Here is a 62599-nt window from a genome sequence, read left to right as displayed (position 1 = left end):
GGGCTGGAGCCTGGTGGAGCCCAGGTGGAGTTCTAGCAGCAGTACAGCCTAGCAGTCCCACTTCCCCGGGTGCTTCTCACAAAGACGCCGAGGGAGAGTCGGGACCTGAAGGAGGGAATGAGGAAGCTTCCGTGGGTCCGCAAGCCCAGACCAAGGCTGACTCGTCAAGAGTGTTAGAGGTCAGGACTGTGGTTACCCTGGGGGTGGGCTTACACAGAGCCATTCATATCCTGAAAAAGTATCCATTCTGCTCTTGTTTGTATGGTTACCCCCCTCCCCCAAATCTTTTAAAAACAGATTCTCTTGGTTGCTGGGAACACACACGGGGAAGTTGTGTGTGAGGGGGTATGATCCAGGGGACAGGGAGGATAAGCCCCCCACTCGTAGGGCAAGGAGTGGCTCAGCTTTGTGAGCTGAGGATGGCCCACGAGGTTCCAGAGAGAAGGGTCCCTGCTCCGTTCCTGCTCTGTGCACCCCATTCCCAGCCTGAGAAGCCCAGAGCCACCCACCCCCCCCGCAACACACGCACACCAGGGAGGAGAGCCAGTCACCCTGGCTCCCAGGCTCCGGCTCCAAGGCTCCCGGCACTAGGAGCTATTTTCAGCTTTCATGCCCTAGGACACGGCCAGAGCTATTGTCTCCGGAAACTCTCTGTCTGTCTCTCGCCCGGCCTCCCTCCCTTCCTCCCTCCCTCCTCCGCTTCTTCCCCTCCAGCTCCATCTGTCCTCCCCTCCACCCTGCATTTCTACCCAGGATGGCTCACAGACAGCTGCTCCCCGTGCCCACCTGCCACCATTCCATGGATGTCAAAGCAAGCCCTGGGGACTTCCCTGGAGGTCCAGTGATTAAGACTCCGAGCTTCCACTGCAGGGGACGCGGGTTCGATCCCTGGTCAGGGACATAAGATCCCACATGCCACACAGCACGGCCAAAACAAAATGAATAAATAAAGTTATAGTGATGAAACAGCCCTAGTGGTGCAAGGATGGGACGTATAGCTCTATGGTATAGAAAAAAGGTCCAGAAACAGATATATGAGAACTTGATATGATAGAAAGTGGGGAAATTAAGGAGTTTTCAATAAATGGCATTAGGACAATTGCATATCCATGTGGGGAAAAGTAAATTAGAAAAAAAAAAAAGCAAGCCCTGGTCAGGTGTGACCTTGGGCCCAGGGCCATTGGCACAGGTTGTCATGTGGGATGTTCTTCCTTAGACTCCTCCCTCCCTCCTGTGTCACTGTCACTTCCTCCAGAACCTTCCTGGACTCCCCTCCACAAGCCCGGGGTGTGCCCTCACCCGCCCTGGATCACCAGAATTCCAATCCCGGCCCACCCTTCCCCGCCAGGTAGAGAACTGTGCATGGTCAATAAGACCGTAGAGGTCATTGGCCATTGCTATTGCAGCTGGAATTGTTACTGTGTTTAGATAGGGTGACCAACACCCGCCCCCAGTTTGCCCAGGACCGCTCAGGTTTGAGCGCTGGAACTCTGGGGAAACTCTCAGTCCCGGGGAACCCCAGAAGGCTGGTCAGCCTATTTAGGACAGATCTTTCACTTGATCTCCCAACCCCCGAGAGCCAGAAAGGGAATCTCCCCCCTCCTTCCATTGTAACCTTCATTCATTCATCCACTCATCCCTTTATTCAACTCCTTTATTCAGCAAGTATTTATGAAGCATCTACTACACAGCAGACACTCTTCTAGGTGCTGGGGACATAACAGCATCCCTGTCCTCAAACAGCTCACGTTCTAGTGAGGGCAGCAAACAGTAAACTGAGAAGGTGTGATTTATTACATGGGGATGATGTCTCGGAGACCACTGCAGGGCAGGGGAGGTGGGAGAGGAAAGGGGCAGTTCTAAATGCAGGCGCTGACGGGATTGGGGCAGACCTTGCCCTGGGCCAGGCTGGTTGCTTCAACACAGCTGTCCTCGCCCAGAGCCATCCTGCCCCCGCCTCACCCAGTTCTTCCGTGATGTGTGGGGAAAATCTGTGGTTGTCACAACTGGGAGGGAGGGCCCCTGGAATCAAATGGGTGAGGCCAGGGATGCTGCTAAACCCCACACAGTGCCCAGGAGGGGCCCTCAGCAGAGGATGACCCGCCCCGAATAACCCCAGTGCCACGGGGGAGACCCTGCACTAATATTATTCAGACCCGCTGGTGCCCCGATTCCTGCACAGGCAGGGACTCTAACCGGGTCACCTCTGTATCCCGAGGTGACCTAGAGTGGGGCAGCCAGGAGGGCTGAGATGAGTATCGGGGGTGAAATGACAAACCTCTGCACCCACTCTCCCCTCCGCACCCCAGGGGCGATGGTCTCTATCTCCTCCCTGTGCAGGTAGCTTTTCCCTGAGCCATTTCTTCTTGTCAAGGTCCCTGTCGCAGGTTGGGTTCCCTGAAGATGACGTTGAGAGCAAGGATTGGAGTGCAGGTGGTTGATGTGAGGCGTGCAGGAACAGATACAGCTGCCATAGGGTCCCACAATTCCACTCCCGGGCATAGACCCGGAGAAAACTCTAATTCAAAACTATACATACACCCCTGGCATTTCCCTGGTGGTCCAGTGGTTAAGAATCCATGCTTCCAGTGCAGGGGGCGTGGGTTCCATCTCTGGTCAGGGAACTAAGATCTCACATGCCGTGTGACAATAAAAGAAGAAAGAAAAAAGAAAGAAAGAAAGAGAGAAAGAGAGAAAGAGAGAGAAAGAAAGAAAGAAAGAAAGAAAGAGAGAGAAAGAAAGGAAGAAAGGAAGAAGGAAAGAAGAAAGAAAGAAAGATACATGCACCCCAACGTTCATTGCAGCACTATTTACAGTAGCCAAGACATGGAAGCTACCTAAATGTCCACTGATGGATGAATGGATAAAGAAGATGTGGTACATATATACAATGGAATCTTATTCAGCCATAAAAAGAATGAAATAATGCTATTTGCAGCAACGTGGATGGACCTAGAGATTATCATACTAAGTGAAGTAAGTCAGAAGAGAAAGACAAATATCATATGATCTCACTTATATGTGAAATCTAAAATACGACACAAATGAACTCGTCTACAAAACAAAAACAGACTCACAGACATAGAGAACAGACTTGTGGTTGCCAAGGGGGAGAAACAGTGAGGGAGGGTTGGATTGGGAGTTTGGGGTTAGCAGATGCAAACTATTAAATATAGGATGGATAAACTACAACGTCCTACTGTCTAGCACAGGGAACTATATTCAGTATCCTGTGATAAGCCATAACGGAAAAGAAAAAAGTTTTATTTATAGGTTCCATCCCTAACTGAGCTAGCCCATCCCCTCCCATGTTTCTAAGTGCAGCCCGAGGCTGCAGACTTCCCACCGTGGTCTTCAGCTCCAGAGCAAGCCACCTGCGAACCACCCACATCTTCCCAGGGGCTGGCAACTCTCCTTTGCTACTGATTCCAAGACACATCCAAATAGCAAAAATGTGACCATGAAAAGAAACTCAGGCATGTTCAAATCAGGGAAATAACATTCTTAGCTCTGTTCAGTACTCGCTTAATTTTACAAGAGCTTAGAGTTACAAAAAAGTTGCAAAGATCTGTACAGAGCGTACAGAGTGCCGTGGACCCTGACCCAGTACCCCTATTTCCAACTCATTAGTACCTTAGTGTGACATGTTTATCCAACTAAGGAACCAAGATGGATACATTGTTATTAACTAAAGTCCACACTTTATTAGAATTTCCCTAGTGTTCCCCTAACATCCTTTTTCTGTCCCAGTCTCCTCTGGGCTGTGACATTTCTCAGACGTCGCTGGGTTTTGATACCTTGAAAGTTTTGAGGAGGACTGGTCAGGTGTTTTGTCCCTCAATTTGTTAGTCTGTTTGTTTTCTGATGTTTTCTTATGGTTGGTCTGGAGTTATGGGGTTTGGGGCGGAAGACCCAAACAGAGATAAAAATGCCATTCTCCTCAGGTCACATCAAGGATACACACCATCAACGGGACTTATGACAAACGATTTTACCCTTGATCACCTGGCCAGTATCGTCTTTTTTTTCTTGCTGCATTGGGTCTTCGTTGCGTGTGGGCTTCTGTAGTTGTGGCACGGGGGCTCAGTAGTTCTGGCTCCCAGGATCTAGAGTGCAGGCTCAGTAGTTGTGGCCCACGGGCTTAGTTGATCTGCGGCACCTGGGATCTTCCCGGACCAGGGCTTGAACCTGTGTCCCCTGCATTGGCAGGCGGATTCTTTTCTTTTCTTTTTTTCTTTTGCAACCAAAACGTTAATCCCAAGGATTCTCACAAAACATATTACAAATGACAGCATGAAAAAAAAAATTGCACAGTAACTCAAAGTTCAGCTCTACAATATACTCTTAATCTGGCAGGACATTGGTATCTTGATAATCTCAAATTTCCAAAAAATATTACAAAGAGCTATGTATTCATGTACAGCAATCACAGAGGGGACGTATGACCTAACTCAAAGGTAAACTAACTTCCTTGAAACTTCTTAGATTTTAAACTCCCTGGACAATCTCTTGTCCGGTGTGAAGACTAGTGGAATTTTTAAACCTCTAATCTAGGGTAAGGGTGCGGCTTTCATTTTTACCTGCTGGCTTGGGTTCACAGCACCTTTTAAAGACTGCTTGCTTAACTACAGCTGCATACCATATCCCAGCTACAGAAAGTCTTTTCAATGTTTGCCAGTGTTGTTTCCATAATAGTAAACATCACACTTTAGGTGGGCAGGAGTTAGAGTTTTATTATCAGTCTAGGCAAGACCAAAAATTCAAAGCAAGTTCAATTTTGCTTAAGGGAACATTGTAAGGTAACAATTCTTCATATTACATGCCTCCCAGGACCCATTTCAAACCATAGAGAATGACACCTTTATGTGTCACTGTCCCAAGAGACAAACAAATGTGAACAACTAAAACATTTAAAAAGTGCACCAAGCTTCGGAAGTCTCAAACAAAACTTGAATTTTCTGTACATACTCCTGCCAAATGAAGTTATTGCCTGTACACCACTCCTCTTGCAAAGTGGTCTTCTATTTCCTTTCATCTGACCTAGATCGGCTAGGAGACCTAGAGAAAGATCGGGACGGCTTGTGATTTCTCTCTTGGGACAGGGATCTCTCTCTTCTCCTATATCTAGAAAGGGACCTGCTCTGGCTGACGGAGAAGGCTCTCCATCTTGGAGATGTGCGGGAGGTGGAGGACTCCTCCTCCCATAATCATCTCGAGGGCGACGACCCCAAGAAGGAGGCGGTCACGATTTCGACTTCTCTTTTCCCCATTCGACAGGTCCACTCTTACTCGGCAGCCACATAGTGTTCTCCCATCTAGTTCTCGGACAGCATCGGCTGCATCTCGGGGATCTTCACATTCAACGAGAGTGAAGCCGGGAGGGTTTTTAGCACCCCACACACTTCAGAGTGGTCCATAATAGCCTAAAGCTCGTTCCAATTCAGCCTTGTTACCACTGTTTCCAAGATTCCCTACATAAACTTTACAGTCCAACGGACAGAAATCACGTTGCAAGACCCTCGTGGCTCCTGGGTTTCACAGGCCACAGGGTGGTCCCGGGCCTCTAGAATCTGGTAGCTGAATCTGCTCGCACAAGCTGTCCTGTGGGGATGCGTTTTCCCCTATGTGTCCAGCCCGGGGCCCTGCTCTCTTGGCCCGGCCTCCCGGGTGAGAGGGTGAACCCCAGCTCCCTGGAGCAGACACTCAGAGCCCTGGTGACCGGACTCACGGCTGACGGGGCTGGAGCGGCGGCTGGACACGTGTGGCCAGCCTGGTGGTGTTTGGCCCCGTCTGCAGTTCCAGTTCCAGCTGAGAAAGAGCCTCCCTGTGTTACTTTCTCCTGGTTGTGTAAGGATCCCCGGTGTCATTTGACAGAAATGTAGACGGTGTGTTCTTTCTCTCTTTTCTCCCTGCTTCCTCTCCTCCCTCTCTGCCTCCCTCTCTCCCTGTACCTCTTTCCCTGTTCCGCTCTCCCTCTACCTCTTTCCCACTCCCTCTCTGTCTCTCCCTCTGTCTCTTCCTCTCTCCCTCCCTCTCTCCCTCTCCCTCCCTCTCCCTCTCTCTTTCCTCTCCCTATCTCCCTCTCTCCTCTCTCCCTCTTCCCTCTTCCTCTCCCTCTTCCCTCTGCCTCTTTCCTCTGCCTCTTTCCTCTCCCTCTTCCCTCTCCTCTTTCCCTCTCCTTCTCTCCCTCCCCCTCTCTCACTCTCCCTCTCTCCCCCCTCTCTCTCCCTCTTCCTCTCTCCCTCTCCCCTGTCTCTGCCTCTCCCTCCGTCTCTCCCTCTGGGAGGGAGTGAGGGAGATGGAGAGATGGAGGGAGCGGGAGAGTTGGAGGGAGAGGGAGAGGGAGAAGAGGGAGGAGAGGGAGGGAGGAGACGTCTCTCCCTCCCTCCCTCCCTCTGCCTCCCTCCCTCTCCTCTCTTTCCCTCTCCCTCCGTCTCTCCGTCTCCCTCACTCCCTCTCAGAGAGGGAGAGACGGAGGGAGAGGCAAAGACAAGGGAGAGGGGGAGAGGGAGAGAGGGAGGGGGAGAGAGAGGGGGGAGAGAGGGAGAGCTCTCTTCCTCCCTCCCTCTCCCTCTCTCCTCCTTCTCTCCCTCTCTCCCTCACCCTCTCTCCCTCTCCCTCCCTCCATCACTTTCCCTCCTTCTCCCTCTCCCTCTCTCCCTCCCAGAGAGGGAGAGACAGAGGGAGAGGGAGAGGGGGGAGACAGGGACACGGAGAGGGAGGGAGGGAGGGAGGGAGACAGAGAGGGAAGCAGGCACCCTCTCGCCTTCTCCCTCTCCCTACCTCCTTCTCCGACTCCCCCTCTCCTCTCCCTCTGTCTCTCCCTCTCCCTCCCTCCCTCTAGGAGAGGGAGAGGGAGAGGAAGGGAGGGAGAGGGAGAGGGAGAAGAGGGAGGAGAGGGAGGGAGGAGACGTCTCTCCCTCCCTCCCTCCCTCTGCCTCCCTCCCTCTCCTCTCTTTCCCTCTCCCTCCGTCTCTCCATCTCCCTCACTCCCTCTCAGAGAGGGAGAGACGGAGGGAGAGGCAAAGACAAGGGAGAGGGGGAGAGGGAGAGAGGGAGGGGGAGAGAGAGGGGGGAGAGAGGGAGAGCTCTCTTCCTCCCTCCCTCTCCCTCTCTCCTCCTTCTCTCCCTCTCTCCCTCACCCTCTCTCCCTCTCCCTCCCTCCATCACTTTCCCTCCTTCTCCCTCTCCCTCTCTCCCTCCCAGAGAGGGAGAGACAGAGGGAGAGGGAGAGGGGGGAGACAGGGACACGGAGAGGGAGGGAGGGAGGGAGGGAGACAGAGAGGGAAGCAGGCACCCTCTCGCCTTCTCCCTCTCCCTACCTCCTTCTCCGACTCCCCCTCTCCTCTCCCTCTGTCTCTCCCTCTCCCTCCCTCCCTCTAGGAGAGGGAGAGGGAGAGGAAGGGAGGGAGAGGGAGAGAGGGAGGGGAAGGGAGACGGAGAGGGAGAGACGTCTCGCCCTCCTTCCCTCTCCCTCCCTCGCCCTTTCCCTTCCTCTCTCCCTCTCCCTCCCTCTGTCTCACCCTCTCCCTCCCTCTGTCTCTCCCTCTCCCTCACTCCCTCCCAGAGAGGGAGAGATGGAGGGAGAGGGAGAGACGAGGGAGAGGGGGAGAGGGAGAGAGGGAGGGGGGAGAGAGGGAGAGGGAAGAGGGAGAGTGGGAGAGAGGGAGAGAAGGAGGAGAGAGGGAAAGGGAGGAAGAGACCTCTCTCTTTCTCCCTCTCTCCGTCTCTCCCTCTCTCCCCCTCTCTCTCCCTCTCCCTCTCTCCCTCTTCCCTCTCTGCCTCTTCCCTCTGCTTCTTTCCTCTGCCTCTTTCCTCTCCCTCTTCCCTCTCCTCTTTCCCTCTCCTTCTCTCCCTCCCCTCTCCCTCTGGGAGGGAGTGAGGGAGATGGAGAGATGGAGGGAGCGGGAGAGTTAGACGGAGAGGGAGAGGGAGAGGGAGAAGAGGGAGGAAAGGGAGGGAGGAAACGTCTCTCCCTCCCTCCCTCCCTCTCCTCCCTTTCCCTCTCCCTCCGTCTCTCCGTCTCCCTCACTCCCTCTCAGAGAGGGAGAGACGGAGGGAGAGGCAAAGACAAGGGAGAGGGGGAGAGGGAGAGAGGGAGGGGGAGAGAGAGGGGGGAGAGAGGGAGAGCTCTCTTCCTCCCTCCCTCTCCCTCTCTCCTCCTTCTCTCCCTCTCTCCCTCACCCTCTCTCCCTCTCCCTCCCTCCATCACTTTCCCTCCTTCTCCCTCTCCCTCTCTCCCTCCCAGAGAGGGAGAGACAGAGGGAGAGGGAGAGGGAGAGGGGGGAGACAGGGACACGGAGAGGGAGGGAGGGAGGGAGGGAGACAGAGAGGGAAGCAGGCACCCTCTCGCCTTCTCCCTCTCCCTACCTCCTTCTCCGACTCCCCCTCTCCTCTCCCTCTGTCTCTCCCTCTCCCTCCCTCCCTCTAGGAGAGGGAGAGGGAGAGGAAGGGAGGGAGAGGGAGAGAGGGAGGGGGAGGGAGACGGAGAGGGAGAGACGTCTCGTCCTCCTTCCCTCTCCCTCCCTCGCCCTTTCTCTTCCTCTCTCCCTCTCCCTCCCTCTGTCTCACCCTCTCCCTCCGTCTCTCCCTCTCCCTCACTCCCTCCCAGAGAGGGAGAGATGGAGGGAGAGGGAGAGACGAGGGAGAGGGGGAGAGGGAGAGAGGGAGGGGGGAGGGAGGGAGAGGGAAGAGGGAGAGTGGGAGAGAGGGAGAGAAGGAGGAGAGAGGGAAAGGGAGGAAGAGACCTCTCTCTCTCTCCCTCTCTCCGTCTCTCCCTCTCTCCCCCTCTCTCTCCCTCTCCCTCTCTCCCTCTCCCTTGTCTCTGCCTCTTCATCTCTCTGTCTCTGGGAGGGAGTGAGGGAGATGGAGAGACGGAGGGAGAGGGAGGAGAGGGAGCGAGGAAGAGGGAGAGAGGGAGGGAGAGAGGGAGGGAGAGAGGGATAGAGGGAGGGAGGGAGAGATGTCTTTGTCTTTCCCTCCCTCCCTCTATCACTCTCTCCCTCTTCCCCCTCCCTCTCCTGCTCCCTGTCCCTCTCCCTCCCTCTATCCCTCTCTCCCTCTCCCCCCTCCCTCTCCTGCTCCCTGTCCCTCTCCCTCCACCTCCTTCCCTCTCTGGAGAGGGAAGGAGGTGGAGGGAGAGGGAGAGGGAGAGGGAGCACGAGAGGGAGAGAGGGAGAGGGAAAGAGGTATAGGAAGAGCGGAACAGGGAAACAGGGACAGGGAAAGGGGGACAGGGAGAGAGGGAGAGGGAGAGGGAGAGCAGAGCAGGGAAACAGGGACAGGGAAAGAGGGAGGCAGAGAGGGAGATGGAAACGGGGAAAGGGAGGGGGGACGGATAGAGGGAGAGGGAGAGAGGGACAGGGAAAGAGAGACAGGGATGGAGGGAGGGAGAGAGGGACAGGACAGGGCAAGAGGGACAGGGAGAGAGGGAGGGAGAGAGGCAGAGGGAGAGATGGAGGGAGAGTGAGAGGCAGGGAGGTAGAGGGAGGGAGGGAGGGAGGGAGACAGAGAGGGAGACAGGGAGAAGGGCTGATGGGGGCTCCCTCCCCCTCCCATCCTCTGCCCACTGCTTTCTCTTTTTTCTGCTTCAACAAACACCAGGCGCCTTTCAGATCAGCCCTGAAGTCAACGTTGATGCTTGGGACGGCCTGACCTCCCCGCTGCCTTCCAGCCCAGGACCACAGCTGGGAGATGAAGTCTGCGGGGCCCTGGGGGGGGGGCAGCGGCGGCGGAGGTGGTGGAGGCAGGCACCTCCTCTGACGCCCAATCTCTCCTCGTTTACGAGGCAGCCGCCAGCTCCCCTCCCTGACTCCCCAAGATTTGGGGCCATTTTAATATGTGTCGATAATGCCATGAGCTACTATTTAACTTTTCCACGAGGACCCATCTCCCGAAATGCAGTGGTTTTCAGGCTTGGCTGCACTAGAGAACCCCCAGGGAAAGGAGAGACGTCTGTACCTCCCTCTCTCTCCCTCTCCCTCCGTATCTCCTTCTGGCTCTCTCCCTCTCCTTCTGGGGTGATGCCCGATGAGCTCAGATTCGCAGATGTTCCCCCCATCCCCTCTCTGTGCCTTGCGTGGGGCCTGGGCCTTCTCACTGTGGCCCGGGAACAGCCTCGACATTCAGACATCGGTTCCTGCAAGGACACTTGCGTTTGGTCCATACCGCATGTGGCTGCAGTCTGTGCTTCTCCCGTTTAGCATCTTCAGTAGATGGGGGCTGTGCATGAGCCCTTCATCTTCCCCGCAGACACCACTGGTGCTTGCTCGGCCTCGCGGGTGATGTCCACGGGGGACAGACCTGTGTCCCCACCTTCTTGGGCTGCAGACAGGCCACGTTGGTCCTGTGGTGACTGGGGGCTCCCAGGAGAACACCACCGCAGACCCAGAGAGGTGGCCCCAGAGAAGGTGGCGTACGCCTGGGGCCAGGCCTCACCAGCCAACCACGGGGCACCTGCAGCAACAGGTCTCTCGCCGTCCAGGGGCTGGGTGTTCGGGCGCCGTGGGGATGAGCTGCTGTCTGCACGGCAGCCAAGTTTGTATTGTTGAGCCCGGGGAGGCCCCTGGGTGGCTCCTGGAGAGCCTGGTCACATTTCTTCCTGCCCTTGGCCTTAGAGCCCATCATGGTTCACGCCGTTTCTTGTTCCAAAAGGACCTGTGTTCATAAAGACCACATGTTAGGACAGCACCAAAGTGTCTAGAAATCCAGGCCAGGAGGAGGAGGGAGGGGGTTTGGCTGTGCCCGCCAGTGGCCTGAGAGCCCTCCCACCCACAGAGACCTGGCCCGGGGCCTGTGGGGAGGGCGTGGCCCACGGTCCCCAGCGCTGGCTGTCTCTGGGTTCCAGGAGAACTGCGCGATCCTCGGGGAGCTGGTAAGGCTGCAGGCTCAGAAGTCCCGCCTGCTGGGATTCAGCACGCGAGCCGACTCTGTGCTGGAGATGAACATGGCCAAGACCAGCCAGGTGGTGGCCACTTTCCTAGGTAACCCCGCCTCCCCGAGTCCCAGTGGGGACGGGGGTCAGGTGGACCTTGACTGGACGTGGTGCTGCCTGAGACCCCACTGTGTCAGCCCTTGGGGGTCGCCTTCCCCAACCCTTCATTCTGCCTCGAGGGGCGTGGGGTGGGGGGCGGCTGGGCGGCTGCCACAGGGACATAGCTGAGCCTCTCCCCTCTGCCCGCAGATGAGCTGGCCCAGAAGCTGAAGCCCCTCGGGGAGCAGGAGCGGCCCTGATCCTGGAGCTAAAGAAGGCTGAGTGCCAGAGGCGGGGCCTGCACTTTGACGGGCCCATCAACGTCTAGGACCTGCGCTACTACATGAACCAGGGGGAGGAGACGCGCTACCACGTGGACCAGTACCTGCTCAATGAGTCCTTCCCCATGCAGGTGGTCACGCGCGGGCGGCTGGGCATCTCCCAGGAGCTGCTGGGGCTGACCTTCGACCTGGAGGAAGGCGCCAACATGCGTCACGAAGATGAAGATGTGAGGCTCTACACGGTCCGGGACGCGGCCTCGGGCAAGGTCATCCATCAGCAAGTTCTACCTGGACCTCTACCCTCGGTGCATGCGTGGGGGAACCTGTCGGCCGTGGGCCGGGGCTCCTCTGTGGTAGCGGGGCCTCACCCGCGTCCCTCCCCAGGGAAGGGAAGTCCGGGCACATGGCCTGCTTTGGCCTGCAGCCGGGCTGCCTGCAGCAGGACGGGAGGCGCCAGATTGCCATCGCGGCCATGGTGGCCAACTTCACCAAGCCTACGCCCAACCCGCCCTCCCTGTTGCAGCATGATGAGCTGGAGACCTACTTCCATGAGTTCTGGCAAGCGATGCACCAGCTCCGCTCCCAGGAGGGTGCGGGCGAGGGGCTGAAGGCAGGGGGCGGGGAGGGCCCGGGCTCTCCCGTGGTCCTCAGGCAGGCCCTCGCCACGGGATTCTTCCGCTGATGTCACCCCGCACGAGGAGACGCTCTCGGTGTCAGTTTCCATCATCAAACCCCACGCACTGGGCGCGTAAACAACGGAAGTGGATGTCCTCGAGACTCTGGAGGCTGGAAGTCCCAGATCAAGGAGTCAGGACTGGTTCCCTGCATGTTAAATACAGGTATTCAAGAGTTGCCTTTAAAAAAGACAAAATAGAAGAAAGGAACGTTGCATGCAAGGCTGGTGACAGGCAGTGATGAGAACCAGAGGTTAGGCTCTGGGGCCGGGAGCACCACGCCCTGTGAGGCCCTGGGGCTGCTGCCAGTCTCGGTGGAGGCTCAGCAAGTCCCAGTGACTTCCCAATGTGGGGGGGGGTCCCCAGATGAGCGTCTGGGCCCAGGACCCAGTGCTCGTTCAGTCTTCCTGCAGTCAGCCCTTCGTCCTGAGAGCGATGCTCTCACAGACTGCAACCGGAGCGCGTGGGGACACTTTACTGAGCTGTGCAGCCGTCACTACTGCCCTGTTCTGGAACATTTCCCTCACCCCAAAAAGGTCCCTCACGCCCTTAGTTATCATTCCCTCCCCTCCCCTGTCCCTGACAACCAGGAACCCACTCTGACTCTGTGGATCTACCTGTTCTGGACGTTTCCCCTCAGTGGGGTCACACCCTGTGTGTCCTTCTGTGTCTGACTTCTCTCGCTGAGCATCGTGTTCTCAGGGTGCATCCACGTGGCAGCGAGTGGCAGGGCTTCACAGCTTTGCGTGGCTGCGGGCCGGAAAAAAGACAAACGAAAAGAAGGGCACGTTGCCTGCGACTCTGGTGACAGCCGGGGATGAGAACCAGAGGGTAGGCTCTGGGGCCGGGAGCGCCGCGCCCTGTGAAGCCCTGGCGCTGCTGCCAGTCTCGGCGGGGCACGGGCAGCGCCGTCCCCCAGGAGCTGCTGGACAAGCTCATCAAGTCCCGGCTGGCCAACCCCCGTGCGGCCGGGCCGAGGGAAAGGAAAGGGGCTCCCGGACCGCCCGGCTGGAAAGCACGGCCTGGACACAGTGCCAGCGCCCCCGTCTCCTTCCTCCCGCCCTCCAGGCCTCTTCAACCTGCGCCAGATCGTCCTGGCCAAGGTGGACCAGGCCCTGCACATGCAGACGCCCTCGGACCCGGCCTAGGACAATGCCCGCCTCTGCCAGGAGATCCTCAGGGTCCCAGCCACGCCAGGTAGCCAAGCACACGCCGGGCCCACCTTAGCGGTCGGTTGGCGGCTACTGCCCAGTTCAAGAGGATCCTCTGGTGGTGTGTGAAGGGGGACCGACTGACGGGCTCTGGTCGAGGCCCGCTGACCTCTGGCCTCTTCCTGCCTGGGTTCCTGGGCTGGTCCCTCCAGCTGTGGCGCGCGGAGTCCGAGGGTGGGCTGGGCCTATCTGCACGTGCTTTCTGGAGAGCCTGGAAGAGGCAGGAGAGGGCTTCATACCCCGGACGGAACGCGTCGACGAGGTTTGCCCGTGCGTGTCGGTGCGGAGACGCAGTTCACTCCCTCGAGAGCGCTTTAACCCGCGCTCTCCCCATGCTGGAGGGCGAGCCCTGACTCATCCCTCGGAGCCTCGGGCAGCTGTCCCTGTAAGAGGCTTAGGGGTGAACCCTCGTGAGCTTCAGCAGAAAGTCGGCAAAGATTGAATTGTGTCCCTCCACTGAGTTGCCAGCAAGGTCCCCGTTTTCTAGAAGTGTTGGGCCAATACTCCCTCTAGTGGCAGGGGACTCAGACAGGGCTGCTTTGAGGCCCCAAGCTCTGGGCTCTGGGGAAGGGGCACGGAGCGGCCAGGGGGCCGGGCAGGAGCCTCTCCGCGTGTGTCCCAGGGACCCACCTGCCTGCGACTTTCGGCCACCTGGCAGGAAGCTACGACGCCCAGTCCTATGGCTACCTGTGCAGCGAGGTGTACTCCGCGGACACGGTCCACACACTCGTTTCAAGCAGGAGGGCGTCCTGAGTGGCAAGGTGAGAGGCCGGCCTGCCGTGCAGACCAACACGGAGGTCCTTGGCCTGGGCCTAGATGCTTGTGCCGCCCGCCTGGGCCTGCCAGGCTCTGAGGGCCCTGCCCAGAACCCCCTGCTCCCCTGCCCTTTGTTGAGTCACAGCAGAGGTGGCCACACCCACACCCTCCGTGAAGGGGGTGCTCCACCCTCCTGCAGCCCCGCCCCCTCTCCTCAGGTTGCCATGGACTACAGAAGCTGCATTCTGAGGCCAGGGGGCTCCGAGGATGCCAAGGGCATGGTGAAGCTCTTCCTGGGTTGTGACCCCATGCAGGACGCCTTCCTCCTGAGCAAAGGGCTGCAGGTTGAGGGCTGCAAGCCGCCGGCCTGCTGACGGCACGGGGTTTTGCCCCCCCGGGCGGGCCGGGTGCCTTAGCGCCCCGTCGGGGCGGGGGAGGGGCCGTGTGTCCTCCCAGCCCCCGAGTCCCCGGCGGCCGGCCTAGGCCAAAAGTCTCCACCTGGAAGTGTCTGGAAAGCCTGGCATCAAGGCTCCCCCTTGTTGCACTAATGCAATCCCTTCCTGGGGAGCTTTCCTGGTAACAAAACGGTTCTTTGAAAACGCAGCCATTAATAAAAAAGACTCTACTCCTGGTCTCTGCCTGCCGTCCCTTCCACCACAGGAGTGGCATGGGGGCCGTCACACTGGGGGGAGTTCTGACCTTGGTCGGGGATCAGCCCTGGGGCCGTGGTGACGCGTCTGGGTCACTGGGAGACGGCTGAGCTGTGGGGTGAGTTCAGACGGGGATGGTGCCCCGCACCCCGACCGGGCAGGCTCTCCAGTGAGGGGGTGTCAGTTTCCTGCCGGCCTCTCGCCCGTCACTGTTTGGCATCTCGGGGGCTGTGACTGGCTGGAGCTGGTTCTGGCGGTGGGCACAGCTGCGGGAAGCCCGGCTGTGGCTGTCCCTGTCCCCGTGTCCTGTCCTCCTGCTCACGGCCGGCCGGCTGGCTCCCTCTGGTCATCGGCAGCTGCTGAAGTCTGGACCACAGCAAGGGGCCGCCTTCCTGGGTCCTAGCAATTCTTCCCAAAGGCCTTAGGGATGTGTTTTGGTGGCAGTAGGAATTCAGAGAGGGTGCTGCACCACTGGAGCGGTAGGGTGGCTCTGGACCGTCCCGTGTGTCCTTCCCTGGCCTTTGAGCTCCTTGGGAGCCCTGCCTCCACAAAGGACGCCAGGCAGCGGAACGAGGGCGCGGGCGGCGCCCCGACCTTCTCCCCGTGGCCCAGGCGGGCAGGCCGTGCCACGCTCTGTCCTCCCCTCAGCCTGCCCGCCCGTTCTGTTGTTATTTTACCGAAGAGGACACAGACATTCAGAGAGGCTAGGGTCCATGCCTGAGGTCTCATATCCAGTAAGTGTCAGAGCCGGGGTTTGAACCCAGACAGCCTGTCCCGGAGACCGCGCCCTTACCTCTACACAAACCACCTCCTGGTTCCCTTTATTAGCACAAGACTCATTTCCCTGACAAGCCCAGGCCCCATAAAGGCAACCCTGCCTCCCCCACGTGACCAGCCCTTGCCAACTACTCACCCCAGTGGCAGAGGGACGAGCCACACAGGGGACCCGCCCATCTTGGCCATGGGGACACAGACACCCACTCACACCCAGAAGGACCTCCTCTTTACCTTAGGCCACACGCCCATGCCGAAGGAGCTGCTGTCTGCCAGCTGGTGCAGGTACAGTTCTGTCCTGGAAACAGAGAAGGGACCAGAAGTAAGGGAGGACCCACCCACACCAGTGGCCTGGCAGGGCAGGTGGGCATCATGGCACGGGGCTCCACAGAGTGCCCCAGGTGGCCCCGGGGTCTGCCTCAGGCCCTGGCCCTGCCTCCCGAATATTCCTCACTTGCTGCCCTCAATGGGCCCTTCTTAAGTGAAGGCCTTCCAGAAGCTTCCTTACTCCTCAGTTACCCTGCTCTGAAAACTGGGAGTTTCCTCCCTAATCTGCCCTCTCTCCAAAGGGTAAGGTGCCCCTCTGGCCTTAGCCAAGAGGCTCAGGACAGGTTGGGCCTGCCCTTCAGACGGGGGTGGAAGGCAGGAGACAAATGATGGGGGACGCAGAGGCAAATTGAAAATTATCACCCCTCGCCTGGGGTGAGCACTCCCTGGAGCTTCACTAGATAGAACCTTACTCATTCGTTCAACAGATGAGGAAACCAAGGCTCAGAGACAGGGAGCCACATGTCCAAGAATTCCCAGGAGTCAGCGAGGGGCAGAGATGACTCCCTGGGCCACCTCCCCCAGAAGGCCCTCCCAGATGAGTCTTGTGGCTTCTCTGCTGTTCCACCTGGTGCCTCCTCGCCCTGAGCTACCTCAGGTGCACCCAAGGCTCTCACAGAGTTTAGGAGCTTCTGGAAGATTTGGGGTCTGCTGTTCCTTGCCCACCTCCCACGCTGCTGTCAGAACCTGTACCAAAATGTCACCGTCACAGCAGACATCCACCACCACCCCCCAGCGTGTATAAAGAGCCATATGTGAATTATCTCACTTAATCCTGTAAGGTCAGCAGTCAAGGTACTATTTCCACTTTACAGAGGAAGAAACGGAGGTTCAGAGCAGGTGACACCTGGCCAGGTTCACCCAGCCCAGGAGCAGTACCAGGCAGCAAGAATCAGAGGCCAGATTCCTAACCACTGGGCTCCACTGCCTCTCACCTCTGGGCAGAGGCAGGGCTGGGGCCCTGGAGAGCGGAGGCCCTTTGTCTCACTGCCCTCGGCTGTCCCTGCTCAGCCCAGTCGCTCACCTGAGAGCCAGGTCCAATCCGGATAGCATCTGGGAGAAAACCTCGAAACTGCCTTCCCCTTCCAGCTGCCGGGCCACGTGGCTCTTCTCCAACAGCATCGTCTGCCAGGGGAGAGGACAGGCGCCGGTCAGCACGAGGCCCCGCTAGGCTGCCCGCACACCCCCACCAACCCCCAGGCCCACTCTTCGAGGCAGCACCTCAGGCCCCAACTTGGCTGGACGCCTCCAAATCAAAACGTGCCAGGCCTTTGTCTCACTGATTCAGCGTCCACGCAGGCAATCAACGAATGCAACGGGCTCATTCCGATGAAGGAATCCAAGGGTACTAACAATTAACCCAGAGCCGCCCTCCAACACACTCTTATGCAACCGAAGCCCTTAATAACTTGACCCACATGGTGATGCACGGTAGACTTTCAGGGCCGGGACAGAAAGGGATTTATCGTGCACCAGCGAGTCTGGGTATTCTCCTAGCTCCGCATACAAACAACCCTTCTCATAACCTAATCCTGTTTTCTGTTCAAACAGAATGTTGGCGGGGGCGGGGGGGGGGGGGGGAAGGGGAGGAGCCAGGTGATTTCAGAGAGAGGAACAAACAGGCCATGTGCCTGTCACACACGGGCTGCCGCAGAAGGCCAGCGAGCGCCTGTTTAATTTCAGCTTACGCTTTTAAGACCCAGCTAATGAGCGGCTGAATTATGTATCTACTCATGAATATTTCATCCCTGTGATACTCCGAGGCACAGACGAGCTGGCCTGCTCCGGGAGGAGATGTCTGGGCACTGAGTGAGGTGGGGAGGAGCTGGCCTTGGCCTGGGGAGCGATGACCATTTAGACACATTCCAGGGTCCCAGCTGGAGGCGTGGGCCCTGCTGAGTGGGGCTGAGGCTACTGCAGCCCCAAAGAGCCCCCTCTCCCTCCCACCCAGAGGCCTCACCTGGAGCTGGGCGGCCGTGACTCGGCCTGTGGCGTTCAAGTCCAGTGACATCACCATGGAGCACCGGGTGGCACGGCGGCTGTGGCCGGTGAACACGGAGCCAAAGGCCCGGAGGACAGTGAAGGTGGCTCGAATCTTCTCCACTGGTGGGGCACAGACAGGGCATCACCCGTGGCCCGGGTGCTGCCACCCCCACCTCTCACAGGACCCCATTCTGGCCCCAGGCCCCAGCAGGGGCCCCTCCACTCCCCCAACTCAGCTCTAAGCCACACCTCTTCCGCTGCTGGGCTGGCCCTGTGCTGCAAGCAGGGGCGCGGGGTGAGCAAGAGTGAGCCCAGAAGGGGAGATACACACACCTAGGATTGGTACGATCTGAGTGACAAGGGCTGCCCTAGGGCCTCCTGGGCCTGGTGGAGTCTAGGAGGAGGGCAGAGCATTAACATTCTTGGACCTGCTGTCGGGGAACGCCCATCACAGCCAGCTCAAAAAGCCCAGCAGTCCCAAGCTTTTTAACATAACTATTTAACAAGCACCCACTATGTGCTAGGCACCTGGATACAGCCTAGCCTGACTCCCACTCCCCCAACACACACTTTCAGCAGATCTACATTCTGGGAGGGCCTCTCCTTGCTGTATCCCCAGCTCCTCACAGGGCTCTAACCTGGGCCAGGTGCAGAACAGGTGATCAATAAAGCATTGGAATAAGCCCAGTGGAGAAGCAGGATAGTACAATGGTTAAACAAGCTTGAATATGGCCTCTCCCCGTTGTTAGTCACCTGATTTGGAGCGAATAAATTAACCTCCCTGTGCCTCAGATACCCCATCTATAAGATGGGGGTAATAATAGTACTTACTTACCTCATGTGGTTGCCACAAAGACTAAAAGATTTAATAATGTAAAGTGCTCAGAACATGCTCCAAATGTGGTGGTGTTAGTATTGTTTGTTATTATTAGAAAAGCAATACTGCCTGGGCCATATATTCTCAGCAGGGGGAATACTGCCCCCAAGAGGGCAGAAACTGATTCTTGAGGATGGGGGCAGTTTTCCTTTCTTATGTATAGAATAGAGCACAGATACATACACACACACACACACACACACACGTCTGTGTGTGTCTGTATATATATACACACATACACACACACTGCATAAACAAATATATGGTGAATCTATGGCATTAACTTTTCACGGTGGGAGACGATTAGGAGAAAGAACAACTAAAAAGGCTCCTCAGAGGGGCAACAATACATTGAGGACACTGGCCCAGGGGTAACAGCTCTGGAGCCAAACTGTCTGTGTTTGAATCTCGGTGCTAGGATGTATGAGCTGTGTGGCCTTGGGCAAGCTGGTTAACCTCCCTGCGTTTTAATGGCCTCATCTATAAAATTCAAATAATAATAATGTCTACCTTATAGGGATGTTTTAAATAATAAATAAGTTAACCTGCTTGGAATAGAGCCTGGCGCGTAAGTCCTCAGCAAGCATTTACCACGATCCCCATCAATATTGTAATTATTATCACCAACTGACACTATTTTTTATTGAAGTATAGTTGATTTACAATGTTGAAACTCTTTCTTTAATGCCCAGCTCAAACATCATTTCCTCAAGGAAGCCCCCCGGCCCCTTCTCTGTGCTCCCTCCGCCTCTCCCCTCCCCAGCTCGGCCAGCAAGCGGTGCAGAGCACTGGAGTCTGGCACAGATGAGCAGCTGAGTCTCCCTTCCGGCTGTCAGTGCCTCCTTGTCTTTGTTTTTACTTATCGGGTCCTCTGCACAGTCCAGTGGGCTGTGCGCTGCACAAGGACACCACACCTAAGGGCACAGCATTTATATCAGATAGCCATAGGCCTGTATACTTATTAGGATGATGGCCCAGAACGTGGTGGTCAAGTGTTTGGTTCTAACAATGTCAATGCGTGACGACGGTTCCACATGTGGCAGTGAGTGTCTTAGGCAAGGAGTACCTGTTTCTAATTCACACAAAAGTACCCAACAGACTAGGGGTGGCCCTGCCCAGAAGCCAGCACAGGGTCTGCACACAGGTGCTCAGTGAACGCTAGCTGAGCAGATATAAGAAAGAGCCGCCCAGCACCCCCTCTGACTCTCCCTTCCCTTCCCCCACGCCACCGCCCCCACCACGTCCCAGCTGCACGTCACCTGGAGACCACTGTACCTGAGACCCTGCCATCCACACTGCCTGCCATCCCCACCAGGTGCTCCAGGACCTGCTCGCAGCAGGTGGTCTTGCCAGCACCGCTCTGGCCCAGGGCCACGATGCTCTGGTCCCTCTGCTGGCTCAGCAGAGCCCAGTACGCCCGCTGGGCCAGGGAGCCAACGTGGGCGGGTAGGCCATCCCAGCAGCTCCTGGGCACCTGCAGGAAGAGCGCCGGCATCAGCCTTCCCACCCGGCCGGGGCCCAGGGAGCACTCCACAATGCTCCAACCCGGCCTCAGGCCCAGATCCACGTCCATGCCTCCCATCCTACTCCAGCCTTGTCAGAGACGTCGTGCGTTTTTCTGGGGAGAGCCCAGCCTGGAGATCTAGTCCTGCCACTGGCTCGCTGTGAGTCCTTGGGCAGCCTTGGACCCTGCTCTGAGCCTGGCCTCTTCTTCAGCCAATGAGAGGCTTGAACTAAAGCTGCATTAGCTCATGGGGCTCATCTCACTTGCTACACAAAGGACTGGATCGTACCTGTCTGAAATGAAGCAGGTGGATAAAATGGCTCAATTGATGAGTGACGTCTGCCATGGAAACAGAATGGGGCATGGGGGAATTGGCGGTACGTGTGCTATGTATTTGCTATAACAGATTTAGATACCGGAAGCCCCTTTGACTTCATTCATTCATCCATCCATACATTCATTCACTCAGTAAAAAAAAAAAAAATTCATTGAGTGTCTACTACATAGCAGGCACTAACCCAGGCACTGGGGGCACAACACTACTCAAGGCGAATAAAGGAAATCTCTGCCAACCGTGAGGAGATATCATTATACACCTATTAAGATGGCTAAAAAACCGGTTATTAATTTTTTTTGACACACTACCAAGTTCTGGTTAAGATGCAGAGCAAGTGGAATTCTCCCACAATGCTACACAATACAGCCACTCTGGAGAACAGCTTGGCAGCCTCTTTTACAGTGATACGTACACTCGTCATCCAACTGAGCAACCCCACTCCTAGGTATTTACCCAAGAGAAATGGACATTTGTGTTCACCAAAAAACCCTCTGTCACTGGTTATATTGAGTAGGTATTCAAAATCATCAACAACCTAGAAACAACCCAAATGTCCCTCAACTAAAGAACTAAGATAACCAACCACCCTGGTTTTAGCACTGAAAGTCCCATGTCCCAGAAAAACCATTCCCTCCCACGGAAACCAGGACAACTGGTCCCCCTCCGAACAGATAAACAAAGCTGTGCAATAAAATACAATAGAATAAAAGAACTAACGGCTCACAGCTGCAACAATATGGGTGAATCTCAAATGCGCTGTGCATTGTGATAAGTGGAAGAAGCCGATTCCAAAGGTTACACGCAGTACAATCCCATTTATATGACTTTTCAGAAAAGGCACAACTAGGGAAAAGGGACAAAAGAACAGATTAGTGGCTGCCCAGGGCGGGACATGGGGGAGGGGATGACCACAAGGGTATGGAGAACTTTTGGGGGTGATGGGAACTGTCCTGTAATTGACGGCAGAGACAGTTTCACAACTATACGTGTTTGTCAAAAACTTACAGAAGTGAACACTAAAAAGGGTGACATTAACTGTATGTAAATTATACCTTAATAAACCTGACTTAAGACAAAAAAAGCCCTGCCTGTAGAGCTTGCTTTCCTTTGGGAGAAGACAGATGATAAAAAACCAACTAATTAAATTATACTCAACGGGAGTCATTTGAAAGCCATGAGCTTGGATGAGATCACCAAGGAAGTGGGCGTTTAAAGAGGGAGACAGAAGAGGTGTAGGGATGGGGCACCCAGACTTGGAGAGATCAGGGACCAGCAAAGGAGGCTGAGAGGGAGGGCCAGCGGGACAGAAGGAAAACCAGGAGAGCGGAATTCCTGAGCTGCGGAAGGGAGTGATGGCAGGAGGAGGGAAGGACCAGCCCCTGAAGTGCTGCTGAGGGTCAAGTCAGAGGAGGCCGGAGAATTGTCCACTGGGCTTGGCAGCATGGAGGTCACTGTGACCTTGACAAATGTCTGCTTAGCGTGGTTTTCAGGGAGAACGGAAGAGGGCGGTGGAGGTAGTGAGGGCAGTAGAAAGGCACCAAAGGGAGCAGGGAAACGGGCCTGGCTGGAGGAGGACCTTGGAAGCCCAGGATGCTAAGCGGGTGACAAGTGGGCTAGCATCCACCCTCCCAGTGGCTTGGCAGGACCAGGGGCACAAACTCCGGTGTGGCGGCCCTCCCCCTCCCCGAACCCCCAGCCTGGGGCTAAGGAGCACCCCCAGTGCACTGTTGGCCTTTCCTACCCCGAGGCCCCCAGGAACAGCAATGAGTCCCCATCCTGACACAAATCAAAAGGCTCACAGACCTACTAGAGAATGGACCTGAGGATATGGGGAGGGGGAAGGGTAAGATGTGACAAAGTGAGACAGTGGCATGGACATATATACACTATCAAACGTCAAACAGAGAGCTAGTGGGAAGCAGCCGCAGAGCACAGGGAGATCAGCTTGGTGCTTTGTGACCACCTAGAGGGGTGGGATAGGGAGGGTGGGAGGGAGGGAGATGCAAGAGGGAAGAGATATGGGAACATACGTATATGTATAACTGATTCACTTTGTTACACAGCAGAAACTAACACACCATTGTAAAGCAAGTATACTCCAATAAAGATGTTAAAATAAATAAATAAATAAATAAAAAAGGCTCAGCAGGACCCCAAACCTGGCAAAGTAGGACAAGCCGCCACACTGGCTGGACACAGCCTAAGGGAACGCAGCGGGCAGGGGGTCCTGAGGTCCGAGCCTCGGAGCCACCTGCCGCTTTGGAAACATAAAGTTCAAGGGCCAGGCTATCCCAATCGTCAGCCTTCTCAGGCCTGCAGGGGAACAGGGAGGATTCTGCAGACCCAGGCCCCACAGTCACACACAGGTACCCCCTGCATGCTTGCACACGGGCATGCTCAAGGGCACACGCACCCAACAGCTGCAGAGGCCTCTGCACACAGGTGTGCCCATCTACACCCCACGCAGTCACAGCACACTCACCCCAAAAGAGGCCTGCACCCCCAGGCACGCACCCAGCTCCCAGCCACCCGGCAAGCCCAGACCCCCAGTGAGAGAGGCCCCCAGCCCTGCCTGGAGCCCTCCTAGCCCATCTTCAAGGAGGCCTCAGTCCCAGCCTCACCGCAGGTCTCTGCTCCCACCTGGTGGCCATTTGAGGAACCAGAGGGGACTCAGCCAAAGACAGAAGGAAGCTGTGGGTGTGGGAGGCAGCGTGACTTGAGGGGGACCCACGCCCACCGCAGGGTTACAGGGGCTTAGGGGGATCACGGGACTCAAGTTCCTCCTACCAGGTTGGGTCCCAATCCCCGCACTTTTAGGCTCTTTGACCCAGGCCGTGTAGCAGACGCCGCAATCGAGGACAGTCACGGTCGAGAGAACTGGGCTTGCGGAGAGACCTGTGACAAACACCCCTCCCAGGGGCCCCTAAGGAACCAGAGCAGGCTCTCGGGGCCTTGGGCTGCAGTAACAGAAGCACAGCCTGCCTGGCAACGGAGGGGAGAGTGCAGCGTCGCCCTTCCAGGCTAATGAGAACCTACTGTATAGCACAGGGAACTCTACTCAATGCTCTGTGGTGACCTAAATGGGAAGGAAATCCAAAAAAGAGGGGATATATGTATATGTATAGCTGATTCACTTTGCTGTACAGCAGAACTACGCTCAAATAAAATTAATTTTTTAAAAAAGGTGCCTTTTGTTATGTTAATGAGGTGACTTTTGGAAAGCCAAATATATATGAGATGACCAAATATATATATATATATATATATATAATTTTTTTTTTCCTTTCTAGATTACCAGTTTATTATAAAAAGATCTAACTCAGGAACAGCCATATGGAAGAGACGCACAGGGCAAGGTATGGGGAAAGGGGTGCAAAGCTTCCATGCTGTCCCACCTGGCACCTCCCTGGGTACACCAATCCAGAAGCTCTCCAAACTCCATTCTTTTTTTTTTTTTTTTTTTAATAATTTTGAAGAACGTTTTTTTAAAATTATTTATTTATTTATTTATTTTAGTTGTGTTGGGTCTTCGTTTCTGTGCAAGGGCTTTCTCTAGTTGTGGCAAGCGGGGGCCACTCTTCATCGCGATGCGCGGGTCTCTCACCATCGCGGCCTCTCTTGTTGCGGAGCACAGGCTCCAGACGCACAGGCTCAGCAGTTGTGGCTCACGGGCCCACTTGCTCCGTGTCATGTGGGATCTTCCCAGACCAGGGCTCGAGCCCGCGTCCCCTGCATTGGCAGGCAGACTCTCAACCACTGCGCCACCAGGGAAGCCCCAAACTCCATTCTTTTAATTTCACTGAAGCTTCGTTATGTAGACAGGATTAACTGATTCAACCTCAAGCCCCTCTCCCCTTCAAGGGGGTGGGGGGGAGGGTGGAAGAGACTGAAAGTTCCAATCCTCTAATTCTGGTTGGTTCCCCTGGCAACCAGCCCCTTCCTTAGGGGCTTTCCAAAAGTCACCTCATTAACACAAACTCAGGTGTGGTTGAAAGGGTTTTGTTATGAATATCAAAAGACACTCCTATCTGGAAATTCCACGGGGTTTAGAAGTTTTGTGCCAGGAATGAGGGACAAAGACCAAATATATATTTTATTATACCTACTGCCTAATACTAAATCTTACTGCTAATAAGGTAAGTACAATTAAAACGATAGTGAAATACCATTTTCACCTATCAAATTGGCCACATGGAAAAGTCTGATATTACTCTGTGTTGGTGAGGATACTGGGGAACAGGCAATCTCATACACTGCTAGTGCAAGTATGAAGGGCACCATCTGCTGAAATTTTCAATGCATATTTCCTTTAATCCAGCAAGTCCACTTTTGTGGGCAATTCAGAACCCTCTCTAGAATAAGGGTCAGCAAATTTTTTTTTTCCAAAAAGGGCGAAAATGTAAATATTTTAAGGTTTGGGCCACGTGGGAGATGGCCAAATATATATTTTTGGTCTGAATGACCAAATATGTATTTTTCTTCATAAATCACAATATTGCACCCAGCTCAATAAAAATCTCCAAATGCTTTGCACATCAGCTGGCTTTGACAAGTCTTCACCTCTCCCCCCACCCCCTTCCTCTCTCCCTAAATCATGCTCTGAGTGTTTCTTGAAGAAATAGAAAAATCTTGGCTCCTCCAGCACATTGCCTCTCCACTCTCCATATTTGTGGTTGCCTCACTGACCCAGGTTGGCCACACGTCCCTTGCCAGCCACCTTACAGCCTGGTGAGATCCTGGACCTCCCAGATGGGGCTCCTGGCCTAGGGATGACCAGTAATATTTCTCTCAAATGCTAGCATCTACTGATCTGTAGTTGGGGACTGCCTGGAGTGTTGTATTGAGAAGGATCCTGAGCTATGGCTGAACTAGCAAGAAAGTGTGTGGTGATTGACTAGCAATGTCTGCCATGGGCGCAGGAATGGTTCGGAGTGGTGCCTGTGCCAAGTATTTGCCATTTCCAGCCTGGGGCTTCCCCTGCCACAGTGAGGCAAGAGGCTGGTCAGTCTTTTGCTGGGAGGCTCCCCTGACTGCTCCATCACAGGGCTGTCTTTCTACCCCTGCTCCCTTGCTACCTGGAGTTTTGCTGTCTAATACGGCAGCCACTAGCCACATGGGGCTATTTCAATTTAAATGAATTAAAATTAAATTAAAACCTCAGGGGCTTCCCTGGTGGCACAGTGGTTAAGAATCCGCCTGTCAATGCAGGGGACACGGGTTTAAGCCCTGGTCCGGGAAGATCCCACATGCCTCGGAGCAACTAAGCCCGTGCACTACAACTACTGAGCCTGCGCTCTGGAGCCGGTGAGCCACAACTACTGAAGCCCACGCACCACAACTACTGAAGCCCGCGTGCTACAGCCCGTGCTCTGCAACAAGAGAAGCTACCACAGTGAGAAGCCCTCACACCACAACGAAGAGCAGCCCCCGCTCGCCGCAACTAGAGAAAACCCGTGCACAGCAACGAAGACTCAACGCAGCCAAAAATAAATAAATAAATAATTTAAAAAACACACACGTAAGATGATTTTTTTTAAAAAAGATCTGTATGTAGAACACTGAGCACCTAAGGGCTCGATTATGGGCTGTTATCATTCAAACGGGACTGATACAGAACTTTTCAAAGCTTCTGCTTCTGAGGTTTACACGTGCTGCTATGCCTAAGCCGGAAACTGATCATCACCATCTTTACATCACTTTGTGAAGTCATAACAATGGTGTTATGCATCTAGGGTTTTACAGGCAGTCCCAATTTCACATATTTAACACATTCTCCTGCCAAGAACCAAATACTTTATTTCAAAAATAAAATTACACTTCAGAACATAATATGGTAACCAGAGCCGAACCTAAGCTCCCACAATAACAACCAGAAAACTGGACAAAGTATATGAAGTAACTGTTTTCAGACACAGAAGGGGCTAGAGTCCCTGAAAGAAGGGAAGCAAGCTAGGAGGACCCCAGGCTGCGTCAGCTCTTCGCCTGGAGGCACTTTCTGAAATGTGGTGCTGGGAGGGGGACCCAAGCAGACCATGGTGGTCCTGCCGAGGCAAAGGCACCAGGAGTTCACGGAAGACGAGGTGCCTGGAAACACCAGAAAAATAAATGAAATGAAGAGCTATATAGCTATTATAAGCCAGTGGTGATGACAACTTACTAGGATATACTCAATCCAAAAGAAGACTGGAGAAGAAAAAAGCAACAAGGAAACAAATAATACATACGAGATTTAAATCCAACTAAACTGGTAATTATTCAAGTGTAAATGGTCTAAATAGTCTAATTACAAGGCAGAGGTCAGAGAACAGACATACCATGCAAACACCAATATCAAGAAAGCTCGAGTGATTATAACAATATTAGACAAAGTAGACGTCAGAACAAATATATTATTACCAGGACAGACTTCTCATCATGATAAAAGTGGTAGATTCATCAAGATGACATAACAATCATAATGTGTGTGTACTGGGAATTCCCTGGCGGTAAGTGGTTAGGGGTCCATGCTTCCACTGCAGGGGGCACAGGTTCAATCTCTGGTCGGGGGACTAAGATCCCGCAAGCTGCATGGTACGACCAAAAAACAAAAAAATACCGTGTGTACCTATCACAGGAGATGCAACAATGCCTCTCCTAGGCACTTACCAAAGAGAAATGACAGCATTTGTTCACAACAAGACTTGATGAAAAATATCCATAGCAGCTTTACTCATAATTTCCCTGAACTGGAAACAACCCGATGTCCATGAAAAGTGAAGTGTGTTAATAAGTCCATACATTGGAATACTATTCAGCAATAAAAGAAACAAAAACCCCAACACAAGCAACATGATAATGAACCTCAAGGAAGAACATGGTGCTGAGGCAAAGGGGCCAGACCCAAAAGAGTGCATAGGATTTGATTCTATTGATAGGATGTTCTAGAAAAGGCAAATATAATCTATTGTGACTGGAAGCAGAAGCAGATCAGTGTTTGCCTGGGGCTGGGTGGGATGAGCTATTTAGAAACGGGCCCAGAGTGTACTTTTTAAAGTGATGGAAATGGTCCATATATGGATCGTGGTAACAGGTACGCGGGTGCACACTTTTGTCAAAACTCAAACTCTATACTTAAATTGGATGTATTTTATTGTGAGTGTTTTATACCTCAATAAAATTGCTTTTTAAAAGAACAAAAGCATACAGCATATTTATCAGTAAACAAAGAAAAATTAAGTAACAACTGGATCCTTAGACATGTGGTATCTCACGAGAAGGAAATCAGGCATATTCTGAAAGAGATAAGCTAAAAAGTTAACACTAGAAGAAAAGGGCCCAAATCAATGTTCCCAATAAGCTATCCTATTTCAAGTTCTCTTCCATCACCAATTCTGAACCCACTTCTTGGTTTAAAAGTAGAAGCCACAAAACAAACCTAATTTCAATCTTCTGAAATAGTCATAGATTATATGGTAAGCAAATGAATTCTGAAAGAGCAAACTTTGAAGACAATGAATTAAAAAATAAAATCAAAGCAGTGAAATATTTCCAGTAAGGAAAAAAAAAAAAGATTTCTTTGGAGAGTAAGTGCCTCTTACAAGGGAAGAAAGAATATGTGCTTCTTGAAGAAGCTGTCCTAGTTGCTCTCACTGTGTTCTACTGTTATAAACAGTCTCTTTGAGGGACTAAAGCAATTCTCTCTGCCCCCACCTCCATCCACACTTTGCTGGGATTTCTCTTGGAAACCACCAAATCACAAGAATCTTCTCTGTTCATCAGCGAGCAGAGTTGGGACAAAGCTCTGAACTCTAAGGCTGACCTAAAAGCATCACGCAGAACACAGAGCGGGTGTGACAATACTCTTCAGCAGACGGCCCACTGTGCAAAGCAAGCAAGTCACCTTAATTCCGAGATGCATGAACACAGTCATCGCCCTACACCCTCAGGCTCTTGCCTGAGCCTTTCTTTCACCTTCTGACCCCAGCTGAACCCAAGCACATGGTACCCTGCAAGCCCCTGTGCCTCCCACCCGCTTTTGTACCACAGCACAATTCACTGCAAATCTATCCTCCCATCTTCAGATGACTTCTCACCACCTCCACTGCTGGCCGCTGGTCCCAAAGCCGGGATCATCTCTTGCTGAGCGCTGCAGCATCTCCTGCTTCTTGCTTCCACAGCACCGAGACGATGCTGCATGAGCACTTGAGTCAGGGTGTGCCGCCCCAGTGCTCAAACTTTCCTGTGCCCCATCCCAGGACCAGTAAAAGTGGAGATCCTCGTGATTGCCTAAAAAGCCTCGCCAACCACCCCCCACCTGTCTCGCGGTCCCTCGCACTCAGCCCCTTGGCTGCAGCCACCTTGCTCTTCCTCCACCACGTGGTTCCAGTCTTAGGGTCTCTGCCCTGCTGAGCCCTCTGCCTGGACCCACTTCCCCCCAGTACACAGGGGCTCAGCCCTCACACCTCCCCAGGACGCTGTTCAACCGTCCCTTTATAAGTGGTGCCTTCTCCAAACACCCTTTTGAAACTGCCGCACATACCGGCAAGCCCTGCCCCCCTCTGGCCTCTACAATTCTCCACAACATTTACTACTGTGCGGACAGTGTGTATTCGTTGGTCTGTCTCCCGCCCCCCCCCAACCCCCCGGTAGAATGTTAGCTCCAGGGACTTCCCTGGTGGTCCAGTGGCTAAGTGCAGGGGGGCCCGGGTTCGATCCCTGGTCAGGGCACTAGATCCCACATGCCACAACTAAGAGTTCGCATGCTGCAACTAAAAGATCCCACGTGCCACAACTAAGACCCAGCGCAGCCAAATAAATAATTAAATAAGTATATTAAACAAAGAATGTCAGCTCCATAGGGGCACCCATAGCAGTACTACTCACGGATGCATGGTACACAGTGAAAGTCACTGAACGAAGGACGGAATTTTTAGTAGATTTCAAACAAAGCCCGAGAACCACCTCATAGCATATCTCTACATTTCCTGGTCTTGACTTTGACTAGAAGTAGGAATACTAAAATAAATCAAAAATAATGTATAAAACCCTCAGAAAAGGTATCTCCCAAAGAGCTAAAACCAGGGGATATTAATGACAGTGCACTGCCACCTGGAATTTCAGGCGTTTGGGGCTCCTAAAGTCCTAAACCCGCCCAATCATCCCTCTACTGTCAGTTCAAAAAGCTGACGGTCAACTTTTCCAGTAGAGGTGATGTTTCCTGGGTCCTTAGAACTCTCTAGGAATATATATTAAGACCCCAGCTTTGCTAATATTGCTAGAGCATGTAGCATTTTCCCTTAATTATGTGGACCCAGGCAACGAGACAGCTACAAAGTTGAGTCAGTTGCAGATGTTGGCTGATTGGCTAGACTTTCCTTTTGGCTAAGAGTGGTTTCCCCACACTTGCCGTGGGATCTAAACTCATGGCTCTGAAACATCACCAGTAGCCCCTTCCAAGAATTTCGGAGACTTCTGGGCAGTAGTAAACACTCCTTACAGCTGTCTGATACTGGCATGCCAGAGGTCTGTGGGTTTCACATCCATCCTTTTGCAGAGTGAGCTGGTGGCAGGTGGAAAGTCCTCTGTGGCCTGACGCTGTTCTAGTCTCCCCTATGTGCTGTTTTGTTTAATAAGACATTTCCAGTGGAGCACTTAATATATATTAGATTCTCAATGTCTCATTCAACAAAGCACATAAAGCAGAGACCTGTGCACTGCCCCCAAATTCTGGATTTTAGTATCATGATATATTAACTAGGAATTGTATAGTTTATATGCTTTTTTAAAAAACAAACTCCAGCACTACTTACAATAGCCAAGACATGGAAGCAGCCTAAATGTCCGTCCACAGATGAATGGATAAAGATGATGTGGTATATATCAATATATACACAATGGTATATTATGCAGCCATAAAAAAGAATGAAATAATGCCATTTGCAGCAACATGGACGGACCTAGAGATGATCATACTAAGTGAAGTGAGTCAGACAGAGAAAGACAAATATTACATGGTATCACTTATACATGGAATCTAAAAAAATGATACAAATGAACTGATTTACAAAACAGAAATAGACTCACAGACATAGAAAACAAACTTATGGCTACCGAAGGAGAAACGTGGGGAGGGATAAATTAGGAGTTTGGGATTAACAGATACACACCATTATATATAAAATAGATAAACACAAGGACCTACTGTATGGCACAGGGAACTACATTCAGTATCTTGTAATAACCTATAATGGAAAAGAATCTGAAAAACAATATATATATGTATAGCTGAATCACTTTGCTGTACACCTGAAACTAACACAACATTCTATCAACTATACTTCAATTAAAAAAAAACCCAGGGCTTCCCTGGTGGCGCAGTGGTTGAGAATCTGCCTGCCAATGCAGGGGACACGGGTTCGAGCCCTGGTCTGGGAAGATCCCACATGCCGCGGAGCAACTAGGCCCGTGAGCCACAACTACTGAGCCTGCGCGTCTGGAGCCTGTGCTCCGCAACGAAAGGCCACGATAGTGAGGCCCACGCACCGCGATGAAGAGTGGCCCCCACTTGCCACAGCTAGAGGAAGCCCTCGCACAGAAACGAAGACCCAACACAGCCAAAACTAAATAAATAAATAAATAAATAAATAATGATTTAAAAAAAAGAACTTTGTAAGGTAGCAATTTCTGTCTTTCCAATGTATCCTTTTTATAATGAAACATACATTTTTTTTTCAAAGTCCATGGCAAGTATATTTCTTATGCCTTAGCCCCAAACGCCAAATATAATTTATGCATTCTTTCAACCCGAATGTTCTTTGAAAGCATGCTAAATATGTTTGAGACCAACGTTAATAAATATTTAAGAAATTAAAGTGAAAAGTAAAAATCGAAAAGAAAAGGCACCAGACTGGAAAGAAAGGAGTACATTTGTTTTTATTCAGAGACAGGATCTTACATGTAGAAAATCCTGAAGAACTCACACACATACACACATACACAAATCTACTAGAACTAATAAATTAGTTCAGCAAGATTGTAGGATACAAGATCACCATACAAAATCCAATTCTATTTCCATGTACTAGCAATGAACAACCAAAAATGAAATTAAAGAAACAATTTCATCCATAATAGCATCAAAAACATTAAAATATTTGTGAATAAATTTAAGAAGACACATAAGACTGAAAACTACAACGCACTGCTGAGAGAAATTAGGGACGACGTAAACAACTGTAGAGACATTTCATTCATGGATTGGAAGACTTAATGTTGTTAAAATGACAGTTGTCTCCAAATCTATACATTCAACAAAATCCCTACCAAAATCTGAGTAGGCTTTTTTTTGAGGGGGGGCAGAAATTGAAAAACTGATGCTAAAATTCATATGGAAATGCAAAGGATCCAGAAGAGCCAAACACAAGTTTGAAAAAAAAAAGAAAGAAAAGAATAAAGTGAGAAGATTTTTATTTCCTGATTTCAAAACTTACTATAAAGCTACAGTAATCAAGACACTGTGGGACCAGCATAAGGACAGACATATACATCCACAGAACAAAACTAAGAGTCCAGAAATAAGTCCTTAAGTGTATGGTCAATCAATTTTCAACAAAGGTGCCAAGACAATCCAACGGGGGAAGGAAACGTTTTTATCTTCAAACAAAAAAACAAACATTTTTCAGACAACTAGATAGCCACATGCAAAAAAAGATGAATTTAGACTCTTACCTCACGTTATACATGACAACTCAAAAATCAAACAAAGACCTAAGAGCTAAAATGCTAAAACACTTCTAGAAGAAAAAGAGAAAAAAATCTTTGGGGAATTCAGTTAGGCAAAAAGTTCTTAGATAAGACACTAAAATTCATTCCAAAAAGTTGTAAACTGGACTTCAAAATTAAAACCTTCTGTACTTCAAAAGTCACTATGAAGAAAATGAAAAAGAAGCCACTGACTGGGAGGAAGTATTTGTGAATTATACACATGATAAATAACATAAATAAAGACAATCAATTTTTTAAATGGGCATAAGATTTAAATAGATATTTCACCAAAGAAGATATAAGAATGGCTAATCACCACAAACATGTCCAATATCACTAACTGTTAGGGAAATGCAAATCAAGACCCCAATGAAGCACCACTTCACACCCACTAGGAAGGCTAGAATCAAAGACAACAGCAAGTGTTGATGAGGCTATGGCAAACCTGGAACTCTCATAAAATGATGGTGAGAATGTAAATGTAGTATAATTTAGAAAGCAACTAGTGATTCCTTAGAAAGTTAAACATGAATTCACCATACAGCCCAGCAATTCCACTCCTAGTTACATACCCAGGAGAAATGAAAACATACATCCACACTTGTACGTGAATGTGAACACAGCAGCATCGTTTGTAATAGACCAAAAGTGGGAATAATTCAAATGTCCATCAACTGGCGAAGGGATAAACAAAATGTGGTCTATCCACGTAATGGAATATTATTCAGCAACAAAAGGGAACGAGAGACCGGAACACACAACGTGGATCAACCTCCAAAACCTGGTGTTAAATGAAAGAAGCCATGTGCAAAAGACAAACAGTCTACAACCTGTAAGATTCCACTCATATGAAATGTTCAGAAAAGGAAAATTACTATAGAGACAGAAAGCAGATTATTGGTTGCCTGGGGATGGGAGCAGGAAGTGACTACAAGTGGGCACAGGGGGTCTCTTTGACACATGGAAATGTTTTAAAATTAGACTGTGGTGCTGGCTGCACAACTCAGAGTTTACTAAAACTCATCAAATTTACACTCATAGTGAGTGAATTTTATAACATGTAATAGCATGCCTCGATAAAGCTGTTTTTCAAAGAGTAAAAGTTGCAAAATTTTGTTTTGACCAAAACCATGTTTCAAAGACACCAATTCTCACACGAATTCAAAAAGATCAATATTCAGACTCTGGATTAAGCTCTGAAGTCAGTGTGAGAAAATGAAATGTCTTCCATGGCAATAATGATGTGACGTCATAGTACTTTAACCATGATGTTCTTTATATATGAGAGTAACATTTGCATACTTTATGAATTAAGCATCTATTTTGGAGTCTCCTTATAATCGGAAACATCCTTCTCTAACAGGAGAGGGTATGCAGTCAGAGAAGTGAGTAGATTGTCAACAGACAGATGGAATTTATCAAATGTTATGTGCCCCACTTGCATATGATGAAATTATTTCAGTATATCACAGAAGAAAATGGTAGCAAAACATCTTAACCATACAAATTGATTTTAACCGACAAATTGATTTTACTGTCTATTTGATAACCAGTATCCCTTTAAAACCATTCTTTCAATGAGCCAAACCCAGGACACTTGTCAATCTCTAAATGAGTAAGTTTTACTGACAGCAAATTAGGAATCCACTTCATTGATGTCCGTTAAGACGTATGGTTTCTATGTAAGGATGAGGAAGATAAAGGCAGCTGTCATTTACTTAACCTTTTTTATTCTGGAAACCGGCAATTAAAAACAAAGAAGTTAAGCATTGATCCTGCTCTATTAGTCTTCTATTGCTGTGTAACAAATATCCACAAACTCAGTGACTTAAAAACACCACTAATAAATACCTCCCAGTTCTGGAGGTCAGAAGTCCTGGCTGGCTCTGCTGGGTTTTCTGCCTAGGGGCTCACAAAGCCAGAATCAAGGTGCTGGCAACCTGGGTTCTTATCTAGAGGCTCCAGGGAGGAATCTGCTCCCAAACTCATTCATGCTGTTGGCAGAATGCAGTTCCGAGGGCTGTAGGACTGAGGTCCCCGTTCCCTTGCTGCCTGCCAAGGAGGAGGGGTCACCCTCAGCTCCTCGACACACTCACAATCCTTCTCATGGGGCCCCCTCCACCTGCAAAGTTGCCAAGGGTGCGTCCCACCTTTCTCCTGCTTCAATCTCTCTGACTTCTGCTGCCGGCCTGAGGACATTCTCTGCTTTTAAAGGGCTGGTGTGAGCAAATTCAACCCACCCAGAACACAACCTTAATTATATCTGCAAAATCTCTTTCAGCGGGTTACCCCTGGGAGTAACCCCTGGAGGCTTTTAAAAGTCACGGGAGACGTCGCAGAAATCTGCCAACCGCACCTGACTGTCTTTACAGGCAAATATATAGCGCAAGTGGATGAGTAAAAAGCAGTCAACGTGGAAGGAATGGCATGATTAGCAAACTCACTGCTTCCTAACTTCCTAATAAAATAATCGATTTATGCAGAGATCGTCAGTGAAAATGAAACGAATGGCAGATGACAGCTGAATGAGGAGCCGGAGAGCTGAGCGCACCTGAGCCCACTTTAGAGAAGTGACGGACGGCAGAGCGGCCCCTACGTGTCATGTGCCTCTTGCTACAAAGTCCGAACCTAACACGCTAATCCAGCTGTTGGAGCTGGCTTTCAGCTCATAGGAAATTTAGGAAGCAGAAGTGCAATTTAAATGACACCACGAAAAAGCAAACAGAGAAATCCAGAATGTGGAACACTCTACAGCCGGCCCAGTTTCTTCAATACGTCAATTACCTGGGGGTGGGGGTGGGGTGGGGGGCTGTTCTGGATTAATGGGATGTTATTACCAATTACAATACAAGAACAATATTTGGATCCTGATTCAAAAAACACAAGAGTAAAAGGACATTTTAAAGTTAATCAGAAAAACCTGAATATGGACTCAGTATTAAAGTAAGAATCATCATTTTCATTGGTTGGCATAAAGGTCTTAAGGTTGTATGAGAAAACATTCAGGTTTTTTAGAGACGCACATAGGGCTGAAATGCTACGAGGGGTTTGCTAATTGCTTTAAAATATTCCGGCAACCACAAGAAGAGGGGATGGACAAAGCAGGTACACAAAATGTTGAAACATACCGAATCTGGCTGATGTATATGCATGGGGGCTCATTGTTCTGGTCCACTTTTACCCCGGACTAAACATTTTTATAATAAACGATTTCATTTAAGAGATTTCATTCATTGAGCATCTGCTGAGAATCAATCACTGTGCTCAGGGCTTCGCATCCACTTCCTGCTGGATCCTCACTACGGCCTTATGAAGCAGGTACCATTTGTATCCCCACTTTTATAGCTAAGAATATGAAACAACGACCAGTGTGGGGTGTAGCCGACAGGCCTGCCAATTGCCCGCCACCCCAGCGAAGCCTCAGAGGCCAAGGAAATGAAAGATTTCTACATTTTTTGGTTTCACAAAGCAGTCTGACAAGTCGCCTGCAGCCCGCGTTGGAGGGCGATCCCCCAAACCATGCGCCAACCGCAGCACAGGGGATGCTGGAAGGTTCGGAAGGAGACAAAAGGCGGAGACAGGTAGAGGGTGAAAGAGAAACAGAGGGACCACAGAAAAGCAACAAGGTGGAAACACAGGGAGACAGTCACGGAAAGGGGCGGAGGGAAGAGATGGGGAGACAGTGGGGAAGAGGGATGTGCTTGAAGGGGGATGTCACAGACCTAGAGTCAGACAAAGCTACTGCAACCTTGGTCCACCTTCCACTCTGCCCCACCCCTCACACCAACCAGAAAACGGGAACGCCTCGGAGCAAAGGAGGGACCAGACACGTTCAGTATAGAGCTCTGTCCACGTGTAGTTACAGATCCGTGTCAGGCACGGTTACCTTGTCCTCTCTCCCCATCCCCCAGCCCCCATCCCGTGACCTTCTCCCCAGACAGCTCACCAGCTCCAAGCTCAGAGCCAGGAGGAAGGGAAGGAGGAGTTATTTATTTATCTAAACCATGTTTCAGTTTTTTAACGGCCTAACTGAGATAAAAGTCACAGACCCTCAGTGCCCAGCAAAGCTGTTCTCAGCGGGGAAAGTCTGTGAGGCTGAAGTTAATAGCACGAGGGCCACGTTAATGCCACTAGGGGGTTCAGATCAGAGGCTCCTGGAGGCGGCTTCAGGTGACGGTTTAATCACAACGGAAAAAACGGGTCTGGGGTTTGCAACGTGTGACTGGGGGGGTGGGGGGAGTGGGGATGGCAGAAAGGGGTTACAGGAGGGAGCGTGGGGAGCAGAAAACACAAAGGAAGACAGAATCCTCAAACAGAATCCTCAATGCCTTTCAGAGACTGGAACTAGACCTGCAGAGGAGGGCAGGCCTGTCACACTGACCCCCCACCCCGCCCCGGGCATGTTAATAACACGGAACCACTTGCTCAAATTACACGTTAAAAAACACCTTCTTGGCCTTCCCTGGTGGCGCAGTGGTTACGAATCCGCCTGCCAACGCAGGGGACACGGGTTCGAGCCCTGGTCCCGGAAGATCCCACATGCCGCGGAGCAACTAAGCCTGTGCGCCACAACTACTGAGACTGCGCTCTAGAGCCCGCGAGCCACAACTACTGAGCCCGCGTGCCACAACTACTGAAGCCCGCGCACCCTAGAGCCCGTGCTCCACAATAAGAGAAGCCACCACAATGAGAGGCCTGCGCACTGTAACAAAGAGTAGCCCCCGCTCACCGCAACTAGAGGAAGCCAGTGCGCAGCAATGAAGACCCAACACAGCCAAAAATAAAATAAAATAAAAAATAAAATAAATTAAATTTAAAAAAAAACTGTAAATGACGCCTGCCCTCAAAAAATGCCCTGGGGTAGGGCATAGGCAAGGAAATTCAACACATGACAAATTTTTCAAGAACTCAATATGAAGAGGGAAGGTGTAGTCACTCTTTAAAAAAAAAAGGAAAAGAAAAAAAAGGACATGCCTAAAGTTCACTATAAGGAATTCTTAGCCATATGCAAATCCAACGTCCAAAAAGGTTTCAGCTCACACCAGTCAAATGACCATCAGCAAAAAGTCTACAAACTATAAATGCTGAAGGGCTTGTAGAGAACTGTGTACCTTCTAGCTGCTGGTGGGATGTAAAGTGGTAACAGCACTAACACAAACTGAATGGAGCTGCTTTAAAAGGTAAAAATTCAGCTACCATATGATGCGGCAGGGCACCTTTTGGGCCTATAACCTAAGGCCACCAGAATCGGAAAGACAGAGGCAGGCAAATGTGCACTGCAGCAATATTGAAATAGCCAAGATATGGAAGCAAAAAAAAGGTCCATAAACAGATGAATGGACAAAGAAGAAGTGGTATATAGACAGAATGGAATATAAGTCACGAAAAAAAATAAAAGAATGGCATATGCAGCACCACACATGAGCCTAGAGATAATCACACAACGTGAAGTAAATCAGAATGCGAAAGACAAATGCCTTTTGATATCACTTATGTTATCTGAAAATTCATAAAAATGAACATATTTCCACAGAGAAAGGCAATCTCAGATTGAGAAGACAAACTTATGGTTAAGCCAAAGAAAAGGTGTGAGGAATGGATAAATTAGGATATTGGGGTTAACACACATATACTAATACGTATAAAATATATAATCCCCAAAGACCTATGGAATACCAAGAGTGGTCTACTCAACACTCTGTAATAACCTACATGGAAAAGAACCCAAAGATCAATAGATATATGTATATGTGTAAATGAACAAGATTCTGTACACCTAGAAAAAAAGACATTTTTCAATCAAGTTTGCTCTGATAAAAACTACAACTTAAAGACACAGACAAGAATTAAGGAGGCTAAAACTTATGGGGGTTTGTCCTGGCACATTCCACTCTAATCTGCAACCTAAAAGCACAACTTGCAGCAAGGTTCTGTTTCCCTAGCAAGCAGAGTTGGCAACGTAGAAGTCTTCCCACCCTAAGGCCGTTTCCTCAAACAGCAGCTCAAATCTACTGCTAATGGTCACTAATATTCACAAGGACTGCAGGGCTGTAAATGACTCATGCCCTCAAACAATATCCTGGGGCAGGGAATGGCCAAAAAATCCAAACGCGGCAAATTTTTCAAGAAGGCAATTAGAAGTTGTAAGTTTAGCTCAATCTTTAAAAAAAAATGAAAAGGACATTGATAAACGCAAAACATCAGGAATTGTCAGACGCATGGAAACCCAATCTACACAAAGGTATCACCTCACACCAGTCAGAATGACCATCAGCAAAAAGTCAACAAACAATAGATGTTGAAGAAGTTGTGGAGAACAGCATAACCTCTCGGTCTAAGTGGGATGTAAACTGGTAACAGCCAATAATAGGAACAGAATGGCAGTGTGTTTAAAGGTAAAAAGTGAGTCACCATATGATCTGGAAGGCCCACTATTGGGCCTGTCACCTGTGAAAGCCAGAATCCAAAAGACACGGGATGGAAAATCGTGTATTGCAGCAGTATTTACAATAGGCAAGACATGGAAGCAAACAAAAGGCCCATCAACAGATAAATGGACAAAGAAGAAGTGGTATACGTACCGAATGGAATAGTAGCCTCGGGAAAAAAATGAACAGTGCCGTTTACAGGACTACAGATGAGCCTAGAAATAATCATATTAGGTTAAGTCAGTCAAAAGGGAATGACAAATATCCTATGATATCATTTATACATGTTATCCTAAGATTGCTACCAATGAACATATTTCCACAGAAAAAGACACTCACAGACTTATAAAACAAACTAATGGTTAACCAAAATGAAAGGTGGGAGGATGGATAATTTAGGACTAAGGGGCTAACATACATAGATTAATGTATGTTAAATGTATATAAACATATAACATATAAACTATATGAATTATATAATCACTAATACATAGAAAATATATAATGACAAAACACCTACCAAATACCAAGGGAGGTCTACTCAACATTCTGTAATAACATACATGGTAACAGGATCCGAAGATGAACAGACATATGCATGAATCATTGAGCAGATTCTGTACAGCCAAACAATCACAACACTCTAATCAAATTTACTCCGATAAGAAATAGAAATTAAATTTAAAAAGCAAACATAAGTAAGGAGACATAAACTTCTGGGGGCTTGTCCCAGCACATTCCACTCTAATTTACAACCTTGGAACGCTACCTCCAGGAAGACTCTGTTGCCCTAGTAACAAGAGTTGAGAACGAAATAATGCTGCCACCTTGTGGCTCTTTCCCACAACAGCAGCTTTAAACCCAGTGCTAATGGTAGCTTAATAGTCACAAGGACTGCTGGGCTGTAAATGACGCCTGCCCTCAAAAAATGCCCTGGGGTAGGGAATAGGCAAGGAAATTCAACACATGACAAATTTTTCAAGACGTCAATATGAAGAGGGAAGTTGTAGTCACTCTTTAAAAAAAAGGAAAAGAAAAAAAAGGACATGCCTAAAGCTCAGTATAAGGAATTATTAGCCACATGCAAATTCAACGTCAAAAAGGTTTCAGCTCACACCAGTCAAATGACCATCAGCAAACACTGCAGGATTCCACTCCCTGTGCTTTGTGGCTGCTTCCCAATAGCTATCTAGTTTACATTTGGTAGTGTATATATGTCCATGCCACTCTCTCACTTCATCCCAGATTACCCTTCCCCCTCCCTGTGTCCTCAAGTCCATTCTCTATGGCTGAGTCTTTATTCCTGTCCTGCCCCTAGGTTCTTCATAACCATTTTTTTCTTTTTTTTTAGATTCCATATATATGTGTTAGCATACGGTATTTGTTTTTCTCTTTCTGACTTACTTCACTCTGTATGACAGTCTCTAGGTCAATCCACCTCACTACAAATAACTCAATTTCATTTCTTTTTATGGCTGAGTAATAGTCCATTGTATATATGTGCCACAGCTTTATCCATTCATCTGTCGATCCTGCCAACACTTTCACTTTACTCAACTGAGACCAATGTCAGACTTGTAAGGTAATAAATTTACGATGTTTTGAGTCACTCAATTTGCGGTAATTTGTATGAAAGCAATAAAAAACAAATACAGACGTCCTACAAGAGCCAGGCTATATATTTATATTTAAGTATTTCTAAAATGAATTTAACCCTGTGATTCACAGCAGCAGCAGCTTCCAAGGGATCCCACCACACACCTGAGGCGAAAGCAGCCTAATAAAGAAGCAGTGACAGCAGCAGGTCACTGCCCCACACTTGGGGTAGAGGGGGATTTGATCTACTGTAGCAGCAGCGTAGCCTGAATGGGAATGCATCCTCCTGTGGCACTAGTCCCATCAGCATTAGTCTAATCTGCTAGCATCTGCTGTGCCAACAGGCCCAACGTATACAAACCCTCCAACTCAGTAGCATTAAGTGAGCCAGGCTCAGTGTTTCCTGAAACTCATATCCAATGGCACTGGAAAGCCCAGATATCACCTACTGTTATGAAAACATAAAAAACAATAACAGAAGACTGGCAACTTCAGAAAGAAAAGGCGAACAATGGAATGGGTGAAAACAAGTGGGATAAATATAAGAGACTATCATTAGTCTCATGAGTTTCTTAAATTCCCTATGATGGTCAAACAAAAATTATGACACCATCTGATGTGGTTCTCAATGTATATAAAGGAAATACTACAGAAAATCATACTTTAAAACTGGGGACTATTAAGAGACCTAAATGGAAGTAAAATTTTGAAACTTCACTTGAAGTAATAAAAGACAGATTCCAGTAGGCTATGATAAGTTACATATGTATAGTGTAATGCCAAAAGCAACCACTAAGAAAACTATACAAACAGTATACACAAATGATTATAAATAAATTAGATTAAAATGGACTTACCAAAAAATGTTTAAGTAACCCACAAGAAGGCAAAATAAGAGAAACACAGGATTGAGAAACTAAGGTAAAAGACAAAACAAAAAATAAAATGGTAGACCTAATCTTTAACATAGCAATAATTACATTAACTGTAAATGATCTAAATAACCAAGTCAAAGACAGAGATTGGAAGAGTAGATGAAAAAATCACAAGCATGATCCAACTCTATACTGTCTATAAGAAGCTTACTTTAAACATCATGATATAGGTAGTTCAAAGTAAAAGGATGAAAAAGGTATATCATGTGAACATTCATCAGAAAAAGCAGGAATGGCTATATTAATATCAGATAAAGTAGATTTCAGAGCAAAGGAAATTATTAGGGGCAAAGAGGGTCATTACATAAAGATAACAGGAATAATCCACCTAGATGACCTAGTGATACTAAATGTGTGTGCACCAAACAACAGAACTTCAAAACACATGAAGCAAACACTGAAAAAGGTAAAAGGAGAGAATTTCAAATCCACAATTATTATTTGAGACTTCAACACAGCAATTTATAGAACTCCCAGAGACAAAAATCAGCAAGGGTATGGAAGAACTGAAAACATCATCAATCAACAGGATATAACTGACATTTAAAGAACACACTCAATAAAAGCAGAATACATATTCAAGTGTCCATGGAACATTCACTCATATACCATACACTGGGTGATAAAAAAAAACATTAGCAGATTTAAAAGAATTAAAATCATAGAGAGTATATTCTCTAGCCATAATGGAACCAGACTAGAAATCAATAACAGAAAGACAACAGGAAAATCTTCAATCACATGAAAACTAAACATCACAATTCCAAATAACTCATGGGTAAAAAGTCAAGGAAAAATTTTTAAATGCATAGAATAAAAGAAAATGGAGATATAACAAATCAACATTTGTGGAATGAAGTGAAAGCAATGCTGAAAGGGAAGTCTATAGCACTAAATTGGGAAAGAAAATATTTCAAAGAAATAGTCTAATTTTCTATATTAAAATAGTAAAAACGGAAGAGGAAAAAACACTAAACAAGCAGAAAGAAGGAAATAATAAAGATGAAACAAAAATCCATGAAACTGAAAACAGGAAAATGGGGGGGGGGGGAGGAAATCAATGAAACAAAAGGCTGGTTCTTCAAAATAAACAATCTCATCAAGAAAGATGTAGCAAGACTGATCAAGATAAAAAGAGAGATGGCACAAATCACAGATATCAGAAATGCAACCAAGGATACCATGACATATCCTGCAGGTTAATAAGGGACAAGTTATTATGAACAAGTCTACACTATAAATTCAAAAATGTGGATGAAATGGACCAATGCGTCTACACCCAAAACTACCAAAACTCAGCCAAGATGAAAGAGACAATCTCAATTTTCCTGTAACTATGAGAAACACTGATTTTTCATTTAAAAACTCCCAAAAGAAATATTCAGGCTTAGATGTTTCACTTTTACCCAAGACTTAAAGAATTAACACCAATTTTACATGACTTGATAAGAAACAGAAGTAGAGGGAACAGTTCCTAATTAATTTTATGAAGCCAGTATTACCTTGATACCAAAACCAGACTGGGATAGTATAGAAAGAAGAAAACTACAGGCCAGTATTTTTTATGAAATTGGCTGTAAAAATCTTCAGCCAAATATTAGCAAATTAACTCCAGAAATATATAAAAAGAATAATATACCATGACCAAGTGGTATTTATTCCAGTTATGCAAAGTTGGTTAAATATTTGAAAATCAAACAATGTAATCTACCATATCCAATAGATTAAGGGGGAAAAGTCATGTGATCCTAATCATTAATGCAGAGAAAGCATTTGACAAAATCCAATCCCATTCATGATTTAAAAAAAAAGAAGAAAAGAAACTCCAAGCAAACTAGGAATAGAAAAGGAACATACAGAAACTCATAAAGATGATCTACAAACAACCTATACCGACATTATATTTAACTGTGAAAGACTGAACGCTTTCTCTGTAAGATCAGAAACAAGGCACCGATATCTGCTCTCACCACTTTTATTAAATATATTACTGGGGGTTCTAGTAAGAAAATAAAGCAAAAATAAATAAATAGATAAATTTAAAAGTTAAATTTTTAAAAAGTTTATTTAAAAGATGAAAGAACTATTCCTACTATGTTGAATAGGAAGGAATATATCCTCCTGAATGTTGAATAGTAATATATCCTATTATATTGAATAAGGAAAACTAAAACTGTCTATATCTGAAGATGAGATGATAATCTAAATGGAGAAAATACCAAGGAATCCACATAAAGCTTGAGAAATAATATTAGTTTGTAAATGTTTTAGAGTACAAGATCCACACAATTTTATCAAATTATATATTAATAACAAATGTGTAGAAGCTTAAATAAAAATATGTGATGCCATTTACAACTGACCTAAATAAATACTTAAATAGAAGCCCAATAAGACATTTATAGGACCTCTATACTGAAAATTACAAAATGCTGATGAAGAAAATTTTAAAAGTCCCAAACAAAGAGGGAGACATACCTTGTTCATGGATTAGAAAACACAACATAATAAAGCTGTCAATTCTCCCCAAGTTAAGAGGCTTAACACAATTACTCTTAAAATGCCCTCAAGGTTTTTGTGGATATAGACAAGCTTATTCTAAGATTTATATGGTAGGAAGAGGCTGAAGAATAGCTAAAACAATTTGTAAAGGAAGATTAAAATGGGAGGAATTAATCTACCCAATTTCAAGATTTCGCAGTAGTGATGGAGGGTAGATACATAGATCAATGGAATGGAACAGAGAACCCAGCAATAGACTGACACAAATACATTTAACTTGGTTTTGACAGCAGTGCAAAAGCTATCAAGGAAGAATAGACTTTTCAAAAAATGGTACTGAAACAGTTGGACATCCCTCGACAAAAACAAACAAACAAACAATGAACCTTAACCTAAACCTTACACATCTTACACAAAAATTAAATCAAAGTGGATCATAATCTTAAATGTAAAAGCAGGACATTTTTAGAGAAAAAAAATAGGAGAAAATCTTTGGCATCTACAACTAGGTGAATAATTCTTAGACTTGACACCGAAAGTATGATCAATAAAAGCAAAAACTGATCAATTGGATCTCATCAAAATGAGTTTAAAATGCTTCATAGAAGATCCTTTTAAGTGGATGAAAACTCAAATTACACAGTGGGAAAACATATTTGAAAATCCCATAGGAGACAAATGACTTGTATCTATAATATACAAAGAACTCTCCAAACAACTTAAAAAAATCCAACTAGAGAATAGGCAGAAGACAGGAACAGACATTTCATGGAAGAGAATATACACATGGCAAAGAAGCACATGAAAAGATGTTCAACATCGTTAGCCATCAGGGAAATGCAAATTAAGACCATAATGAGATATCAGAGAATAACTAAAATTAAAGTATAGTGACAACATCAAATGCTAGCGAGTACGTAGAAAAATTATATCACATCACTGGTGGGAAAATAAAATGGTTTAGCCACTCTGAGAAACAGCTTGACAGTCTCTTTTAATCCTAAAAGTAGATTCACCCTACAATGCAGTAATTGTACTCTTGAGCATTTATCCAAAAGAAACAAAAACTTAATGAAGTTCCCACAGAAACTTACACATAAATGTTCATAGCAGTTTTATTTCTAATAGCCACAAACTGGCAACTCCCCAAATGTCTTTCAATGGGTGAATGTTGAAACAGATTGTGATAAAATCTTATGATAGAATACTACCCAGCAACAACAAGGAACAAATTATTAATATATGCAAAAATTGAAATGAACTTCAAGGGAATGATGCCGAGGGAAAAGTTTTTAAAAGCCAATCTCCGAAGATTAAGTAATTCATGATTATGTTTACATATTATTCTTAAAATAACAAAACTGTGGAGATGGAGAACAGATTACAAGTTGCCAAGGGTTAGAGATGGGGGTAGAAGGTACAGCGGGGGAACTCTGTGAGGTTTTTGTGGTCCCAGTACAAATAATACAACAATCTTGGTTTTAATCCCTAAAGATTTTTAAAAGCAATTCCTAATAAGAGGTGTCCAGATATTTAGCAATGGCAGCAGATTAGAGGTATAGCTCCCCAACATGACAACTTCGAAAGAGATCTATACTATCAATACTAATTTAATGCATATGTTAATTTTTAAAAGGCCAGTCACAATACTTAAATGGTACATATCTTAACGATATTACTCTGGGTATCCAGCTATACCAAATGGACTAGCAGGATTTTCTGTCCATTCAATCTTATTTAAGACAGTAAATCTTATAATAAGACAGTTAAAAAAAGGAAAAGAAAAACAACAAACCTCAACTACAGTTGGATATTCTCACAGCAAGATGAGGTGAAAATACATAGCAGCGGTTCAAAAGCTTAAGCAGTGGCACCTAAATTTGGCTGCACATTAGAATCCTCTGAAGCACTTTTTAAAAACCCTCACACCGACGGTTGGTCATGCTAGACCAATACAATCCTTTTAACTCTCCTCAGACGATGCCAATGTCTAGCCAGAACGGAGAACCAGCGGACTAAGCAGAAGGGGATGTTTCTACAAAGATCTCTTAACAATAAGTCCTCTCACCCAATCAAGATTTACCTCCCCGCAAAGGGGTAAAGAAGGCTAGATGTTGTCCATACTTGCTTAGCTTTAATTAGCACTTGTGACTTGCCCAAAACCTAGATCATGTTTCCCCTAAATTTCATGTTATTCCCTAAGTTTATCAAACCCAAGGCTAAGGGGTTTGCCAGGATGAGATTTTAAGTGCTCACACAGGGGAAGTCCCTGGCAAACCAGGACAGCGGTCACTCTACACTGCAATGTAAAGCATCCTAAATAACCCTGCCACTGCTCCCAGATACTAGTCTGTGCCAACCAATGGAGAAAAGGCATTCTCCATTACTACCATGGCAAATGCTACTGTACTTACCTTGGCTAGTCCCTATCTTTTCCAGGCGCCACTCCCCTTCACCTGCTGGTGGACGCTTCGGCCAGCTGACAATGCAGATATTTTCAAACTTTAAGGTGAATAAAAATCATCTGGAGGGCCTGTTGTAACAGAGATCACTGAGCCCCACCAGAGTTGCTGATTCCATAGGGCTGGGACCGGGCCCTAAAACTTGAATATCTAACACATTATCAGGGGATGCTGGGAAAGCTGGTCAGGTAATGGTAAAGCTGGCCAGGAAAAAGAAACCCGACGTGTCAAGATCATAAAGTACGGAAGGGCAAGCCCGCCGGCAGTCCAGGCCGGGGTGGGGGGGACCTGGGTCCCCAGCCCTACAGGGCCAACGGCAGACCAGCTCGGGCGCCCCTCGGAAGCGCGGGGTCCCCGCTGCCGAGTCTGTGGCCCCGGCCGGCCCCGGCTCCCCTCTGCCCACCCTGCGCGCGGGGGCTGGAAACGGCCGCGGAGAACCAGGCAGGGCGGGAAGGGGGGCTCCAAAGAGGGTCTGGCGACTCGAGTCGCTCCGTTACTCGGTGGGCTCAGCGCGCGCCGTGGGGAAAGAGAGGTGGAGGTCCGGGAAGAGGGGACGGGCGGCACTCACGTAGACCAGCAGCAGCCATGGGTAGACGGCGGGCTCGGCCACCACGGGCGACTCCAGCCTCAGCTTCTCCCCCACGTTTTCGCGCGCGGCCCCCGCACCAGGCTAGTCTGGCGGTTGGGGGAGGGGCGGGGCGCCGCCGGCGGGGGCGGGACAGGCGGGCGGGCGGGAGGCTGAGGGGAGGGAGCCTGGCCTGGGCCTCAGCCGGCGCCGCCGCCGCCGCCGCCGGCCTGCTCCCGTCCGGCCCCCGGCTCCCTCTTTGTGGTCACAGGCCCGGGGCCTCCAGCGCTGCTGCCAACTGGGGCCGGCGTGAGCAAGCACAATGAGCCGGGGCCCGGCTGAACCACTCACTCGCGGCGAGCACCTCCCGCCCCGTGGACCCGCCCCCACGCACGCACGTACGCACGTACGAACGCACGCACGTACGCAAGCAAGCACGCACGCACGTCTTCAGCTGCCCCCCCCCCCCGGCCACACCCACCGGCCCGAAGTGGAGACCCGGGGAGACCCCTCGGGGCCTGGGGTGGCGGGTTCGACTCCCGCCCTTGACGAACCGTGACACCTCCCCCCCAATATGTTTCTAGGTATTATATGTATATATGAATATACTATTATATACACACTTGCGTATGAATTTATATGTGTATGTACATGCGCATATTTACATATAGGTGTGTGTGTGTACACATTGTATATATGTATGTGTATATATCTTATATATATGATATATGTATGTATATATACGATGAATTTCTATATACAGTACATATATATTTTTATGCTATATGCTTTTATATGTAGGTGTATATGTGTGTCTATATGTATGTACGTGTATGTATTGCATATATTATATGTGTATGTATGTTTACTGTCTATATGCACACCTAAATATCTTTGTATGTGTGTATATACGTATGCTATATATGTACCTAGGTGTGTATATTGCATATGTTATACGTATGTGTACATACTGTATACATACCAACTATGCATTTTATATGTGTGTATGTATAGTGTATATGTATGTGTGTATTGTCTATATTGTGTGTATATGTGTGTATACATACTGTATATATATAAACTGCATTTTATATGTGTGTATATATGTATGTGTGTATTGTATATACTATATGTGTATATGTGTGTACGCATACTGCATATGTACACAGCTGTATATTTTTGTATGCTTGTACATATGTACGTGTGTGTGTATATACACACACACCCCATATGGATTCTGTTTGTCTGGAGAACCCTCACTGATACGGACACTTATGACAATTGAGTACCTACTCTTTGCCAGCCAGGGAGCCAAAGGCTTGTCTTTCGGTGTCTCCCTTAAGTATCACGAGTCCCAGGAGGGAAGGTGATGCTGCTCCTACCAGTTGAGGTGCCTCAGGGTCAGTTAGGTGGACAGGGCGGGGGGCTGGAGCCTGGTGGAGCCCAGGTGGAGTTCTAGCAGCAGTACAGCCTAGCAGTCCCACTTCCCCGGGTGCTTCTCACAAAGACGCCGAGGGAGAGTCGGGACCTGAAGGAGGGAATGAGGAAGCTTCCGTGGGTCCGCAAGCCCAGACCAAGGCTGACTCGTCAAGAGTGTTAGAGGTCAGGACTGTGGTTACCCTGGGGGTGGGCTTACACAGAGCCATTCATATCCTGAAAAAGTATCCATTCTGCTCTTGTTTGTATGGTTACCCCCCTCCCCCAAATCTTTTAAAAACAGATTCTCTTGGTTGCTGGGAACACACACGGGGAAGTTGTGTGTGAGGGGGTATGATCCAGGGGACAGGGAGGATAAGCCCCCCACTCGTAGGGCAAGGAGTGGCTCAGCTTTGTGAGCTGAGGATGGCCCACGAGGTTCCAGAGAGAAGGGTCCCTGCTCCGTTCCTGCTCTGTGCACCCCATTCCCAGCCTGAGAAGCCCAGAGCCACCCACCCCCCCCGCAACACACGCACACCAGGGAGGAGAGCCAGTCACCCTGGCTCCCAGGCTCCGGCTCCAAGGCTCCCGGCACTAGGAGCTATTTTCAGCTTTCATGCCCTAGGACACGGCCAGAGCTATTGTCTCCGGAAACTCTCTGTCTGTCTCTCGCCCGGCCTCCCTCCCTTCCTCCCTCCCTCCTCCGCTTCTTCCCCTCCAGCTCCATCTGTCCTCCCCTCCACCCTGCATTTCTACCCAGGATGGCTCACAGACAGCTGCTCCCCGTGCCCACCTGCCACCATTCCATGGATGTCAAAGCAAGCCCTGGGGACTTCCCTGGAGGTCCAGTGATTAAGACTCCGAGCTTCCACTGCAGGGGACGCGGGTTCGATCCCTGGTCAGGGACATAAGATCCCACATGCCACACAGCACGGCCAAAACAAAATGAATAAATAAAGTTATAGTGATGAAACAGCCCTAGTGGTGCAAGGATGGGACGTATAGCTCTATGGTATAGAAAAAAGGTCCAGAAACAGATATATGAGAACTTGATATGATAGAAAGTGGGGAAATTAAGGAGTTTTCAATAAATGGCATTAGGACAATTGCATATCCATGTGGGGAAAAGTAAATTAGAAAAAAAAAAAAGCAAGCCCTGGTCAGGTGTGACCTTGGGCCCAGGGCCATTGGCACAGGTTGTCATGTGGGATGTTCTTCCTTAGACTCCTCCCTCCCTCCTGTGTCACTGTCACTTCCTCCAGAACCTTCCTGGACTCCCCTCCACAAGCCCGGGGTGTGCCCTCACCCGCCCTGGATCACCAGAATTCCAATCCCGGCCCACCCTTCCCCGCCAGGTAGAGAACTGTGCATGGTCAATAAGACCGTAGAGGTCATTGGCCATTGCTATTGCAGCTGGAATTGTTACTGTGTTTAGATAGGGTGACCAACACCCGCCCCCAGTTTGCCCAGGACCGCTCAGGTTTGAGCGCTGGAACTCTGGGGAAACTCTCAGTCCCGGGGAACCCCAGAAGGCTGGTCAGCCTATTTAGGACAGATCTTTCACTTGATCTCCCAACCCCCGAGAGCCAGAAAGGGAATCTCCCCCCTCCTTCCATTGTAACCTTCATTCATTCATCCACTCATCCCTTTATTCAACTCCTTTATTCAGCAAGTATTTATGAAGCATCTACTACACAGCAGACACTCTTCTAGGTGCTGGGGACATAACAGCATCCCTGTCCTCAAACAGCTCACGTTCTAGTGAGGGCAGCAAACAGTAAACTGAGAAGGTGTGATTTATTACATGGGGATGATGTCTCGGAGACCACTGCAGGGCAGGGGAGGTGGGAGAGGAAAGGGGCAGTTCTAAATGCAGGCGCTGACGGGATTGGGGCAGACCTTGCCCTGGGCCAGGCTGGTTGCTTCAACACAGCTGTCCTCGCCCAGAGCCATCCTGCCCCCGCCTCACCCAGTTCTTCCGTGATGTGTGGGGAAAATCTGTGGTTGTCACAACTGGGAGGGAGGGCCCCTGGAATCAAATGGGTGAGGCCAGGGATGCTGCTAAACCCCACACAGTGCCCAGGAGGGGCCCTCAGCAGAGGATGACCCGCCCCGAATAACCCCAGTGCCACGGGGGAGACCCTGCACTAATATTATTCAGACCCGCTGGTGCCCCGATTCCTGCACAGGCAGGGACTCTAACCGGGTCACCTCTGTATCCCGAGGTGACCTAGAGTGGGGCAGCCAGGAGGGCTGAGATGAGTATCGGGGGTGAAATGACAAACCTCTGCACCCACTCTCCCCTCCGCACCCCAGGGGCGATGGTCTCTATCTCCTCCCTGTGCAGGTAGCTTTTCCCTGAGCCATTTCTTCTTGTCAAGGTCCCTGTCGCAGGTTGGGTTCCCTGAAGATGACGTTGAGAGCAAGGATTGGAGTGCAGGTGGTTGATGTGAGGCGTGCAGGAACAGATACAGCTGCCATAGGGTCCCACAATTCCACTCCCGGGCATAGACCCGGAGAAAACTCTAATTCAAAACTATACATACACCCCTGGCATTTCCCTGGTGGTCCAGTGGTTAAGAATCCATGCTTCCAGTGCAGGGGGCGTGGGTTCCATCTCTGGTCAGGGAACTAAGATCTCACATGCCGTGTGACAATAAAAGAAGAAAGAAAAAAGAAAGAAAGAAAGAGAGAAAGAGAGAAAGAGAGAGAAAGAAAGAAAGAAAGAAAGAAAGAGAGAGAAAGAAAGGAAGAAAGGAAGAAGGAAAGAAGAAAGAAAGAAAGATACATGCACCCCAACGTTCATTGCAGCACTATTTACAGTAGCCAAGACATGGAAGCTACCTAAATGTCCACTGATGGATGAATGGATAAAGAAGATGTGGTACATATATACAATGGAATCTTATTCAGCCATAAAAAGAATGAAATAATGCTATTTGCAGCAACGTGGATGGACCTAGAGATTATCATACTAAGTGAAGTAAGTCAGAAGAGAAAGACAAATATCATATGATCTCACTTATATGTGAAATCTAAAATACGACACAAATGAACTCGTCTACAAAACAAAAACAGACTCACAGACATAGAGAACAGACTTGTGGTTGCCAAGGGGGAGAAACAGTGAGGGAGGGTTGGATTGGGAGTTTGGGGTTAGCAGATGCAAACTATTAAATATAGGATGGATAAACTACAACGTCCTACTGTCTAGCACAGGGAACTATATTCAGTATCCTGTGATAAGCCATAACGGAAAAGAAAAAAGTTTTATTTATAGGTTCCATCCCTAACTGAGCTAGCCCATCCCCTCCCATGTTTCTAAGTGCAGCCCGAGGCTGCAGACTTCCCACCGTGGTCTTCAGCTCCAGAGCAAGCCACCTGCGAACCACCCACATCTTCCCAGGGGCTGGCAACTCTCCTTTGCTACTGATTCCAAGACACATCCAAATAGCAAAAATGTGACCATGAAAAGAAACTCAGGCATGTTCAAATCAGGGAAATAACATTCTTAGCTCTGTTCAGTACTCGCTTAATTTTACAAGAGCTTAGAGTTACAAAAAAGTTGCAAAGATCTGTACAGAGTGTACAGAGTGCCGTGGACCCTGACCCAGTACCCCTATTTCCAACTCATTAGTACCTTAGTGTGACATGTTTATCCAACTAAGGAACCAAGATGGATACATTGTTATTAACTAAAGTCCACACTTTATTAGAATTTCCCTAGTGTTCCCCTAACATCCTTTTTCTGTCCCAGTCTCCTCTGGGCTGTGACATTTCTCAGACGTCGCTGGGTTTTGATACCTTGAAAGTTTTGAGGAGGACTGGTCAGGTGTTTTGTCCCTCAATTTGTTAGTCTGTTTGTTTTCTGATGTTTTCTTATGGTTGGTCTGGAGTTATGGGGTTTGGGGCGGAAGACCCAAACAGAGATAAAAATGCCATTCTCCTCAGGTCACATCAAGGATACACACCATCAACGGGACTTATGACAAACGATTTTACCCTTGATCACCTGGCCAGTATCGTCTTTTTTTTCTTGCTGCATTGGGTCTTCGTTGCGTGTGGGCTTCTGTAGTTGTGGCACGGGGGCTCAGTAGTTCTGGCTCCCAGGATCTAGAGTGCAGGCTCAGTAGTTGTGGCCCACGGGCTTAGTTGATCTGCGGCACCTGGGATCTTCCCGGACCAGGGCTTGAACCTGTGTCCCCTGCATTGGCAGGCGGATTCTTTTCTTTTCTTTTTTTCTTTTGCAACCAAAACGTTAATCCCAAGGATTCTCACAAAACATATTACAAATGACAGCATGAAAAAAAAAATTGCACAGTAACTCAAAGTTCAGCTCTACAATATACTCTTAATCTGGCAGGACATTGGTATCTTGATAATCTCAAATTTCCAAAAAATATTACAAAGAGCTATGTATTCATGTACAGCAATCACAGAGGGGACGTATGACCTAACTCAAAGGTAAACTAACTTCCTTGAAACTTCTTAGATTTTAAACTCCCTGGACAATCTCTTGTCCGGTGTGAAGACTAGTGGAATTTTTAAACCTCTAATCTAGGGTAAGGGTGCGGCTTTCATTTTTACCTGCTGGCTTGGGTTCACAGCACCTTTTAAAGACTGCTTGCTTAACTACAGCTGCATACCATATCCCAGCTACAGAAAGTCTTTTCAATGTTTGCCAGTGTTGTTTCCATAATAGTAAACATCACACTTTAGGTGGGCAGGAGTTAGAGTTTTATTATCAGTCTAGGCAAGACCAAAAATTCAAAGCAAGTTCAATTTTGCTTAAGGGAACATTGTAAGGTAACAATTCTTCATATTACATGCCTCCCAGGACCCATTTCAAACCATAGAGAATGACACCTTTATGTGTCACTGTCCCAAGAGACAAACAAATGTGAACAACTAAAACATTTAAAAAGTGCACCAAGCTTCGGAAGTCTCAAACAAAACTTGAATTTTCTGTACATACTCCTGCCAAATGAAGTTATTGCCTGTACACCACTCCTCTTGCAAAGTGGTCTTCTATTTCCTTTCATCTGACCTAGATCGGCTAGGAGACCTAGAGAAAGATCGGGACGGCTTGTGATTTCTCTCTTGGGACAGGGATCTCTCTCTTCTCCTATATCTAGAAAGGGACCTGCTCTGGCTGACGGAGAAGGCTCTCCATCTTGGAGATGTGCGGGAGGTGGAGGACTCCTCCTCCCATAATCATCTCGAGGGCGACGACCCCAAGAAGGAGGCGGTCACGATTTCGACTTCTCTTTTCCCCATTCGACAGGTCCACTCTTACTCGGCAGCCACATAGTGTTCTCCCATCTAGTTCTCGGACAGCATCGGCTGCATCTCGGGGATCTTCACATTCAACGAGAGTGAAGCCGGGAGGGTTTTTAGCACCCCACACACTTCAGAGTGGTCCATAATAGCCTAAAGCTCGTTCCAATTCAGCCTTGTTACCACTGTTTCCAAGATTCCCTACATAAACTTTACAGTCCAACGGACAGGAATCACGTTGCAAGACCCTCGTGGCTCCTGGGTTTCACGGGCCACAGGGTGGTCCCGGGCCTCTAGAATCTGGTAGCTGAATCTGCTCGCACAAGCTGTCCTGTGGGGATGCGTTTTCCCCTATGTGTCCAGCCCGGGGCCCTGCTCTCTTGGCCCGGCCTCCCGGGTGAGAGGGTGAACCCCAGCTCCCTGGAGCAGACACTCAGAGCCCTGGTGACCGGACTCACGGCTGACGGGGCTGGAGCGGCGGCTGGACACGTGTGGCCAGCCTGGTGGTGTTTGGCCCCGTCTGCAGTTCCAGTTCCAGCTGAGAAAGAGCCTCCCTGTGTTACTTTCTCCTGGTTGTGTAAGGATCCCCGGTGTCATTTGACAGAAATGTAGACGGTGTGTTCTTTCTCTCTTTTCTCCCTGCTTCCTCTCCTCCCTCTCTGCCTCCCTCTCTCCCTGTACCTCTTTCCCTGTTCCGCTCTCCCTCTACCTCTTTCCCACTCCCTCTCTGTCTCTCCCTCTGTCTCTTCCTCTCTCCCTCCCTCTCTCCCTCTCCCTCCCTCTCCCTCTCTCTTTCCTCTCCCTATCTCCCTCTCTCCTCTCTCCCTCTTCCCTCTTCCTCTCCCTCTTCCCTCTGCCTCTTTCCTCTGCCTCTTTCCTCTCCCTCTTCCCTCTCCTCTTTCCCTCTCCTTCTCTCCCTCCCCCTCTCTCACTCTCCCTCTCTCCCCCCTCTCTCTCCCTCTTCCTCTCTCCCTCTCCCCTGTCTCTGCCTCTCCCTCCGTCTCTCCCTCTGGGAGGGAGTGAGGGAGATGGAGAGATGGAGGGAGCGGGAGAGTTGGAGGGAGAGGGAGAGGGAGAAGAGGGAGGAGAGGGAGGGAGGAGACGTCTCTCCCTCCCTCCCTCCCTCTGCCTCCCTCCCTCTCCTCTCTTTCCCTCTCCCTCCGTCTCTCCGTCTCCCTCACTCCCTCTCAGAGAGGGAGAGACGGAGGGAGAGGCAAAGACAAGGGAGAGGGGGAGAGGGAGAGAGGGAGGGGGAGAGAGAGGGGGGAGAGAGGGAGAGCTCTCTTCCTCCCTCCCTCTCCCTCTCTCCTCCTTCTCTCCCTCTCTCCCTCACCCTCTCTCCCTCTCCCTCCCTCCATCACTTTCCCTCCTTCTCCCTCTCCCTCTCTCCCTCCCAGAGAGGGAGAGACAGAGGGAGAGGGAGAGGGGGGAGACAGGGACACGGAGAGGGAGGGAGGGAGGGAGGGAGACAGAGAGGGAAGCAGGCACCCTCTCGCCTTCTCCCTCTCCCTACCTCCTTCTCCGACTCCCCCTCTCCTCTCCCTCTGTCTCTCCCTCTCCCTCCCTCCCTCTAGGAGAGGGAGAGGGAGAGGAAGGGAGGGAGAGGGAGAGAGGGAGGGGAAGGGAGACGGAGAGGGAGAGACGTCTCGCCCTCCTTCCCTCTCCCTCCCTCGCCCTTTCCCTTCCTCTCTCCCTCTCCCTCCCTCTGTCTCACCCTCTCCCTCCCTCTGTCTCTCCCTCTCCCTCACTCCCTCCCAGAGAGGGAGAGATGGAGGGAGAGGGAGAGACGAGGGAGAGGGGGAGAGGGAGAGAGGGAGGGGGGAGAGAGGGAGAGGGAAGAGGGAGAGTGGGAGAGAGGGAGAGAAGGAGGAGAGAGGGAAAGGGAGGAAGAGACCTCTCTCTTTCTCCCTCTCTCCGTCTCTCCCTCTCTCCCCCTCTCTCTCCCTCTCCCTCTCTCCCTCTTCCCTCTCTGCCTCTTCCCTCTGCTTCTTTCCTCTGCCTCTTTCCTCTCCCTCTTCCCTCTCCTCTTTCCCTCTCCTTCTCTCCCTCCCCTCTCCCTCTGGGAGGGAGTGAGGGAGATGGAGAGATGGAGGGAGCGGGAGAGTTAGACGGAGAGGGAGAGGGAGAGGGAGAAGAGGGAGGAAAGGGAGGGAGGAAACGTCTCTCCCTCCCTCCCTCCCTCTCCTCCCTTTCCCTCTCCCTCCGTCTCTCCGTCTCCCTCACTCCCTCTCAGAGAGGGAGAGACGGAGGGAGAGGCAAAGACAAGGGAGAGGGGGAGAGGGAGAGAGGGAGGGGGAGAGAGAGGGGGGAGAGAGGGAGAGCTCTCTTCCTCCCTCCCTCTCCCTCTCTCCTCCTTCTCTCCCTCTCTCCCTCACCCTCTCTCCCTCTCCCTCCCTCCATCACTTTCCCTCCTTCTCCCTCTCCCTCTCTCCCTCCCAGAGAGGGAGAGACAGAGGGAGAGGGAGAGGGAGAGGGGGGAGACAGGGACACGGAGAGGGAGGGAGGGAGGGAGGGAGACAGAGAGGGAAGCAGGCACCCTCTCGCCTTCTCCCTCTCCCTACCTCCTTCTCCGACTCCCCCTCTCCTCTCCCTCTGTCTCTCCCTCTCCCTCCCTCCCTCTAGGAGAGGGAGAGGGAGAGGAAGGGAGGGAGAGGGAGAGAGGGAGGGGGAGGGAGACGGAGAGGGAGAGACGTCTCGTCCTCCTTCCCTCTCCCTCCCTCGCCCTTTCTCTTCCTCTCTCCCTCTCCCTCCCTCTGTCTCACCCTCTCCCTCCGTCTCTCCCTCTCCCTCACTCCCTCCCAGAGAGGGAGAGATGGAGGGAGAGGGAGAGACGAGGGAGAGGGGGAGAGGGAGAGAGGGAGGGGGGAGGGAGGGAGAGGGAAGAGGGAGAGTGGGAGAGAGGGAGAGAAGGAGGAGAGAGGGAAAGGGAGGAAGAGACCTCTCTCTCTCTCCCTCTCTCCGTCTCTCCCTCTCTCCCCCTCTCTCTCCCTCTCCCTCTCTCCCTCTCCCTTGTCTCTGCCTCTTCATCTCTCTGTCTCTGGGAGGGAGTGAGGGAGATGGAGAGACGGAGGGAGAGGGAGGAGAGGGAGCGAGGAAGAGGGAGAGAGGGAGGGAGAGAGGGAGGGAGAGAGGGATAGAGGGAGGGAGGGAGAGATGTCTTTGTCTTTCCCTCCCTCCCTCTATCACTCTCTCCCTCTTCCCCCTCCCTCTCCTGCTCCCTGTCCCTCTCCCTCCCTCTATCCCTCTCTCCCTCTCCCCCCTCCCTCTCCTGCTCCCTGTCCCTCTCCCTCCACCTCCTTCCCTCTCTGGAGAGGGAAGGAGGTGGAGGGAGAGGGAGAGGGAGAGGGAGCACGAGAGGGAGAGAGGGAGAGGGAAAGAGGTATAGGAAGAGCGGAACAGGGAAACAGGGACAGGGAAAGGGGGACAGGGAGAGAGGGAGAGGGAGAGGGAGAGCAGAGCAGGGAAACAGGGACAGGGAAAGAGGGAGGCAGAGAGGGAGATGGAAACGGGGAAAGGGAGGGGGGACGGATAGAGGGAGAGGGAGAGAGGGACAGGGAAAGAGAGACAGGGATGGAGGGAGGGAGAGAGGGACAGGACAGGGCAAGAGGGACAGGGAGAGAGGGAGGGAGAGAGGCAGAGGGAGAGATGGAGGGAGAGTGAGAGGCAGGGAGGTAGAGGGAGGGAGGGAGGGAGGGAGACAGAGAGGGAGACAGGGAGAAGGGCTGATGGGGGCTCCCTCCCCCTCCCATCCTCTGCCCACTGCTTTCTCTTTTTTCTGCTTCAACAAACACCAGGCGCCTTTCAGATCAGCCCTGAAGTCAACGTTGATGCTTGGGACGGCCTGACCTCCCCGCTGCCTTCCAGCCCAGGACCACAGCTGGGAGATGAAGTCTGCGGGGCCCTGGGGGGGGGGCAGCGGCGGCGGAGGTGGTGGAGGCAGGCACCTCCTCTGACGCCCAATCTCTCCTCGTTTACGAGGCAGCCGCCAGCTCCCCTCCCTGACTCCCCAAGATTTGGGGCCATTTTAATATGTGTCGATAATGCCATGAGCTACTATTTAACTTTTCCACGAGGACCCATCTCCCGAAATGCAGTGGTTTTCAGGCTTGGCTGCACTAGAGAACCCCCAGGGAAAGGAGAGACGTCTGTACCTCCCTCTCTCTCCCTCTCCCTCCGTATCTCCTTCTGGCTCTCTCCCTCTCCTTCTGGGGTGATGCCCGATGAGCTCAGATTCGCAGATGTTCCCCCCATCCCCTCTCTGTGCCTTGCGTGGGGCCTGGGCCTTCTCACTGTGGCCCGGGAACAGCCTCGACATTCAGACATCGGTTCCTGCAAGGACACTTGCGTTTGGTCCATACCGCATGTGGCTGCAGTCTGTGCTTCTCCCGTTTAGCATCTTCAGTAGATGGGGGCTGTGCATGAGCCCTTCATCTTCCCCGCAGACACCACTGGTGCTTGCTCGGCCTCGCGGGTGATGTCCACGGGGGACAGACCTGTGTCCCCACCTTCTTGGGCTGCAGACAGGCCACGTTGGTCCTGTGGTGACTGGGGGCTCCCAGGAGAACACCACCGCAGACCCAGAGAGGTGGCCCCAGAGAAGGTGGCGTACGCCTGGGGCCAGGCCTCACCAGCCAACCACGGGGCACCTGCAGCAACAGGTCTCTCGCCGTCCAGGGGCTGGGTGTTCGGGCGCCGTGGGGATGAGCTGCTGTCTGCACGGCAGCCAAGTTTGTATTGTTGAGCCCGGGGAGGCCCCTGGGTGGCTCCTGGAGAGCCTGGTCACATTTCTTCCTGCCCTTGGCCTTAGAGCCCATCATGGTTCACGCCGTTTCTTGTTCCAAAAGGACCTGTGTTCATAAAGACCACATGTTAGGACAGCACCAAAGTGTCTAGAAATCCAGGCCAGGAGGAGGAGGGAGGGGGTTTGGCTGTGCCCGCCAGTGGCCTGAGAGCCCTCCCACCCACAGAGACCTGGCCCGGGGCCTGTGGGGAGGGCGTGGCCCACGGTCCCCAGCGCTGGCTGTCTCTGGGTTCCAGGAGAACTGCGCGATCCTCGGGGAGCTGGTAAGGCTGCAGGCTCAGAAGTCCCGCCTGCTGGGATTCAGCACGCGAGCCGACTCTGTGCTGGAGATGAACATGGCCAAGACCAGCCAGGTGGTGGCCACTTTCCTAGGTAACCCCGCCTCCCCGAGTCCCAGTGGGGACGGGGGTCAGGTGGACCTTGACTGGACGTGGTGCTGCCTGAGACCCCACTGTGTCAGCCCTTGGGGGTCGCCTTCCCCAACCCTTCATTCTGCCTCGAGGGGCGTGGGGTGGGGGGCGGCTGGGCGGCTGCCACAGGGACATAGCTGAGCCTCTCCCCTCCGCCCGCAGATGAGCTGGCCCAGAAGCTGAAGCCCCTCGGGGAGCAGGAGCGGCCCTGATCCTGGAGCTAAAGAAGGCTGAGTGCCAGAGGCGGGGCCTGCACTTTGACGGGCCCATCAACGTCTAGGACCTGCGCTACTACATGAACCAGGGGGAGGAGACGCGCTACCACGTGGACCAGTACCTGCTCAATGAGTCCTTCCCCATGCAGGTGGTCACGCGCGGGCGGCTGGGCATCTCCCAGGAGCTGCTGGGGCTGACCTTCGACCTGGAGGAAGGCGCCAACATGCGTCACGAAGATGAAGATGTGAGGCTCTACACGGTCCGGGACGCGGCCTCGGGCAAGGTCATCCATCAGCAAGTTCTACCTGGACCTCTACCCTCGGTGCATGCGTGGGGGAACCTGTCGGCCGTGGGCCGGGGCTCCTCTGTGGTAGCGGGGCCTCACCCGCGTCCCTCCCCAGGGAAGGGAAGTCCGGGCACATGGCCTGCTTTGGCCTGCAGCCGGGCTGCCTGCAGCAGGACGGGAGGCGCCAGATTGCCATCGCGGCCATGGTGGCCAACTTCACCAAGCCTACGCCCAACCCGCCCTCCCTGTTGCAGCATGATGAGCTGGAGACCTACTTCCATGAGTTCTGGCAAGCGATGCACCAGCTCCGCTCCCAGGAGGGTGCGGGCGAGGGGCTGAAGGCAGGGGGCGGGGAGGGCCCGGGCTCTCCCGTGGTCCTCAGGCAGGCCCTCGCCACGGGATTCTTCCGCTGATGTCACCCCGCACGAGGAGACGCTCTCGGTGTCAGTTTCCATCATCAAACCCCACGCACTGGGCGCGTAAACAACGGAAGTGGATGTCCTCGAGACTCTGGAGGCTGGAAGTCCCAGATCAAGGAGTCAGGACTGGTTCCCTGCATGTTAAATACAGGTATTCAAGAGTTGCCTTTAAAAAAGACAAAATAGAAGAAAGGAACGTTGCATGCAAGGCTGGTGACAGGCAGTGATGAGAACCAGAGGTTAGGCTCTGGGGCCGGGAGCACCACGCCCTGTGAGGCCCTGGGGCTGCTGCCAGTCTCGGTGGAGGCTCAGCAAGTCCCAGTGACTTCCCAATGTGGGGGGGGGTCCCCAGATGAGCGTCTGGGCCCAGGACCCAGTGCTCGTTCAGTCTTCCTGCAGTCAGCCCTTCGTCCTGAGAGCGATGCTCTCACAGACTGCAACCGGAGCGCGTGGGGACACTTTACTGAGCTGTGCAGCCGTCACTACTGCCCTGTTCTGGAACATTTCCCTCACCCCAAAAAGGTCCCTCACGCCCTTAGTTATCATTCCCTCCCCTCCCCTGTCCCTGACAACCAGGAACCCACTCTGACTCTGTGGATCTACCTGTTCTGGACGTTTCCCCTCAGTGGGGTCACACCCTGTGTGTCCTTCTGTGTCTGACTTCTCTCGCTGAGCATCGTGTTCTCAGGGTGCATCCACGTGGCAGCGAGTGGCAGGGCTTCACAGCTTTGCGTGGCTGCGGGCCGGAAAAAAGACAAACGAAAAGAAGGGCACGTTGCCTGCGACTCTGGTGACAGCCGGGGATGAGAACCAGAGGGTAGGCTCTGGGGCCGGGAGCGCCGCGCCCTGTGAAGCCCTGGCGCTGCTGCCAGTCTCGGCGGGGCACGGGCAGCGCCGTCCCCCAGGAGCTGCTGGACAAGCTCATCAAGTCCCGGCTGGCCAACCCCCGTGCGGCCGGGCCGAGGGAAAGGAAAGGGGCTCCCGGACCGCCCGGCTGGAAAGCACGGCCTGGACACAGTGCCAGCGCCCCCGTCTCCTTCCTCCCGCCCTCCAGGCCTCTTCAACCTGCGCCAGATCGTCCTGGCCAAGGTGGACCAGGCCCTGCACATGCAGACGCCCTCGGACCCGGCCTAGGACAATGCCCGCCTCTGCCAGGAGATCCTCAGGGTCCCAGCCACGCCAGGTAGCCAAGCACACGCCGGGCCCACCTTAGCGGTCGGTTGGCGGCTACTGCCCAGTTCAAGAGGATCCTCTGGTGGTGTGTGAAGGGGGACCGACTGACGGGCTCTGGTCGAGGCCCGCTGACCTCTGGCCTCTTCCTGCCTGGGTTCCTGGGCTGGTCCCTCCAGCTGTGGCGCGCGGAGTCCGAGGGTGGGCTGGGCCTATCTGCACGTGCTTTCTGGAGAGCCTGGAAGAGGCAGGAGAGGGCTTCATACCCCGGACGGAACGCGTCGACGAGGTTTGCCCGTGCGTGTCGGTGCGGAGACGCAGTTCACTCCCTCGAGAGCGCTTTAACCCGCGCTCTCCCCGTGCTGGAGGGCGAGCCCTGACTCATCCCTCGGAGCCTCGGGCAGCTGTCCCTGTAAGAGGCTTAGGGGTGAACCCTCGTGAGCTTCAGCAGAAAGTCGGCAAAGATTGAATTGTGTCCCTCCACTGAGTTGCCAGCAAGGTCCCCGTTTTCTAGAAGTGTTGGGCCAATACTCCCTCTAGTGGCAGGGGACTCAGACAGGGCTGCTTTGAGGCCCCAAGCTCTGGGCTCTGGGGAAGGGGCACGGAGCGGCCAGGGGGCCGGGCAGGAGCCTCTCCGCGTGTGTCCCAGGGACCCACCTGCCTGCGACTTTCGGCCACCTGGCAGGAAGCTACGACGCCCAGTCCTATGGCTACCTGTGCAGCGAGGTGTACTCCGCGGACACGGTCCACACACTCGTTTCAAGCAGGAGGGCGTCCTGAGTGGCAAGGTGAGAGGCCGGCCTGCCGTGCAGACCAACACGGAGGTCCTTGGCCTGGGCCTAGATGCTTGTGCCGCCCGCCTGGGCCTGCCAGGCTCTGAGGGCCCTGCCCAGAACCCCCTGCTCCCCTGCCCTTTGTTGAGTCACAGCAGAGGTGGCCACACCCACACCCTCCGTGAAGGGGGTGCTCCACCCTCCTGCAGCCCCGCCCCCTCTCCTCAGGTTGCCATGGACTACAGAAGCTGCATTCTGAGGCCAGGGGGCTCCGAGGATGCCAAGGGCATGGTGAAGCTCTTCCTGGGTTGTGACCCCATGCAGGACGCCTTCCTCCTGAGCAAAGGGCTGCAGGTTGAGGGCTGCAAGCCGCCGGCCTGCTGACGGCACGGGGTTTTGCCCCCCCGGGCGGGCCGGGTGCCTTAGCGCCCCGTCGGGGCGGGGGAGGGGCCGTGTGTCCTCCCAGCCCCCGAGTCCCCGGCGGCCGGCCTAGGCCAAAAGTCTCCACCTGGAAGTGTCTGGAAAGCCTGGCATCAAGGCTCCCCCTTGTTGCACTAATGCAATCCCTTCCTGGGGAGCTTTCCTGGTAACAAAACGGTTCTTTGAAAACGCAGCCATTAATAAAAAAGACTCTACTCCTGGTCTCTGCCTGCCGTCCCTTCCACCACAGGAGTGGCATGGGGGCCGTCACACTGGGGGGAGTTCTGACCTTGGTCGGGGATCAGCCCTGGGGCCGTGGTGACGCGTCTGGGTCACTGGGAGACGGCTGAGCTGTGGGGTGAGTTCAGACGGGGATGGTGCCCCGCACCCCGACCGGGCAGGCTCTCCAGTGAGGGGGTGTCAGTTTCCTGCCGGCCTCTCGCCCGTCACTGTTTGGCATCTCGGGGGCTGTGACTGGCTGGAGCTGGTTCTGGCGGTGGGCACAGCTGCGGGAAGCCCGGCTGTGGCTGTCCCTGTCCCCGTGTCCTGTCCTCCTGCTCACGGCCGGCCGGCTGGCTCCCTCTGGTCATCGGCAGCTGCTGAAGTCTGGACCACAGCAAGGGGCCGCCTTCCTGGGTCCTAGCAATTCTTCCCAAAGGCCTTAGGGATGTGTTTTGGTGGCAGTAGGAATTCAGAGAGGGTGCTGCACCACTGGAGCGGTAGGGTGGCTCTGGACCGTCCCGTGTGTCCTTCCCTGGCCTTTGAGCTCCTTGGGAGCCCTGCCTCCACAAAGGACGCCAGGCAGCGGAACGAGGGCGCGGGCGGCGCCCCGACC

At 50.9% G+C, this 62599-nt stretch overlaps 4 pseudogenes across 4 annotated transcripts; 2 read left to right on the top strand and 2 right to left on the bottom strand.

The window, feature by feature from the left end:
• Positions 1–5021: 5021 nt before the first annotated feature.
• On the bottom strand, positions 5022–5508 carry LOC309606819 (serine/arginine-rich splicing factor 3 pseudogene; annotated as a pseudogene). The gene has a single exon. The product of its transcript is annotated as a serine/arginine-rich splicing factor 3 pseudogene (transcript).
• Positions 5509–10840: 5332 nt separating this feature from the next.
• LOC309606817 (thimet oligopeptidase-like) lies at positions 10841–14268 on the top strand (annotated as a pseudogene). Its single transcript has 7 exons — positions 10841–10982; positions 11183–11558; positions 11638–11833; positions 12832–12889; positions 12996–13124; positions 13761–13899; positions 14113–14268. The product of its transcript is annotated as a thimet oligopeptidase-like (transcript).
• Positions 14269–53020: 38752 nt separating this feature from the next.
• Positions 53021–53507, bottom strand: LOC309617440 (serine/arginine-rich splicing factor 3 pseudogene; annotated as a pseudogene). The gene has a single exon. The product of its transcript is annotated as a serine/arginine-rich splicing factor 3 pseudogene (transcript).
• Positions 53508–58300: 4793 nt separating this feature from the next.
• LOC309617383 (thimet oligopeptidase-like) lies at positions 58301–61728 on the top strand (annotated as a pseudogene). The gene is made up of 7 exons: positions 58301–58442; positions 58643–59018; positions 59098–59293; positions 60292–60349; positions 60456–60584; positions 61221–61359; positions 61573–61728. The product of its transcript is annotated as a thimet oligopeptidase-like (transcript).
• The last annotated feature ends 871 nt before the right edge of the window (positions 61729–62599 follow it).

The sequence above is a fragment of the Balaenoptera borealis genome (assembly GCF_965194805.1).
Source record: "Balaenoptera borealis genome assembly, chromosome: 1".
Taxonomy (NCBI): Eukaryota; Metazoa; Chordata; class Mammalia; order Artiodactyla; family Balaenopteridae; genus Balaenoptera; species Balaenoptera borealis.
The sequence above is the reverse complement of the archived record's forward strand: the minus strand, read 5'-3'. Positions and strand labels throughout refer to the sequence as shown.